This window comes from Pinus tabuliformis, chromosome J (genome assembly GCF_031772625.1).
Source record: "Pinus tabuliformis cultivar Carrire ecotype Pingquan chromosome J, CPIR1, whole genome shotgun sequence".
Taxonomy (NCBI): Eukaryota; Viridiplantae; Streptophyta; class Pinopsida; order Pinales; family Pinaceae; genus Pinus; species Pinus tabuliformis.
The window spans coordinates 1,329,003,342-1,329,075,430 of NC_142295.1; the positions used below are offsets into that span (position 1 = coordinate 1,329,003,342).

The 72,089-nt window shown below is 37.5% G+C and overlaps 1 protein-coding gene, 1 non-coding gene and 1 pseudogene across 3 annotated transcripts; 1 reads left to right on the plus strand and 2 right to left on the minus strand.

Annotated features, from left to right (window-relative positions):
• Positions 1-20,659: 20,659 nt before the first annotated feature.
• LOC149232212 (U4 spliceosomal RNA) lies at positions 20,660-20,795 on the minus strand (annotated as a pseudogene).
• Positions 20,796-21,122: 327 nt separating this feature from the next.
• Positions 21,123-28,307, plus strand: LOC149232213 (uncharacterized). Of its 2 annotated transcripts, XM_089376446.1 has the most exons (5): positions 21,123-21,223; positions 21,336-21,489; positions 24,233-24,281; positions 27,691-27,760; positions 27,943-28,307. In XM_089376446.1, exons 1-5 carry the CDS (start codon positions 21,215-21,217, stop codon positions 28,006-28,008), a joined length of 348 nt encoding a protein of 115 aa, XP_089232572.1. In that variant the 5' UTR covers positions 21,123-21,214; the 3' UTR covers positions 28,009-28,307. The 2 variants fall into 2 exon arrangements, with proteins under 2 accessions (XP_089232572.1, XP_089232573.1); XM_089376447.1 differs by lacking the exon at positions 24,233-24,281 and having other exon boundaries at positions 27,943-28,009.
• A 23,349-nt stretch (positions 28,308-51,656) lies between these two features.
• On the minus strand, positions 51,657-51,804 carry LOC149232214 (U4 spliceosomal RNA). Its single transcript, XR_016248528.1, has one exon. It is a non-coding gene; the product is annotated as a U4 spliceosomal RNA (small nuclear RNA).
• Between the last annotated feature and the right edge of the window lie 20,285 nt (positions 51,805-72,089).

The following is a 72,089-nucleotide window of genomic DNA, read 5'->3' on the forward strand; positions in this document are numbered from 1 at the left end:
TGGCAGCAGTCAAGTCAAGGAAAAGAATAGATGAGGTCGAAAGTAGTTAAGCTACAGATGCCCTAAGTGGGAGTTGATTACGAGGTGAGGAGAATGATGATGTGGTAGTGGGACCAATGGTCCAAAAATGGATACTCGTACCTTGGCTTCCAGCACAAAACCCCACTCAAATCACCCATATGAGGAAATAAATGTTGATTCCCATGCATAAAATCATTCACATTCTCGAGGCTACACACTAGCAAAGTCGCTCTCGGCCCTCAAGCAGTCTATAGGAAAGGCAAAATTCATTTTTTTCCTGCGCAAGACCACTTATAGGATCCTACAGGATACAGTCCAGCACCTACATGATTGGAAGTGAGCAGTCTCAAAGGGATAAAGTGGAGGTTGGCTTCATTAGAGAGTGATAAGGAGGTAGGAGCTTAATTTTCCCACATTTTTCCAAGTGAAAATAATATAAAAAAACCTTTTATTTGTTGGAAAAGATTGTAGGATAAGGGAATTGTATACATAGAATTTTAATTTAAAATTCCTCATTCATTAAATTTGGTAGCAGACCTATACAACCCTCCATCCATCAGAGAAAATGATAGGAGGATTTAATAAAAGGGAACCCATCAACACAGTGAAGATTCATCAACACCCTCTTGTTCTTGAGATATTCACAAGGCACAATTGGATGGGTTTCTTTGAGAAATTGAGGGGGTATGATGATGAAGTAGCCAAAGATTTTTCTCTCTCCTTCATTCCACTAACTAGGATCCATGCTACTATTGTGGTGAAAGGCCTCTCCATAGAGCTCAGCCCTGAAATCATAGGCAAAATTACCACACTTCCTCTAGGAGTGCCTCGGAGAAAGAAGGATAAGGGAAATAGCCAAATTGCAAAGAAGAAGTTATTTTTAGAAGGAGAGGACGCCATGGAAGACAAAAATGGAGTGAGAAGAGCAAGCCTACCATATCCCTGGAATGAAATTAGCTACCACCTTATAAAGTATATCTCATGTGAAGGTAGGTACAGTGTGGTATATGGATACCACTTTAGGCTTCTTCAAGAGTTGAGGTTTGGAGCAGATACACAACCTCAAAACAGACTTAGCATACTCTAATTCCTTTTTCAATCAGTAATAGATATGAGCATTAAGGTGCAGGAAGGGAACCATCAACAACTAGCCCATCATGGGTTAATTAGACTTATTATAGAAGATGCCCTCCAGAACCTTAGAATCCCTACCACATGGGCAACTTTCAGAGACATGCATACAGAGGATATAAAAGCCCTTGAATATGACAAGAGCCCCACTGCCAGTGAAATGGATGAAGAAGAAATAGAGAAGGGTGAAGAAGAAACTAAAAATGAGGAAGAAGAAACAGAGAGGGATGAATAGTAAATAGACGAGGAAGAAGAGGAAGAAAAAGAGAAGGAAAGTGGTGAAGAGACAGAAGAAGATGCAAAGGAGGAAACTAATGAATAGAGTGAGGAACTAGAGGGAGAAGAAGAGGAGAAAGACAAAGATGAGAGGGGGAATGGAAAAGAGGAGGTAGAAGACAAGGATGAATCACCCAGGGTATCTCCAGAACCCACTGAGAAAGGGGCAGTAACTGCCCTCACTGCCCTTAGTACCCTTATCAAACAAAAAGGGAAAAGATAGAGACAAACTCCATTGTACTTTAGGACAAGAAAAAGTACAAGAATAAGGCAGGGAAAACCTCAAACTCCCACCAAGGTTCCTATTGTTATTGAAGACTCACCCAAACAGTAGGAGAAGATGGCTCCTCTTATGAAAACTCAAGGAGAAGGATCATCAGGACAAGCCTCTCCCAAGTCTCCTATCACTTATGTTAGAAGGCCTGTGACTAGATCTGCCTCATCCAAAGGAAAAGGCATCCTACAGGATACACAGAAGGACCTACAGGAAGCAGAGGCAATCCTACAGGAAACTCTGCTAAACCTACAGGAAACTCAGAAATTGGACAAAGAAGGGAGTGTGCAGCAAGAAACAAAGAAGGAGGATCCAGAGCTGAGGGAACCTAGTCCTAAACCTAACCTTAACTCCTACTACAGTTTATTGAAGGGGGTAGCGTCATTCCATAGAAATTTTCCATCCCCTTGTTCTTTGAGCTTGAGAAAGAAAGGGCAAGAACACATAGATGGATGCAGATTGCCAAATCCAAAGGAGTGGAGGACATAGGTCACATGGAGGAAAAAGTTAAAGAGATGGGCAGAGAACTGAGCAGCCTGAGGGATAGAGAGGCAATGATGAAAGCTCAGTTGGAGGCAAAAAATGCATGGTTAAGGGGACAACTACAAGAGAGAGAGAATCAATTGGCATCCATGGCTAGTCTATCCTTAGAGGCAATCCAGTGCATGATGCCATCTAAGTCCTATACATTATACCTTAAGGAACAGTGGTTGTAGTTCCAAATCAAGACCCGAGCACAAAGAGGCACTATGCCATTCCAGGATTATAGATAGTTCATTGATCTTTGTGATCAAAGCACATTGGAGGATAGGGCTAAATTGTTTGAGTTCTACCTACATAATTTAGCCTTGACAAATCTGAATGTATGGGACCCTAATTCAAAACTAGGGGACTTACAGTTGATGGCTTTGGCATCATGGATGAACCATGAGGAAGCAAAGGCTGCAGAAATGAAAAAAATAATGGCAAGGAAAGAAACATAACCTCTCATGATAAGAGTTGAACAGTGAAATCCAATGGCTGTCACAGCACACATAACTTGATTGCAAATTACCCTCAATTTGCACCCAGGTACCTTGCTACCCAAGAGAAAGAAATTACACACTTTGAGGATATGTTCAGGCTGTTAGGAGATGACAACAGGCAAGCTTGCCAAAGGAGATGTAATACTTTGCCCTATAGTTTGAAAATAAGGGAGTACCATTCTCCTCAAAGAATGAGAGAAGCACTGAACATGACACCCATGTACAAGCAAGCTCTCCAAAGACTCAAAGTCAATTGGAATGGCTTGAGACTCAGTCCATCATTTCTCTTAGGAATGTGTCAGGGAGGAAGAGGAAAAAAGTAAGTAGTGGGAGGAGATAGAAAGCAAGGCAGGATTCTATGCACAGGAAGAGGAAATTACAACAGAAGCATGGGATGTCAAGGAGGCCACTAGAGCAATGAAATACATGGATATTGATTGAGTTGCTAAGAGGATGAGCAACACTTTCAGTAGGGGGTGATGATGAGCCTCATCATTGGGTAACTATATGGAGCTTAATCTACCTCCTAGATTAGTCAAATAAACTCTTCTCACAATTTATTACATATTTTGATTGTATTTTGTTTAATGAGATGAGTCAAAGTGAGATATTATGCCTAGTGGACTAATGTGCATTGATTGCCGGTTTGTGAGAGAAAATCATGGAATTTTGGCTAATTAAGTGAAACTCGAATGAGACAAGGAGGAGAGATTGCAGCAGAAAGATCCCCCTCATTTAATCCTCCCTCATTCGAATATTCCTCCATCAATCACACTGGCTCGGAGTACAAGCAACCAAGTCATGGAGATCAAAAGGGAGCCGAGAAAGTGATAGTTAAAGAGTTAGTTTATCTCGAATTTGGGATCCGAGCCTCCCTAGATTTAAGGAATTCGTTGGAGACTTCGGTTTTATAAATAAAGAGACCTAGAGCCTCGTTAGGATTCAAATTTTTTTTGTAAAAAAACACTAGTCATTTTCGAGTTCAAGACTTGTGGAAGACATTGTTATGTAATTTTTTGTTTTGATAATGAGAATGATCAATTCCTTGATCCAACATTGAGTTAAATCAGAGGGTTGAAGCTCTTGGGTTAGGGCCCAACCCTAGCAACAAAGGCTACTCTTCTTGTATGTGTATGCTTAGATTGATTTCATAGATTAATGGTTGAATTGTCTTTAGAATTATTTCATTGCAAGTAGTGTAGATTTGATTAGTTTGCTTCCATTTGTGCTTTACTTCAGCAGTAGTTTAGAAGAGATAAAGGAACATCAAAAAGCTGTCAATAGGTGGTTCTATCCTCACTCCTTCCTTCAGGGATCATGGTTTGTGGAAAGAAATCCTATACAGCCCCAAAAAGACAGAATTCTACTTTCTCATGGAATTTAGGGTTTTCTGTGCTTAGACCAACATTTGATCAGTTTGCAAGAGTAGGATCTAGTTATCATTACTTCTATCTTTAGTCTTATATTATATCTCATCAATGTTTCATCTTATTCTACAAAGTTTTCCTCATGCATGAAGTAGACAGCTAGCTCATGAAATTATGTTTTCCTTAGATAATTGTAATTCTTCTTGTTTGCATGATTTTTGGGTAAATGTCAATGTTTGATGCAGTGCAAGTATTTCAGAGGTACAGAGAGATTTCATAGTCAGTGCTGAGTCCCAAACCTGCACTTCCCTATATACCCTTTCAGCCTTCTTTTTCCATTTACTTCATCCACCAAGCTATCAAATCGTTGCATATTAGTCTAAAAAGAGCTTATGAAATGGTTTCTTAACTATGTTTATGACTGTTGTTTGATTTAGATTTTTGTTCAAGCAGATGCGGAAACTTGTCACTTTCCGCAGCCAACCCAAATTTCCGCAGCCATTTTGTTAAAGGCTATGCTACAGGTGTCCAATGGAGAAACCGGCCACATGGGTAAGCTGCAAGTGACGTGTACATGGAGTGTGTCCCCTCAGATCAGCCAAATCACTCATAAACAGTCGCGGTCAACGATGGTCAAAGGAAAGGCCAAATGAGGAATTTTGTGGTGGCACGGCTCTGTTTTGCCCACGTGAAGGTTTGCGTGGCACGATCCTTAGTTTCTGGAGGTACTAGCACACCTGGAGAGCAGCCCGTGAACTGAGCCAAGCAGCCACCACTCCATGAATTCATGACCATCACGCTAGATCTCGGGTTAAGGAGATTTACGTGTCTCTTGGCAGCGTAAATCTAGGAATTAGTTGCAGCACCTTTTTCTTATAAATAACGCGTTGATATACGCTGAATAACTTAACTTTTGTATTGTAATTTGACTGTTGTCGCCCACTGTACTGCATTTCACTTTGCTTTAAATACATGAGAAGACAATTTTTCTGAATCTGATTTGTGACTAAGTGTTTGACTGGCCGAGGTTGCAGAGGGCCCCTGTACACCAGAGCTTTGTATAGTCTCTTACTTGCTTTCATTTACTGTTTTTTTAAATCATTGTTTGTATATATATTGTGCTGTTCTGATGTTCATTTTCTGTCTGTATTTCCTTTATGTTTCTTTTCTAACTGTTAGCTGATCAGTGCTTCTTTTACAGGTTTTGTTGTAGGTAGCCCGAGCAGATTTACATATTTTTTTTGATAACTACTGACATGAGATCATCTTGTCCTATCTGCTGATTTTCATTTCCTGAAGTTTAATTCCAGCACTGTCATTTTTCAAATTGCGTTTTGCTTATTTATTTTTCTGCTACTTAGACATCATATTACTCATCTGTTTATCATTTCCTTTCTACAGTCAAGTGACTCTATTAGTAAGGAATCAGAATATTACTTATTGTAGTATGATTTAGTTTGCTTTCCTGCAATTTAGATATCATATTACTCAGCTTGTTTATGATTACTCCCCATAGGCAGATTGAGTTGAAGGGCAAAGGATCAGAACAACGGTTGAAGTAGTGTGATTAGTTAAATCTTAGTTTCCTTTTATGCAATTTAATTTCCTGCAATTTAGATATCATATTACTCAGCTTGTTTATGATTACTCCCCATAGGTAGATTGAGTTGAAGGGTAAAGGATCAGAACAGGGGTTGAAGTAGTGTGATTTAGTTGCTTTACTTTCAGTCTTTGAATTGCTTTAAGTTCAGTTTTTACTTTCTTTTTCATGCAACAGTAAGGATACTGGGCCATTGTCACTAGTTCATTGTTTGGTTCATTTACTTCCTCTTGAGAATTGATTTTATTACAGTCAGTTTAGAGCTTTCTTTTTGAAAACTTTTAAGTTTGGAAAATCACTGTAGAAATCACCATTATCATCCATACTTAACTTTCAATTTCGCCATCACACACTAGGGAATCCATAAAAGATAAATCCAAAAACAAACTAAAAAACTCAAAAACGACAAAAAACTAAGAAAATGGTTATCTTGTACATATTGTACACCTCACTTCGTTAGTTTACGAATCCCGGATTGACATTTTAATTAGCAATTTAGAACACACTAAATTGACCAAACATTTTGGTGCCGTTGCTAGGGAAGTGAAACTAGGTAGCCAATTTCTTAAAAAAAAAATAATAAAAAAAAATCAAGGAAGGAAAATTGATAACCTCTCAAAGTATGCTTTCCTCTTGCACTTAGCGTGATCTGGAGGATCAGAAAAGAGAAAGTTATTGGTTTAATAGTTTCTTGAGTATGCTCTCTTCTTGCACCTAGAGTGGCCTGGAAGATCAGAAAAAGAATTATTAGCCTGACTTGAAGAAAAATAAAAATGATATGCATAGAGTAAGAGATTCTAGGGGAAGGTTTTTAGCTAGAGCCAAGAGTTCGATTTTCACAACTCCATCTACTTCAAGGAATAGACAAGAGACACCTCCATCATCTCCAACCTACACTCCTAGCCCTAGGATTCCTGGAATTCAAGGGGCAGTAGTTGAGTTAGGAGACTCTTCCACACCATCCATCGAATCAGAATTAGGAAAAGATCCTTTCTTTCCTTCTACAAGGAGACACATTGTAATTGAAGAAGTAGAATCACCTGAGGAAGAAGAGGGAGAAATTCCTCCTCGTTCGCCAGTAGTAGAGGAACCAGAGGACTCTGAAATCTCTGAGGAAACTACCATGACAGAAGAGGGAGTTAACGAATTTGGTAGAGGTGGAGGTAGAGGAGGGGGAGGAGGAAATCATGGAGGAGGTAGAGGTAACAATGGGGGAAATAGGGATGGAGATAACTCATTTGGATTTCCTATAGTCGATGAGGATTCTCGAGCAACAATGAAAAATATTTCACCATCTGTCCTCCCAAACTTTCATGGGTTAAGAAATGAGGATCTTGAAACATTTCTATTTGAGTTTGAGGTTGTGTGTCGAACTTATGATTATCTGGAAGACTCTCAAAAACTCAAACTGTTTCCTTCAACATTGAAAGGAGCTGCTTTGAAATGGTTCATGGGATTACTCACTCAATCCATTAGGACTTGGAATGATATGAAACAAACATTTTTGGATAGATACCTGGACTATTATATGCCCATCAACCACAAGGATGAAGTATTTAAAATGGTACAAAGAGAAGATGAAAACTTGGAGGATTTACTTGAAAGATTCCAATACAATCTGAAAAGAGCAAAAATGAGTAACTTAGATGAGGAAACCTTGAAGGCCCTTCTATTAAAAGCCATTAGAGATGAATGGATAGATATTTTGAACATGATGGGAAAAGGAGATGTATCTCAACTTCCACTTCATGATATAGCAGAGATGTGTGTCCATCTCTCAAGAGGAAAATCTAAAACTGGAAAAGGGCCTAGAGATCCTTCTCTCATCAGAGCAAACAAATCTGCAACTGGATTAGTAAGTAGGGCTGAGATTGGCAATATGCTTGATGAATTCAAAACTGATATCTTAGGGAGTCTTAGTGAGAAACTAGACACTCTTAAGATCCACAATAAGCAAAAAGCAGAAGCTGAAGCTTTAGTCATCTTTTGCCCAAAATGTAGAAAAAAACATGCTCTCAGGGAATGTCCCTTGGATGCAAAAGTTGTAGAAACGTGTGCGATTTGTTCAGAGAATCATGAGACCAAGGATTGTCCTTCAATTCCTGGGCTCAAAGCTGTCTTCCAAGAAGATCCAAATACAATTGAGTCTCTCTGTTTTGTTGCAAGGAGACCTTGGCAGGGGCAACAAAACCAAGGGTTTAATAACTCTATGAACTTTCAAACCCCACCAAATTGGAATCCTTGGCAACAACCTTGGTCCCAACCTCAAAATCCTTTTCAATCATGGGTACAAGTCATGCAAAATCCTTATGGGAGATTTGCTCAATTTTATCAATATCCTCCATCTTTTCAAAACCAACAAGCTCCACAACTTCCAAATCAAAATCCACAACTATCATTGCCATTTCAACAACAAAAACCTTCTCAACAGAATCCAAATTCTCAACTCTCGCTTCCATTCCAACAGAAGTCAAATCAACTTCCTTCTCAGCCATTGTCGAACCCCAATAATAAAAACCCTCAAAATGCTTACATGGTAGAAGGTCAACAATTTCCTACCTATATGATTGTTCCTCTCAATGATGTACAACTCAGATCTGGTAGAGTTTTAGATAAACCTTCTATAGATGCCCAAAAGCAAAGCATTTATGAGGAAGATTCTCTTGAAGCCAATAAAGGTTCTGAAGCATCTTTTCAAAACCCAAGCACTCAGAAAGAAAAAGAAAAAGAGCTAACCCCCACAACTCCTATAGTTGAGCAACCTGCATCTTTATCCACACCTCCTTTTCCTGAAAGATTACAAATTGACAAAGGGGTGGAAAAACAAATCTTGTTGCCTGACTATGATTTTCTAGATGAATTGAAGAATGTCTGTATCAAGATTCCCTTGTTACAAGACATTACAGAGATTCCTATTCTAGCAAAAACAATAAAGGAGTTGAGTCTTAAAAGACCAGGAAGAAAACCTAGAGATACAAGAAGAATCCACCTGGTAGGGAAAATTGCAGACATCATGATGGGAAAAATTACTATGCAGAAGTATGTAGATCCCGGTAGTCCAATTGTCAAAACACATATCAATGGGGTAGAAATTCCAAATACTTTGATTGACTTAGGGGCTGCTATCAACATTATGAGTAAACAGTCTATGGAACAACTGAAACTTCCTAATCTTCTTTTTACACCTACTTTACTGCAACTTGCAGATCGATCAATTATCAAACCAGATGGTGTATTAGAAGACATTTCGGTCTCCTTAGACTCTTGGGAATATCCAGTAGATTTCATGATTTTAACCCCCAAGAGTAATTTAGGAGGACACCCTCTCATCTTAGGAAGACCTTGGCTAGCCACAGCTGATGCTTTCATCAGTTGTAGGTCTGGGGATATGTATATTTCTGATGGTAATTCGACAAAGAAATTCAATCTGTATCCTCCAACAAAAGCAATTACAGAAATAGGAGATAATGAGTGGATTGATGATGAAGATGCTATACAACCTGTCTTTACCATTTCTGAAGTTAGTCAAGATAGTCAAATTCTGAACACATTAGAAAACTTTGAAACATCTTCAGAATATGACCACACACGATTTCAGTTAGATTCTGATATTGAGTATCTATCATCTAGACAAATGTCTCTTTTATCTATGGAAGAGTTTGGTAGTTCTGCCATTGAGATCTTTCCAGGTAAAACATTGAATATCAACAAAAATTTGGAAAGATCACAACAGGAAGAACTAACCAAAATCTTGCAAAAACATTCTACTGCATTTGCATGGGAATATACGGATATGAAAGGTATTGACCCTAAGACTTGCATTCATCACATCTACATTGAGGAAAACAATAGACCAATCAGACAACCTCAGAGAAGGATGAATCCAAACCTTAGGGAGATAGTGAAAGAAGAGCTCCAAAAACTACTTAATGTAAACTTCATTTATCCAATTTCAGATAGCCGATGGGTTTCTCCTTTGGTTATAGTACCTAAAAAGAATGGTAAATGGAGGGTATGCATTGATTACAGGGAATTGAACAAAGCAACTTTGAAGGATCACTTTCCTTTACCCTTTATCGATCAGGTATTAGATACTTTAGCAGGCAAAAAGTATTTTTCATTTTTGGATGGTTTTAGTGGCTATAATCAGATTCAGGTAGCACCTGAAGATCAGGACAAGACCACATTTACCTGTCCATGGGGAACTTTTGCTTACCGAGTACTTCCTTTTGGATTATGCAATGCACCCGCAACATTTCAAAGGGCAGTACTAGGAATCTTTTCCGATCTAATCCATGATTGTGTAGAGGTTTATATGGATGATTTTACAGTTTAGGGTAATTCGTTTGAAGAGGCATTAGAGAATTTGGAAAAAGTCCTTATAAGATGTAAAGAAACAAACCTATCATTGAGTCATGAAAAATGCTTTATGATGTTTACTGAAGGGATTGTTTTAGGACATCATATTTCAGGGGATGGGATTAAAGTTGATAGATCAAAAGTGGAAGTCATCTCCAAGTTGCCTATTCCAAATTGTCAAAAAGATGTTAGAAGTTTTCTTGGATTTACTGGATACTATAGAAGATTTATTGAAAACTTCACCAAAATAGCATCTCCACTCTTCAAATTACTTACAAAAGACTGTGAATTCAAATGGGATCCTGATTGTCAATTTGCATTTGAAACTTTGAAAACAAGAATATCTGAAGCACCCATTTTGAGAGGGCCAAATTGGAAACTTCCTTTCCATATTTCCACAGATGCTTCAGATACAGCTCTAGGAGCTGTGTTGGGACAAAAGGATTTAGTTCCTTATGCCATTTACTACACCAGTAGAAATTTGACTCCCACCAAGTTAAACTATACTGTGACTGAGAAAGGGTTCTTAGCTGTTGTTCATGCAATCAATAAGTTTAGACACTATATAACTGGCTATGAAACTTTTGTCCATACTGATCATTCTGCAATTAGATATCTCATGAATAAACTTGTTACTAATGGCAGAGTTACAATATGGCTCTTACTTTTACAAGAATTCAATATTACTGTGTTGGATAGACCAGGGAAACAAAATACAGTAGCTGATTTCTTATCTAGAATCCAAAATACTAATGAAGATTCTCCTGTAGAGGATAAGTTTCCAGGTGAGTATTTATTTGCAATAACTACTAAGACTCCTTGGTATGCAGATATTGCTAACTATTTGGTTACAGGAAAGCTACCTCCACATTTATTTCCTGGTGAAAAAAGAAGAATTATTCAGGAGAGTTCAAGTTATTCATGGATTTCTAATGAATTGTTTAAAACAGGGCTAGATTGTGTGATCAGAAGATGTGTTCGGGAAGATGAAATGCTTGACATCCTCAAGGCATGTCATGATGAACCATGCGGTGGACACTTTGCTGACAAAAGGACGGCCTATAAAATCTTTTCTTTAGGATATTATTGGCCTTCCCTTTTCAAAGATGCAAAACAATATGTCAGAAGGTGTGACAGCTGCCAAAGAGTTGGGAGACCGACTCTTTCAAATGAAATGCCATTACAACCACAGGTATTCATCGAACCCTTTGAAAAATGGGCTTTAGATTTCATTGGACCTATTAATCCACCATCTAAACAGAAAAAGTATATATTGGTATGCACTGATTATGTCACTAAATGGGTAGAAGCCAAAGCATTGCCTTTTGCCACTGAAAATTCAGTTGTTCAATTTCTTTTTGAGGATATTTTTACTCGTTTTGGTGTCCCAAGAGAAATTGTGACAGATCAGGGAAGTCAATTTACATCTAACTTGATGGAGAAGCTGGTGGAAGAATACAAAATCAAGCACAGAAAATCTACTCCTTACCATCCGCAAGCAAATGGCCAAGTGGAGTCTACAAACAAAGTTCTTAAGAGCATCATCACCAAAACTGTTCATCTACACAGAAAAGATTGGGCAGAAAGGCTTCCTGAAGCCTTATGGGCCTACAGAACTACATGGAGGAATACAACAGGACATTCTCCCTATGAACTTGTTTATGGGAGAGAAGTCTTGCTCCCCATTGAGTTTCAAGTCAAGACTTTCAAGATGGCAGTCCAGTTGGGGATGAATCTATCAGAAATCCAAAAGCACAGAATGGAGCAGCTGAATGAGCTAGATGAGATCAGACAAGAAGCAATTTTAAAGACTGATTTAGTTCAACATCAAAGAGCTAAATGGCATGACAGATACATCAAAGAGAAAAAGTTTCAAGAGGGAGATTGGGCATTACTGTTTGATTCCAAGTTCAAAGACTTTAAAAGTAAATTTCAGACCCATTGGCTTGGGCCATATGAAATTGACAAAGTCTTTAATAATGGAGCAGTGAGAATCAAGACCATTGATGAATTTCAGATTTCTTTTCTTGTGAATGGCCACCGATTGAAAATTTATCATAAGCCACTCTCAAAAGAGGAATTTGTCAAGATGTTCCAAGAGAATTCTGCAATAAGGCTGGTGGAGAAGAATCCTTCTTCCCCACCAGCCTAGCCTTTGATTCTTTCAATTAAAAAATAATAATAATAAAAAAAAATAAAAAATTGTATAAGCCTGAAAACCAATCATAGATTGACAGTCTTATACAGAAAATATAGAGTGAAAATCAAGGACACTTGACACTCTATATTTTCCAAAAAATCTCATCTCCTTCTCTTTCCATCTTCACTCCACCTCATTCACCATTCCACTCCATCTCCATCTCATTCACATTTTCCCTTCACTTCACTCCGCTTCATTTTCATTCCATTCCACTCATTTCATTTTCACTTCATCAATAAAAGTTCCTTTTAGGACTATTTTCACTCAGTTAGTTCTTTTCTAACCATATTTGTTCAGCTAAGTGGGTGTTGTCCCAGTTTCCGCAGCTAGAAGCAGTTTCCGCAGCCAGAAACGATTTCCGCAGCCACCACCACTCTGTTTTTCAAATTCACAGTCAAAATGTTAGTACAAAAATCATGAAAATGCAGGTGTAAGTGAGCAAATACCATGAAGACATGGAGCATCTCCAAGACATCAAGAAAGAACAGTTGGTTAAAAGCTATGGGCAAGAAATGACAAAGTTTCCAAAGGTATGAGCAATTTTTTTTATCAAATAGCAATTAAAGTCATGATTATGCATAGTTATCAAACCATGAAAAGTTCTACTATGTGCAATGATTTGATATGATAGCACCATTATCCACTCCTATCCCACGATATTACTCCATACACCATGCATTCATTGCTTAATGGTCTCATGATGGGTTTTTCGGGTTTAAACTCAAGTTAACTGCACTTTCATTTGCCACCTGCGCTCATGAGATGTGACCAATCTCTTTACGACTCTTCTTCACCGTATTTTCCGCAGCTATCTATTAAAACGTGTGATCTCCTGTACGCAGCCGTTAATTCAAAAAAAGACCGCCTCAACTACCGGTCACTTACCATTTCATTTAAGACCTTCCTTTCATACACACGCACTTCAATTTGTAAACCCATTCACTATTGTTTATCCTCTGTTCTGCCTGTAATCCGAAGCATTCCCATTACTTGCTATCGATTGCAGCCATTACCTCTTACCATAAAACCCTGCAACCGAGCTATTGTCCTCTGCTAAAATCCTCATACGCAATTGCATCCTCAGTTGAAATTTAAAACAGGGAAAGGAATGGGAAAAGTACTAAGGGCAGAGCTAGAAGGACCGAAATATCTAGAAGGTTACCCTCAAGCCAAGGATTTACTGAAGAAATATAAATGGTTACGGTTCATTCAAAGGTTTAAAGGCTATAACAAAGAAGTAACCAAGGCTTTTTCACGGTCATTTGATGGTCAGAAAGTGGAGATTGGAGATATGAAGCTCACGGTGACCGAAACAACAGTAGCAGCTGCTACAGGCTTACCTCAGGAGGGTGAGAAATGGTTCAAAAATAAAAGCTTGGATGAACATGCATGGAGAATCATGCTAAGAAACCCAGGTATGGACACCACCGTGTTTACTAAAGGAATTCTTGTTCATGCATTGAAGGAAGAATGGGCTAGTCTGCTGTTAGTTATCCAAAAATTTGTCACCTGTGAAGGACGCTTCGGTTCGATGTATATGTACCATGCTAGACTGTTGATGAATTTCTTAGAAAATCAGACTCTTAATTTGCCTTATTTCTTACTCTTGAGTTTGAAGAAGATGAGCATTACAGTCCAAAAACACATAGGCAATATAGACCCTCATCTATACCATCATGGACTTATAAAAATTCTTATTGAAGACCACTTAAGGAAAAACAAAGATACATGGGAGCAATTCTTGATAAGAAACTACTTCCAAGAGCCATCTGAGGCCTCTGAAAGTAGCACACCGAAGACACCAAGAAAAAGTAGGAGAAGAGAAAAGAGCACTACAGTCCAAGACTCCCCTACTATAGAAACTCAAGAAACCGGTCAAAAAGAAGAAGAAGATAGAGCTAAAGACAAGAAACAGAAGAAAGAAAAAGGCAAAAGGACCATCCAAGAAGTCTACCAATCCCCTGAGCAATCCATAGAGGAGGATTATCAACCACTGTCAGAAAGATTAGTACATCTTCAGGCTGCTGCTATAGCAAAGAAAAAGGCAAAAGGAAAACAGAGTATACAAGAAAAGAGTACTAGTCCACCATACTTAAGGAGAAGCACAAGGTTAAGAGGAAAAGGGAGTAAAACGCAAATAAAATGGCCCCACTTCATTGACTTGGGTGGAGAGACACCTGAGAAAACTCCAGCTGGCCGTAGTCCACCTCATCCTCAGCCAAGCATTGAAATCAACCCTCCATATGATGAAAGCCCTTCTCGGCCAGAGTTAGAGAGCACTCCTCCTCCTCCACCAGACTTTGAACTCAGTCCAAGAAAGACACCTGAAGTGGACCCCAATGAACAGGAAATATTTGCTACTTGGAATCATTAGAAAAATCAGCGGCAGGTCCAAGTACCACTCTGCCACTAGATGCACAAGTTCAATCCTTAAAACAGGAGGTATTTGAATTATTAGTCCTAAACAGACATATCAAGCAGGAAAATGAAGCACTCAAAGAGCGGAGCAAAGTAGATAAAATTATTCATGATAACACTATGCTCCATTTAGGACTATGGAAAAATAAAAACAAGAAACTGAAGAAAAAGTGCAAAAAGCTGAGTAGAGCATTGATTAATCTCAAGTTCAGATGTCTAATAAGGAAACCAAGAATGGTGGTAGCACCAAAGAAGAAGAAAAGAGGGCTAGATGTCCTAGCAGAAGCATCAGAACATATGGATTAGAAAGGGGTGACTAAATTTTGGTTGCATGAGGACATGCAACACCTTCACAGTGGGGGTATGTTGAGTCCCAATCTTGCACTTCCCTATATACCCTTTCAGCCTTCTTTTTCCATTTACTTCATCCACCAAGCTGTCAAATCATTGCATATTAGTCTAAAAAGAGCTTATGAAATGGTTTCCTAACTATGTTTATGACTGTTGTTTGATTTAGATTTTTGTTCAAGCAGTTGCGGAAACTTGTCACTTTCTGCAGCTAGCCCAAGTTTCCGCAGCCATTTTGTTAAAGGCTATGCTACAAGTGTCCAATGGAGAAACCGGCCACATGGGTAAGTTGCAAGTGACGTGTACACGGAGTGTGTCCCCTCAGATCAGCCAAATCACTCATAAACAGTCGCGGTCAACGATGGTCAAAGGAAAGGCCAAATGATGAATTTTGTGGTGGCACGGCTCTGTTTTGCCCACGTGAAGGTTTGCGTGGCACGATCCTTAGTTTCCGGAGGAACTGGCACACCTGGAGAGCAGCCCGTGAACTGAACCAAGCAGCCACCACTCCATGAATTCATGATCATCACGCTAGATCTCGGGTCAAGGAGATTTACGTGTCTCTTGGCAACATAAATCTAGGAATTAGTTGCAACACCTTTTTCTTATAAATAACGCGTTGATATACGCTGAATAACTTAGCTTTTGTATTGTAATCTTGACTGTTGTCGCCCACTGTACTGCATTTCACTTTGCTTTAAATACATGAGAAGACAATTTTTCTGAATCTGATTTGTGACTAAGTGTTTGACTGGCCGAGGTTGCAGAGGGCCCCTATACACCAGAGCTTTGTATAGTCTCTTACTTGCTTTCATTTACTGTTTTTTTAAATCATTGTTTGTATATATATTGTGCTGTTCTGATGTTCATTTGCTGTCTATATTTCCTTTATGTTTCTTTTCTAACTGTTAGCTGATCAGTGCTTCTTTTACAGGTTTTGTTGTAGGTAGCCCGGGCAGATTTACATATTTTTTTTGATAATTACTGACATGAGATCATCTTGTCCTATCTGCTGATTTTCATTTCCTGAAGTTTAATTCCCGCATTGTCATTTTTCAAATTGCGTTTTGCTTATTTATTTTTCTGCTACTTAGACATCATATTACTCATCTGTTTATGATTTCCTTTCTATAGTCAAGTGACTCTATTAGTAAGGAATCAGAATATTACTTATTGTAGTATGATTTAGTTTGTTTTCCTGCAATTTAGATATCATATTACTCAGCTTGTTTATGATTACTCCCCATAGGCAGATTGAGTTGAAGGGTAAAGGATCAGAACAGGGGTTGAAGTAGTGTGATTAGTTAAATCTTAGTTTCCTTTTATGCAATTTAATTTCCTGCAATTTAGATATCATATTACTCAGCTTGTTTATGATTACTCCTCATAGACAGATTGAGTTGAAGGGTAAAGGATCAGAACAGGGGTTGAAGTAGTGTAATTTAGTTGCTTTGCTTTCAGTCTTTGAATTGCTTTAAGTTCATTTTTTACTTTCTTTTTCATGCAGCAGTAAGGATATGGGGCCATTGTCACTAGTTCACTGTTTGGTTCATTTACTTCCTCTTGAGAATTGATTTTATTACAGTCAGTTTAGAGCTTTCTTTTTGAAAACTTTTAAGTTTGGAAAATCACTGTAGAAATCACCATTATCATCCATACTTAACTTTCAATTTCGCCATCACACACTAGGGAATCCATAAAAGATAAATCCATAAACAAACTAAAAAACTCAAAAACGACAAAAGACTAAGAAAATGGTTATCTTGTACATATAGTACACCTCACTTCGTCAGTTTATGAATCCCAGATTGACATTTTAATTAGCAATTTAGAACACACTAAATTGACCAAACAGTCAGCAACCTCATTCCAACTTCATCCACCCATAGTCCTCACTTTCTTTCACTGGAACGCTCACCAATTCCATCATTTCACAAGGAAAATTCTCCAAGCTTGTTGAGAAAATTCAACTATCTCCCAACTTTGGTTTTAAGTTTTGAAGTGGTCCTACGCATTCCCTTGCCTCATCCCATCCACCAACCACCTTCCCTAAGCCTTCCATCACCTTCAACACCCATCCTTTTTCTCTCAGTTGTATCCTGTAGGTTTTTAGGACATCCTGTAGAACACATTAGGACATCCTGTAGGTTGACCTGTAGTTGTCTGTTTTGAGGCAGAATTGAGGAAAAAGCCTCTAGGAAGCCAGCAAAGGACCCCTACTGGTCTCCCCAACCTTCTAACCATTCACCATCATCCCTAAGCCAGCTGCCACATCACCAAAAGAGATTAGCTTTCACACTTTCACATAAAAAGGACAAAAAAGAAAAACAGATTTATTTTATTCATTTATGTGCACAGTAGTAGAATGTTTGATGCTTTGAATTTGCATGCTTAGGAATAATAGGATTGCATACATGTTAACTTAGCATTCTTTTGAAGCATAGCCTCTTAGCAGTTAGTTAAAAAATGATGTGTTTTAGCATTTGATTTCAGTCTTTTTCCTTACTGTAGTAGACAAGCTTTTTCTTAGAGTAGATTTATCCTTCCCTCATTGGTAATTAAGCTTCTTCTGAATCCATAGAACCCTGGTTTGAAAAACCTTGGTAGTCTATCGCCAGCTTGGTAGTAACAAAAAACAGACCCATCACATTTACTTATGTATACAACACTGTCACCTCCAAGTTTGTACGAACCCCGGATTGATAAAGTAAAGTTGGTTGCCCCAGAAGTTGCAGCATTCTTGCTGTAACACTGATGCTCATTACATACATATCAAATCTTGCAAAATATACTTGAACAAATAAGTCACCCTCTAAGAGATGCCATAACAAGAGAACAAGACAACGCCAAATAAATGGTTACCCAGTTAAAAGTTGTACACTAGTGAAGCAAAAGACTACATCTTGGTTAGCAACAATCACCGATGTGAAAACAATAATCATTATGCGCCAACCATAAACATGGGTTTAATTTGTAAATTAAATGCATAGTAAATATATAAAAAAAAATGAGATATAAATTAAAAATATAAAAATTAAAATATAAACGTGGGTTTATTTTGTTTAGATTGGAAAATTTTAAAATCCAACCGTCTCGCGTTTTAGAATTTATTTCTTAAAAATAAGAATAAATAAAACATTAAAAACTAATAAGAAAGTGAAACATGCACTTTTGATAGGAGATGTGTATTTCTAGGAAGATGAAAATTTGTGTTATATTTACAGTTTATTAATTTTCATTACAAGCATATTATAAAAAATTATGAGGTTTTAATTATTATAAATAAAAATCAACAGGAAAGTGAAACCTGCATTTTTATAAGAGATTTGTATTTTAAAGAAGATAAGAATTTATTATATTTATAGCTTATTATTTTTCATTAAACAAATATTAAAAAAAATTAATTACCATGAGAATAATTTTTATATAAAAGTTTGAATGGCAAAACACAGTGTCATAATATGATATTGACATCATATGAATTATTATGATATTGACATCATATGAATTATATTCATGGATGGAAAGGGATGGATTTTTATGAGTGAGAAATAGTGTACCACAAAAAATAAAGAGTATTGTTTTTTCCTTACCCCATATAAAAAAAAATATAACTTATTTATAAGAAGAAGAAGGCCCCCACTTCTCTATTTCCTACCCTAAAAGCCTGAGCTAGATTGAGATAAAAAAGAGTATCCTGTACCTTATAGAAGGTAAGGTCCCCTTTCTTTATTCCCCTAAAAGAGCTAGAAGGTAAGGTAAGGTAAGGTAATTGATTGCTTGTCCGCACCGGGCAAGGTCCGGCAGGGCTTGCTTGACGTTAGGAAAGCAAGGAGAACCTGACCTGAGCGAAAGGGAGAACCTTCTTCACTTTCTTTAAGGAGTATGGGTGGAGAAATGCGGGTCGCTGCTGGGAGGTCCAACCCTAAGCTTATCTCTGCGACCATAATGAATAGAATATCTAATGGTGCGAAGCCGCTTGTCCCTCCGGGGGCATGGATTTTCTCTTCCGTTCAGTTGCTAAAAGAGTCATGATGACGTTGACAAACGATATTGAGTTCCACGAATACGAAGGAAAATATAACATACATATAACTTAGGTAAAGTAGTGTTATAAATATATATACATATATATTTATATTTTTTGTTTTGTCTAAAAATTAGAAGAAAATTTGTTTGTAATAAGATACTCTGTTTTTACATTTGATTTTAATTAAATTGTAAAAATTATTATTATTCTATTAATTATATTTCTAATGAATTAAATGTTTTTTAAATCACAATGCCAATAAAAACCAGTCTTTGATTTGTGGTAAGGATTTTTCAAAAGTGTTTAATTTGGATTAAAATAAATGGGTTATGGGCTTTTTTTCTTGGTTGAATATTAAAAATATTTAATTTGTTTTTTTTTGGTCATGGGTTATGTTTTTTGGTTTACTATTAAATAATGATGAAAAGATAAAACCTAGGTAAATGATTTCCAAATGATGCCCATCAGTGTTACCTATCCATAATTGTAAACAATAAGGATGTCTTTGCTTATGAGTGGAAATATGGTCCACTTACCTTTGAAGTGGCAAATTGTTTTGTTGGTAGTGTAAAAAATTAGGTGAATACCATACTAGAGAGTTCACAGAAAAGCTCCATGCATCTGCTAAATGTTTTTCAAATCCCAACTCGAATAAAAAATTACTCTTTTATTTCTGGTAAGGAGTTTTCAAAAGTATTTAATTTGGATTAAAAAAATAGGGTGTGGGTTTTTTTTGGTTGAATAGTAAAAATATTTAATTTGTTTTTTTGGGTCATGGTCTATGTTTTTGGGTTTACTATTAAATAATGATGAAAAGATAAAACCGAGGTGAATGAGTCCAAATGATGCCCATTAGTGTTGTGTATCCATAATTGTAAACAATAAGGGTGTCTTTGCTTATGAGTGGAGATATGTTCCATTTACTTTTGAAGTGACAAATTATTTTGTTGGTAGTGTAAAACATTAGGTGAATACCATACTAGAGAGTTCATACAAAAGCTCCATGCATCTGCGGGTCCATTAGATGATGTATAATTATAAAAGTTTCCATTGTTGGCAATATAAGAACCATCTTTTGAATAACTGCCACATCTTATATTGTAGGTGACAAGAAGATGTCATTTCTCATTGCTAAAAAAAGTGCGCATATGACACCACAACTTGTTTGATATGCATGGAAAAATTATAAGACTTTCATCGTCTCAATATTTTAAATATTATTTTAATTGTGTATTACAAACTTAACACAAACACACTAAACAACCTAAATCTAATACAACAATTATTATAACTTTTCCAATTCAACAAACCAACTTAACAATCTTATCGACCTCTTTTTATAAAATATGAAAAATTTACGACTTCAAACTGAGTTATGAGATTCAATACCAAAATTAGAAAGATAAATTATGTTCACCTCACATCTCTTGTATTGGTAATCTTCCAGCTTTACCATGATGTGAGCACACTCGACGTAGGAAGATATCAGAATTTAACAACTAGATATCCCAACCTTGTACTTCACACTAGCAACTTTCCTCTTCAATATGTATATGTATTACATATATTTCCACCAGTTTGGAATTAAAATTGTTGGAGCTCGAGAAAACGCGGCCCTCCAAAAATTCTCGAAGGCGAAGAGCGAGGCCCAAGCCAACGAGGGGGTTTGGAAATAGTTTTCAACCAGCAATTGACGCGCCTCGGTTTTACCTCACTAGCTACGTCATTGCCCCAAAGCGCAAAGATATTCTTAGCTCTTTGCTCCTCCACTTTATACTCTCCCTGTTTGGTTTCTTTGGTGTGGGAAATATTAACTCATTCATACAATAGTATGTGAGTGACTTACTCGGTACATGACCTTTTTCTTGCTTTTAAAAAATTTAGTATTAAATTAATTAGGCCGATAGGCCTTCCTATTGAAACAGACTTTCGTCGTCCCTTTCTTTCTCATGCTGACACGTGGCATCGGGAACAGAGTGGGCATAACTGCAGAGTTCTACAATCTCACGCCGACACGTGGCATCGGGAAAAGAGCGGGGATAACCGTAGAGTTCTGTAAGCGAGCTGCGTCGTGTATTCATGGATATCGATGAAGACGGTTCTGCTGCTAAATTCGTGTCGTTTTCTTCGGAAGCTTATTCGGCGCATTGTGTTTTCGGAGAAAGATGCATATGGTAGCTTCCCAACTCAACTGAACTGCTCTCACTCGCTTTCTGTATGTTGTTTGGATTGGATTGCTAGCGGGTCAAATTTGACTATGGGAAATGGGTCGCTGGCTGTGTGTAGACTCAGCAAACGCTACTCTATAATGGTGGCGCCCATGATGCCCAGCACCAGGTTCGAATCCTTTCCTCTTCGGCAGGGCTAGGGTTAGAGCATGCTCCTCCTCATCCTCCACCTTCTGCGTTCGGTGGTCAGAAGGGACCTGCGGTTCAGCGCGGTATTTCTCCTCCATGGCGTGAAGATGATAAAGATGGACACTACGTCTTCGAGGTCGGAGTTATTTGGCTCCAAAATGTAAGTGCACAAATTTCCATGAACTTTCTTCTTCGTTAGTGTATTATTATTGATTAGAGAGGGCGTGAAAGGATGATTATTCCGTCAGAGTTTTCTATGGACAATTCATGTCAAAATTGTGTTAGGATAGAATGGTTTTGAATCTAGGTCATCCTTGTGCAACTCACTGCTGCACGATGACCCAATGGACCCACTAACATCGCCTGGATTTATTAGATATAATGTCTGTTTTTATTAATACAGAAGAGATAGTAACAGCAATTTACATATGATCATCGAAGCCCTACAGAACTTGCTTATACTGTTTTTGCTATGAGGCAGTCGATATGTCTACTGACCATAAAATTCATAACAAGCAAGGCTATGTAAATCCCATATATGCATGTTTACTTTTTCCCCAGTGAAATCCCCAACAGAAACTCCAGGTAGTGGACATTTTAGTTTGTTTTTCCATGAAATATGTTCTGAAATGAAGCTCTGTTGCATATATTTTGTCTTGTTCAACCTACAAAATAAATCTGTGGCCAAAAATTTATGTTACCTACTCCAGAATATTTCATTATATACCGATTTGTAGGCCATAAATTTCCCATTCCACATTGAGAACATTCCCCGTTCACACACAACTATACTGGATTTTGAGAGTATCTGAAGCGATCTGTAACTTGGAAAAAATCCAAAACCTACTGCGTTGATCAGAAACACAAGAGTTTGTTACGCCTGAGCCAGAAAGGTACACATTTCTCACCATGGCTAGCCAAGTCCACAATATCCTTCCATGCCCAGCTCTAATTACCGAGATACCGTCACATCTGTACAGCGAACATTTTACGATGCCGAGGTCTCCAATACTTATTTCACATTCACGGTACACCGTAAGCTTGACATCTGTGCACCTCACATGCGACCGAGGTGTTTCTGGTTCTGTATTTTTTCCAAGTCCACATTATCCTTCCATGCCCAGCTCTAATTACCGAGATACCGTCACATCTGTACAGCGAACATTTTACGATGCCGAGGTCTCCAATACTTATTTCACATTCACGGTACACCGTAAGCTTGACATCTGTGCACCTCACATGCGACTGAGGTGTTTCTGGTTCTGTATTTTTTTTTTCCTTTTTCCTGTTGCCCTGGATTCCTCTCCATTTTAAGCATGGCTTCCTCTGCATTTTTTTTTTCTTCCTTTTTTCTTTTTCCTGTTGCCTTGGATTCCTAGGTCTGATATCTTGTGTTTATTTTTTATTAGTTTACCAATTTTGTCATTGTGGATTTGATATCTTGTGTTTATCTTTTATTCGTTTACAATTCTTTTCACAGTGGAGGTGAAAAGAAACGCCGCCTAAAATGGCCCAACCGGCACAGGTGAAGGTTTATTTCGTTTTGGTGGAATTTATGAATTGTTAACATCAAATTTTGCCCGATGTCCTATTCATTCAGCAGGACCCTCTGGATTATGCGATGACAGGAAAAAATCCTTTGCATCATGTGATGACGAGAATTATTTTTGTTTTTATCTCAGGAGTCATCTTTTGTTGACTCTGTGACTAGCCCATGAAGTTTATTTTATAACTGTGTTGTCAACACAGTTCCCTGTTCCGGAAACTTCTCATGACATCTACAGAGTGCTGTAGATCTTATGGGTAATGGTGATCCTATTTTTCATAGACAAGATCGGTTTTATTGTATGGTTACCCCATCTTTCTTATTGGAGTGTGGATATATAATGCTTGCAGTTTAAATATATACATATCCTTCTGCATGGAACAGTATTGTGTAATATTCAGTATTTGAAATATAAATCTGCATATAGGAGTTTTTTCTTGTGCATGTTCTCTGTATGGAAGATTTGTATTTTAGCCTTATTTTTTTGCATGGAACAATTTTATAGAGTTTATGCCTTAGAGAGCAGTATGCAGGGTCATTTCCTTTTTTTTCAAAGATAGTCATCCGAAACTCTTGCAGAATGCCTTGAAGCCAGAATTTTCAGTTTCATAATGTTTGATGTCTATTAAATTTTTATTTAAATGCAATAATTATTTACCTCATTTTGTGTTCTCTCCAGAAGAGTATATTAAGACCACCGGTATCTATTTCAAGCAAGTTGTGAAAGAAAGTAAAAAATTGATACGTCCTCTGTGTGGTAGGACCCACATATTGGTCAATACTCGCTCCTTTTTGGCCAAACTTGGCAATATATTACTAAGTTTTGCTCAGTTTCCTCTGTTTCTGATTTTTCCAAGTATATCATCCCTGATTGTTGTGTTTATGATCCCTAAATTTTTAATAATCCAGTTATTGCTGAATTTTTCTGTGTCCCCAATTTGACTCTCCATTTTGGGTTTCCTGAGCTGTTGCGGAGTCTGAATCATGTGATCAAATAAATAAATTTTGTATTTGCAACCAGGATAGCCCAGAAAGTCACAAAGGAAGGCCTTGGATTCTAGTGACAGTGAAGCATGATTTCAAGTAGGAAATATGATGCTCATCACAACCTAACAACTATAATGATATGAATAAAATTGCATTGCTAGCTATCTGTATTTATTTTTGAATTTTCCGTTCATGTGAAATAGCCTATGTTTTCTTTATTTTTCTTGCAAGTAACTGTTCATCTTGATATTTTCCTATTATATGCTCCTTTTTACAGTGTAATATTTTTACAGGCTGTCTACCTGATATTTATTTCTGTTGGTCCAATGGAACAAAAATAAGGTTCTTTTCATTTTCCCATCTTGTTAAAATGTTACTGTTTTCAATATTTGCAGCTTTTGCTGTTATAAAATTTTCTACAAATTTCTAATTTTCAAATATCTGTATAAACTTTTTATCTGTCTATCATAGAAGTTTTCTGTTATAAGGCCAACCGTATATCATAAAATTTTCATTATATGCTAAAAGTTGATGATCACAGTAAACTGGCCATTGAGGGTTCACCTTGTGATGTTATCAATCTAACATGTTAAAAAAGAATTAAATTAAGGTTGAATTTGCAATTATGTAATAATGATATGGATTAAGTGGCAGGTGTGCAAGAGCAGTTACAGTAATAGAAACTGTATGACAGATTATATCATTATACCAACATAGTAGGTGCTTAAATTTCATACTAAATGTCCATGAGAACAAGGACATCTTTGGCTAGGTCTGTCTTGGAGTTACCCTGGCTAAACCTGTAATATTCTCACTACCAAGTTTGAGATATTTGTCTGTAAATATACTCAAGTTGTTGGTAATTTTCCCTTTCATCGAAGAAAGCTACAGTATAGCTTCTGCTTTGTAAACTTTATGCAACTTTTTAGAATTGCTCAGTTAGAGTCAAATCAGGGTATTAAAATCCATTACTGTGAAGCTTGAAGATTCCAGTCTTGTCACTGAACGAACCTCAGGAAGTAATGGTCAATTGGAATGGATATTCTTGCTATTTTTTTTGTCTCTACTGCAGGCCAAAACAAAAATATGTTAAGGCCTATAAATTTTGGTGCCATGATAAGTGCATATTGCAAAATTCACATCTCTCTGACATTGGAAATGGACATCATATCTGGTCAAGGCAGTACTTATATGATAGGTATTCCATCCATAATATGAACCTTGTTGGAGATGGAATTCCCTCCGGCAAATATCATTGAATCTAAATCAACATAGATTAGAAGAGCACTGTGTACATTATCTGTATCTTCATATAGATACAAAGGATTGCATTTGCACCATTTTCAAATTGTTTTATATTTTAGACCTGGTGCCATCTGAGAAATGGACCAAGCTGAGTATCATGATGTATATTTTGTATAACTACCACTCATTTGGTGTGGGACTGGCTCTCTTTCCCAAGGGTAATAATCAAATTATAAATCTCTCCTTCCAGAAAGTTTAAATACCTGGTTGCCCTTGTGTTGCACACAGATAGGGCACTCCTCAGACAATTTAATTACCTGCACCAGCAGAATTCACAGAAATGGCAGCCTGAATCAATTATATATGTTAAAATATATTGATTTAATAATGCAAATGAGTGCTTTGTTTATCTCACCTTTGGCACACATTTCAAACAAAAGAAGTGGCTACACGCTAATTGCTTCGGCTCCACAACGGCATCTGCACATAGACTTATAGGTAGAAGTTTCGAATTTTGTTGTCTGTTGTTAGAATACAGATAAATCATTGAAATAACAATGTCAAAAAAACGAATATTCTAAGTACCCAGGCATATAGAACAAGTAAGTTCCTTATCGATAACAGATGTTGATGATGCTTGTGTTAAAGCTTTGGAAATAGTGGGCATGTTCCCCACTGTTTTCTCTGAAGTATTTAATACCGTTTTAATACGATTGGATCCATTAAGATTTGAAAATGGACTCTCTGGAAGGTTATGTCCATAGCTGTTGCAAGGAAAGAAACTCACTGATCATTACCTTTTTATAATAATCACCCAAACAAAACAAAGTAGCTTCTATTCAACTACTTCCAGGAACCCATTATTGACAGCTTGTTTTCTAAGTAAAATCTTTGTCATGTTCTTTATTTTACAGAACTGCAAACTGTGGATGATGGTCTCTACCTTTCTTGATCGTCATTATCCTGCTTAGGCTTATCTTCGTTATTCTCCGGTACCTCAAGCAGCTACCCAAACTGATCGGTTGAAGGAAAATTGTTGAGATCTGCATAAGAGGATGAATGAAATTACTTAAATGCAAAGTGATAGTCTCTAGAGAACATGTCTTGAATAAGTGGGTATCCTAGGTTTACCTTCTGATGCCTTGGATTCTATTTCAGACTGTGGGAATCCATTAGTGAATCTATTCTCGAGGGGGTGAGAAACAACAATAGGTAGTGATATTGTAGGTACATTTGGGTAAATATCCATTTCTTTCTTTACACCAACTCTTTCCTTAGGAAAATAAATGTCATTTATAATCAAGGCTTCATAAAACTAGCTACTATCATATTTCAGGTATCTGGCTCCAGAATATTTCATGTATGGCCAGGTTAATAAGAAGATGGACGTGTATCCTTTGGAGTAGTTCTTCTAGAGCTAATAACTGGAAGAAAACCTACACACAGCCAGCGACCCGTTTCCCACAGTCAAATTTGACCCACTAGCAATCCAATCCAAACAACATACACAGAGTGAGTGAGAGCAGTTCAGTTGAGCTGGGGGTTTCCCGGTCTCTAAGAAGCTCGAACCCTTGACCCAATATCTGGAGAAAACCACAAAGACACCACAACACACAGACCAACCTCTTCTTCGCCATGGGGGGCAACGTCCCACGTCAATCTGGCGTGTTTCCTGGCTTTCCACCGCTTGATTCCTGTGAATTCGGCCTCGCAATGCACACATAGTCCATTGACCGCCTTCAGCACTCTGGCTCTTTCCAACTGTAGAGAGATATGACGAAACCAGTGCACCTGACCTTTATATTCTAACGCAAAAGCATAGAAAGATAGTAATGGATTCATTTTCATCGGTATGGACGCTCACTGTTTCTAATGGAGAGAGGGGAAGCAGAGGAAGAAAAAAGCCGACCAATAGTACCCACTTCTAAGCTAGCTTCGGATTACCTAGCTATACCGGGTGCATTTATGTTATTTTTCTCTTGCTCTTATAAAAACAACATCAGTGGTTTCAGTGTCCTGCCTTGTAGTTGTTATATATGTGATGGCAAGTTATCTTGTTATAGTAGAATACCTGATATGCTTGATATGATAAAAGTCAAACAGTTGACTTTGTTCATGTCTATCAAAAATCAGTTGACTTTGCTTAATGATCAGTTAGCTTTGCTCATGTATATCAGAATTCTCGAATAGTCATATCCCTGTATTGAGATTTTATTCACATGATCAATAATCCCCTTCTTATCCACCTATGGCTTTACATGCAATACCGTCCTAAAGCGTTATCCTGTAGGTACACTTCAGTAAGTTTCATATGTGGCCTGTTTTGTGCCCTGGCTCACAACCTCTTGTTTCCAGTCTACATATACTATTACACAATACTAGATATACTTGCACTGATATGCCCATTGATGGTACCTTCTTCAGCGATCTGTGGTCACAGCTTGTAGCAGCTTTAATTTTATTTCAAATGTCTTGCCATTCTAACATGTTTGTTTTTCCTTTGCAGATTTTCTTGTCCAGTGTGCTCCAAATCTGTCTGTGATATGTCTAAATTGTGGGAGAAACTTGACCGAGAGGTAGATATTTTCGACAAGATGAACATCTTGAAGTCAACTTGCAATGGGTTGTATAAAGAGTAGCTTATTAGATGTGTTTTTGCTAATTTTGATTTCTCATATTTGAAATTTTCTTTCGTCCAATGGCAATTGATTTTTTAAGTTTCTTGAGTGGATTCTGATATTTTTTTTTTGTCATGTAGGTTGCTTTGACTCCAATGCCTCAAGCTTATAAGAACAAAATGGTAAGTTGTCTGATGGTAGCGTGAGAGAAAATACCTCACCACTTTCTCGTCGGTCATTTGAGCAGGTTTGGATCTTATGCAATGACTGTGGAGTAACTTCTAAAGTAAATTTTCACATTGTTGCACACAAGTGTCAAAGTTGCAACTCTTATAACACCTGGCAGACCAGGGGAGGTCCTTCTGCAAGTTCATGTGGATCTCATCTTTGATATTCTCAAATGTTCAGATTCGTGTATCCCACTTTACCACTTGTAACGTTGCCTTAGCACTGCCTATGTAGCATGAAAAACAGCGGTACTGCAAATTGCTATGCAGTGGCATTACTGTAAGAATTCATTGTAACCGTTGAGTTTTCCACAAACGAAAAATTCAATAATTCCAATTTAATAATCCTATCGGCCTCTCTTTGTACCTTTTGGGACAATTGCTAGTTAAATTAAAATTTTGAAAAAAAAAATATTATTCAAATTTATAATTTTTGACCAAACTCTTTAAGAAGAGGAAGATGGTGCAATGGCAAAGCTCTCTAAGATGATTAGAGATTTAAAAGAAGCCCATGATATGGTTGGGAAACTTGATGATAATTAATGATGTTTATTTAATATATATTGAGATAATATATCTATGTATGTGTGTAAGGGGAAGGTTCCTCTAAATTAATTAAGAAATTTTAATTAAATTTTGTTGCATATGTTTAATAGGTTAAATTTTGAATGAACTTATTAAGTTTTTTTGTTAAGTAAGTGTGGAGTTACATAAGAGTGTATATTTGAATATCTAAGAATTAATTAAGGTGGACTTCACTAGGCTATAAGTTGAATCAACTTGAGCTTTAAAATGTTTGATTAGTTGGTGATGCCTAAAAGATATTGAAAATGGGATAATAGTTCTTGAATAATAAATGTTGTAGCATGTGTTTTAATTAATTGACTAATAATTGATGTGTAATGAAGTTGTGCATCAAGAAAAGATGTAGATTGTATCTAAGAATTTAATATTAAAAGATTTCTTTATTGGAAATGAGATTTGAAGCAGAAAAATTATCTTCAGTTAATGAAAAGAGTCATAGGGTAAATGAGAACGGTATGTTGAAGAATGTAGGGCATCTAGGTTACAATGAGATTCTTCTAACCATGATAACTATTTGTGAGGTACTTTTTACTTTTACTTATTAGCACAATCTTCTCTTATTATTATTAAAGTGTGTTCTCTTACTTCATCAAACAGATAACAAAACAAAAGAGACAAGAATACAAGATGTTGGCTCTCATCCAGGGCAAAACCTCTCTCTCGTAGAGAGGAAAACCCTTCTGCAAATTTCTCTTATTGAAGCTTCAATTGACAAATGCCAAACCCTAGACCCTTGACTAGAAGATCCTCCAAGCACAAGACATAGTCTCTCTCTTGTATCTCCCCTTACGTTTGTAGAAATTTCTCTACAAATCCAACTCTTATACCATGTAGAAAATTTGCCTGTAGGTTAACCCGATAATGCAATATACATCAAAGAAAAATACTATAACCTACTTCTACTATCAATTTGTGGAATCTTAAAGATCGAGTTGAACAATATAACAGAAGAAGAAGAATCAATGCACAATACACATGAAAATACTTTGGGGAAATCCTCAGCTAAAAACCTCACTATTTGTATTATCATACAAGGTGGAAATACATAGGAATTATACAAAGCCTTATCTCTCACATCTAGCCAGCTCTCAGTACAATCCTCACAGATGCTCACAAGCAAACTTGGCTTCTCACAAGCCTTCCTATCTGCCCTCCAAGCTCTTATTTCCTTGCACTGTTCCTCTGGGATGATCTCCTTCAACCAAGTGAAAAACTCGATTTACCAAGTGGATGATCTCCTCATCTCACACACTGTCAGAACTGCGCAATCCTCAAGGAATTATTACTTCTTCATGCATGAGTTTTCTTTATAGGAAAACACATGCAACTGATAGTACATTGTCCTTGTCTTTAATCTCAACTGGGTCTTTCTCAGAATAGACATGCATGAGTTTCTGATGAGGGAATATTTAGTTAACTGGAGTGCACTGGTTGAGTGCATGCATGCATCAACTGATTGTTAACTCTCTATTAGTTCCTCAAACATTTTGGAACTAATCTAACTGGACTTAACTCAGTAAACTGAGTTAACTAATTACAACTCAAATATAACTCAATCTTATCTCCTTAATTGAAGGCTTATCTCCTTAATTTAAGGGATAACTCTTGCATGACTTCAAAAAGACTTCTAACTTGAATTTCTCCAACTAATTAAGTCAAAATAACTTAATTAATTAATTCTAAGTAGCTGTTAAGACTAAATTCGATTTTAATTCACAATTTAATTCAAGGACAATATAAATTGGAATATTCTTGTTGCCACATTTCAACACTCCCTCTCAACAAGAAAGGGATTATCTACCACCCCGATCCTGTCTCTATGGAACTCGAATTTACACTTTGACAATGCCTTTGTCAAAATGTCAGCATCTTTCTCCTCTGTCGAAATATACTGTAGCAACATGATCCTCTTCACTACACAGTCTCTGAGATGATGATACCGGATGTCGATGTGCTTGGACCTATCATGAAATACTGGATTCTCAGAGAGTTTGATACAACTCTGATTATCACAATAGATCACAGTTGGATCCATCCTCTGATCAAACAAACCAACTAGGATTTTCCGCATCCAGATGGCCTCACATGCTACCTGACTTGCAGCCATGTATTCTGCCTCTGCCGAGCTGAGTGCAACCGACCTCTGTTTCCTGCTGTACCAAGAAACTGCTGCTGACCCAAGGTTGAAAATCCCTCCTGATGTTCTCTTCCAATCTGATGGACTCCTTGCCCAATCTGCATCAGTGAAACCCTGTAGCTTCACTCCCTCTGTCCGTCTATACCATAATCCATACTGAGATGTGCCTCTGAGGTATCTCAATACATGCTTTGCTGCCTTCCAAAACATCTTGGTAGGCTGAACCATCTCTTGACTCAGTTGGTTCACCGCATAGCACAAATCTGGTCATGTGTTCACTAAGTACATCAGTGAACCCACAAGCTGCCTGTACACAGTAGCCTCTACCACTTCTCTTGAAGTAGCATCCCCCATCCTTCAGTTACCTGCTAGAGGAGTCTGCATGGGCTTACACTTCTCCATGTGGAATCTCCTAAGTATCTCGTTGGCATACTTGCCCTGAGACACAAACAACTCCACATCCTTCTGCTACACTTCCATGCCAAGGAAGTAATGCATGAGACCCATGTCTTTCATCTCAAATTCTCTTGCAAGGTCCTCCTTACAAGACACGATCAACTGATCATCACCAGTCAATATGAGATCATCAACATAAAAAATGATGATCAACAACTTACCTTCCACCATGATGTTGTATAGGTTCGCATCCTCTTCACTCTTTGTGAAGCCCAACCCGATGAAGTAGTTGTCTATCCTGGTGTACCAAGCATGAGGTGCTTGCTTCATCCCGTACAATGCTCTCTTGAGTTGGCACACATGTGACTCACGATCGAAGGTCTCAAAACCTTTCGGTTGCTCTATGTACACCTCTTCCTCAATCTCGCCATTGAGGAATGCAATCTTCACATCCATCTGATTCTTCAAAGCTTATCCTTGAGCGCCAGTTTCCTCTGGTCGCTGCTGTTCTGGTACAGGTCCTTCAATGTCTTCCACATTGAAAATGGAGTATCCTTCCCATGGAGACTTGAGACAATATGATCTCAAATTCCCTCAAGGTTGATCTGTCTCGCCTTCGCCACACACTTCTTCCACGCAGCCAACTCTTGTGCATTAGTTGAAGCTGGCTTTGGGATTTCTTGATCAATGAAATCCTTCAAGCCATTGTCTTCTAATACAGCCTCCATTCTATCTTTCCATGCTATGTAATTCGAGCTACCTTCCAAGGCATACTCGAGTCTCAAGCCATATAATGCCATTGGCAAACCTTGAGGTATGATATGAATTCGATTTGCACCTACAACCCCGAACTTCAAACTTTGAATTCTCTTCTCATTATAATGTTCACAACTTTGATACCATGTAGAAATTTTCTACAAATCTAGCTCTGATACCATGTAGAAATTTCTCTACAAATCTAGCTCTAATACCATGTAGAAAATCTGCTTGTAGGTTAACCCGATAATGCAATATACATCAAAGAAAAATACTATAACCTACTTCTACTATCAATTTTCAGAAGCTTAAAGATCGAGCTGAAAAATATAATAGAAGAAGAAGAATCAATGCACAATACGCATGAAAATAATTTGGGGAAAGCCTCAACTAAAAATCCCACTATCTGTATTATAATACAAGGTGGAAATACATAGGAATTATATAAAGCCTTAGCTCTCACAGCTAGCCAACTCTCAGTACAATTCTCACAGATGCTCACAGGCAAACTTGGCTTCTCACAAGCCTTCCTCTCTACCCTCCAAGCGCTTATTTCCTTGCATTGTTCCTCTGGGATGATCTCCTTCAACCAAGTGGAAAAACTCAATTTACCAAGTGGATGATCTCCTCATCTCACACACTGTCAGAACTGCACAATCCTCAAGGAATTATTCCTTCTGCATGCATGAGTTTTCTTTATAGAAAAACACATGCAACTGATAGTACACTGTCCTTGTCTTTAATCTCAACTGGGTCTTTCTCAGAATAGACATGCATGAGTTTCTGATGAGGGAATCTTTAGTTAACTGGAGTACACTAGTTGAGTGCATGCATGCATCAACTGACTATTAACTCTCTATTAGTTCCTCAAACAATTTGGAACTAATCTAACTGGACTTAACTCAGTAAACTGAGTTAACTAATTACAACTCAAATATAACTCAATCTTATCTCCTTAATTTAAGGGATAACTCTTGCATGACTTCAGAAGACTTCTAACTTGAATTTCTTCAACTAATTAAGTCAAAATAACTTAATTAATTATTTCCAAGTAGCTGTTAAGACTAAATTCAATTTTAATTCACAATTTAATTCAAGGACAATATAAATTGGAATATTCTTGTTGCCACATTTCAACAATGTTCTTCAATCAAAGCCTCCTTTTATATTGCACCTTTATCTCTTTCTTCACACTTCTTTCGGCAACTGATGGCACTTTCCTTCGCTCCTTTCCGGCAACTGCAGAAACCTTAGGTCTCCTTAGAGACCTCTTCTTTGGTGCCTTCCTTTCCTTCGCTTGGCAATCTTCCTTCTCCTTGACACTTGGACTAGATAATGAGCCTCTTCTTCTGGTGTATCTCTGAGTTAGAGGTTGATCCTCTTAACCCTACTGCAGATCTGATTTCTTCGCATGTGTGGCTGATCTAGGGCTTGAAATAGACCTTTTACTTTCCTCTTTACCTTCGCTAGACATGGGCCCTCCTTAGCTTGAGATGGAGGCCTATTTGGAATCTCTTCTTATCCCAACCGAGCTCTATTATGTTGTTGCACTTGTGGATTTGATGTGACTGTAGAACTGCCCTCCTTTCTTTGCACGTGTGACATAATTAGGTCCAAAAACAACTCTCCCAAACTCGATTTCTCTTCCTTCTTCTTCGCTGCCCTAGAATCACTTTTATGCTCCTTTCTTACACCTATTTTTTGTCCCCCCTTCTTCGCTAATTTCATAGATGAGTAGTGATGCTTTTGTGAGGTTAAACTACCCTATATACAGGATATTGTCCCTCCTATTGGGCTATCTTGAGCTAGTGAGGCTGACTTGAGGTTAAGTGTACCAAAATTCATTCTTTGAGCCGACTTGAAGAGGAGACTTGTTTTTACTTTGGAGGATCACCCTAAACATATTTCTTTGACTCTAATACATATGTTTACATACTGTAACATTCTCACATGGGTCTTCAATAATTACATTGACTCTTTGACTTTCGTAGAAGCACTTAAACATGTGATTGACCTGTCAAATGGGCAAGAAACCCATTTTTATAAATGACAAAAATAATAATTATTTTATTTTACAAGTACAAAGATAAAAACTACATTTACGAAGACAAAACCTAGCTATAGAATCATCGTAACCATCTGTTATAGCATCATAGTAACCAACATCGATCTCTTTGTTCGCACTTCTTCCGACAACTGATTGTACTTTCCTTCACTCCTTTTCCGACAATTGCAGAAAACCTAGGTCTCATTCGAGACCTCTTCTTTGGTGCCTTCCTTTTCTTTGGTTGGAAATATTCCTTCTCCTTGACACTTGATATAGATAATGAGCCTCTTCTTTGGTGTATCTCTGAGTTAGAGGTTGATCCTCTTAACCCTAATGCAGATCTATTTTCTTCACACGTGTGGCTGATCTAGGGCTTGAAATAGACTTTTTACTTGCCTATGTACCTTCACTAGATGTGGGACATCCTTAGCTTGAGATGGAGGCATATTTGGAATCTCTTCTTAGCCCAATCGAGCTTTATTATGTTGTTGCACTTGTGAATCTGATGTGACTGTAGAACTTCCCTCCTTTCTTCACACAAGTGACAAAACTAGGCCCAAGAATAGATCTCCCAAAATCGGTTTCTCTTCCTTCTTCTTTGCTGCCCTAGAATCACTTTTATGCTCCTTTTTCGCACCTCTTTTTCGTCCTTCTTCACTAATTTCATACAATCGAGTAGTGATGCTTTTGTGAGGTAGAACTACCCTATATATAGGAGACTGTCCCTCCTATTGGGCCGACTTGAGCTAGTGAGGCTGACTTGAATTTAAGTGCACCAAAATTCATTCTTTGAGCTAACTTGAAGAGGATACTTGTCTTGGCTTTGGAGGATCACCCTAAACATATTTCTTTGACTCTAATACATATTTTTACATAGTGTAACATGCCCACATGGGTCTTCATTAATTACATTGACTCTTTGACTTTCGTAGAAGCACTTAAACATGTGCTTGACTTATCGAATTGGCAAGAAACCCATTTTTATAAATGACAAAAATAATAATTCTTTTCTTTTACAAGTACAAAGATCAAAATTACATTTATGAAGACCGATTCTAGTTACACTGGAAGAGGGATTCAAGTGGACCCCTTGAAAAGAAAATTCATTAGTTGGGTATGCATAGTGATGGAAGCCATGTAAGCATGGAAATCAACCATGTTGCAATAGTTAGTAAGTTGAAGGAATTGGGCAAGCATTCCTCCAGGTTGAGTTTGCATCTTTCAATATGTTTTCAATTGAGTGCACATACTAATGAATGCCAAGAGAGATATGGTTAAGGCAAGAAGCTACCAACACATAAGATTTGGTAAAAATCTTAGAATTTTGTGCATGTGTGAGTTGTCATGGTGGAAAACAATTATATAAGTCATAGAGTCACATGTTAAAGAAAAATTATGTTTAGTAATGCATGGATGTGTATGATGCTCAAAATGCTAGCAAGGCACATGAATGCAAATTATTGTTATCCTTAGTGGATATGAATACTCATGGAATGGTTGATATGTGATTATGTTTGTCACAAAATATTTTGTGGAGTATGATACAAGTATAAAGACATCAACATGAGAGATTGTTAAAATTTGGTATTATATATGGTTGATGCACTAAATGCATGCACGCTTGTGTAAGATGAGTAATGATGTGACTAAATTTGAAGGAAAGCAATGATTATTAATAGTTTTAAAATGTTGTTGATTGTTGAAGTGAGTGGTATGAATCCCCCACCCAAAAAAAGTAAAGTGGTAAAATTACTTGCTAATAAAATTTGAGATGGATGTCTTAGTGGAAAGAGTGAATATGAAACTCTCATCCCTAAGTTAATTTAATTTTTTGGCACAAAAATCTTGATTGCCATAAGGATTTCTAGAATGATTGTGATGATATTATATAAATATGTGAAGCAATGAATGGTTCACTTCAATTATATGGTATGTAGTGGGAATGATTGAATGATTAACTATGTGATGGTTTTGAAACCAATTTAGTGGCTTTTGTAAATAATATATTAAAAGGATTTTATACATGACAAACTGACATTGTTTGCAAAGAATTCAACTTTATGAGAAGTGTCTCAATTTTTAGAGACATGGCTTATGATGTGAAGCAAGTTTGGGAAAACAAAATTTCTTCCTGAAAATTTTAGGAGTGTATCTCATGAGAACTATATGTTGTGACACCGGTGAAATGATGAATCTATCCAGTAAATATAGATAAATGTTGTGAAGTAAAAATCTTGGGAACAAGACCATTGTAGTGGCATTGGAACCCTTTGAAATGCATTTATTTCCATGAGTAATGACATATACATTATGTTAGAGCAAGCTAGAGGGATGTCCTGGCTATAAGACTCTATGAGTCCCTTTTGTCTTCTTATGCAGCAATTCCTTTGTCAGGTAGATCATCCGAGCGACTATGTAGGAAATAAGGGGATTTACTAAGCATAAAAGGGTGAGTGATTGCAAGGAGAAAGAGACTCGGATAAAAATTCTATGAAAAAAATTATCACATACTCATTAGGATCATGAGTGTGTATTTGTGTGTCTGATGCAAGTAGTGAGTTGAATTCTTACTTATGGAAGCCTTGTGAAGCAAAGGAAAACCATATGGATAAGTATTGGGTTGAAACTTCATTTATTTAAATGAATATTTCTAGGGGAACTTAAGATATCTTATGAAAAGAAAGGTGGATGACTATATACGAATATGGTTATAACACCTATGTTCTATTGGCTTTTTGATGCAGGTACTAGATGGAATGCCATAAGTTTGGAGAAATGGGGAAGGAAAAGGACATGAAATATGATGTTGTTATGCAAGATAATATTATTGGTGCAACGAAAAGGAAGTGGTCTACATACTAATGTAGTGAGCAAAAAGACACTTGGAATGGGTCTAGTTGAGGATGCCACTTGAAACAGTGTGAACATCGGAGTTGTCGTTCCTTTAAGGGGGAGGGGATTATAATACCTCAAAACTTAATCCCCCACTTATATTGAAATTAATTATTTTATCGTCCCATGTAGGCATGTAAGTGCTAATGGGTTCAAAAACACATAATAATTGTGATTATATTTTAATAACAACTGATGAAGAGGTGGCTCCTTTAAATGGACCATGAGAAGCCATGAGTGGGGAGGAAAGCCATGAAAAGGAGAAGAATGGAATTAACCCTTACCAATACATTTATTTGCTAAAACCAAATATTCACAAATTCAAATATTGCCAACTTTCCCCAAGAAAATGTCAATGGGGAAGGAGTTTGTAGTTTAGATATAACTCCCTTAATTATGGAAGTGGTTAGGTTGCACCCAAACTATTTCAACGAAGGTATGGGTTGAGTACCCATTTAGAAACCTCTGGGTTCTAACCAAAAGCTTCTAATATGACCATAGGTTTTAGATTGAACATGAAGGTCCATCAAAGAATAAAGCAATGAAGGAAAGTAAAGGGAAAAAAGTAAGGGAATGGAGACCAACACTCATGTATGGGTGCAAGAGATAGAGAAGAGAAGTATCCAAGAGATAGAAGAGTGTGTGTATCCATTACCATGAGCAAAGGAGCCTCTTATGCGGAAAAGAAGTAGATCCCATGAGGGTTATGAGACACGACAACCTATGCTTGACTATAATCCACCTGATTTGGTGAGAGAACCCATTTTTAGAGTCATTACCTAGAGCTAGAGGGATGGTAATTACTGATGAAATTTTCTGATATAAGCATGAAAACAAATGAGAAGGGGGAAGTGTCAAGGAATTATTGTGTCAATGAAGGACTCCCTTTGTGTTATGCAAACCCATAGTGGCACATTGTGAATGATAATAGGTCTTAGCTCAAACATGTTGAAAGAAATCACTATATTTTTGTGTGGATGAAAGATAACGGCCTTCATCCTTACACTACTGATAGCTTGAGAGATAATTTCCCTCTAGGTGCTTGTTATACAAAAAAACTAAGAAACTGACTATAACAGTTGGGTAGACTCTGGGATTAGTGGGATTTCAACATAACGTATGAGTTTGACTAGATAAAGGAGATGACTCCACCCTATAATGCTCAGTGAGGATTTCCCTCGTGGATTATTGTTCTACCTTGGGGGTGGGAAGTTGCAAGGATAGAATAGACACTTGAGCCTATGGTTGGTTGGAAAGTGGCTCATCCTTCATCAGTTGCAGGAAACATTTAATATTGATTGGATAAGTTCCCTTGTGGACTTTAAATCTGTGGTGTAAATCATATTCATTGAAATATGTGCATCGATGTGTTTGCTTGTTGAATGGATGTTGTGGTATATGTGACACATGTCTCTGATATGAGGTGGTAAATATGGCTATGATGACTATGTAATATTCACATTCCTACATATAGATCTGAATGCACTTTTATAATGTGTTTTCATGATTTTGAGCATGGGATTGCGAGATATTTAGTCTTGGTTATCCTTGATATTTATGGTTGTAAGAGGCCCTTTTTCTAGAAATATGTTATGGATGAGAAGATAGGGGAGTTCAACCGCTCATCCTTTTGGACAGTTAGGATGGCTAGTTGGTTGTGTAAGACACTCAGTGAGTCTCAACCAAGGGAGCTTGGTTTGCTCTAGATAGACTACAAAAGCTTTGGATCTATTATTTATTATCGTAGGGTCCTATTGATGATGGGAACCTATATGTAAGAGTAAAATCCTTGACTGAAAAGCGATGAATAAGAGGAAAGTGTCTTCATAGAACATTTGAGATAAAAGTTTCAAAGAGTTCACTGAAAATTTATTGAATTTGTGGAAAGTTTGTTAAAGGACTTGAAGTTGGCTTATGTGGCATTTTAATGATTGTGATTGCCCTTTTTTAGGCTAATTGTTGGATCTGACAACTATGCTTTATCATTTCTTAGATCGTTGATCAATTGAAATGTATCCCTATTGGGGATAAGAAGGCTCAAAGGCCTCAGATGGGGGAAATATATGAACAAGGGCCTCCTTTGACTCCTTAGAGGAAAAACTTAGTAAATGGCTATGAAATGAGGGATTTTTGGATGCCTTTAAGGTCAGTTAAGACCTTTGTAGCTTTAGGATTCTTTTGGGTAAACCTTTTCCCCATTGGAGTCACTTTCGATCCCTAGGACCAAGATGGAAAAATATTTTGGAATCCTGCAAATTTCCTTAATAAAAATCAAGGATTGAGTTTGGAATTTGGGGATTAAGTGTCTTTATCTCCAGACCCAGGTCACATGGTTGAATAAGAATCGTGACTAGGAGCTTAGTTTCATGGGGTCTTATATGTGGAACCCATTAATTGGATAGAACTCAAGCAATCAAATTTAATTCTTAAGTTCTCTCGATGGTCAGTGGACTAGTTAACATAATTATTAGTTGATGGGTCCCTTGTTATTTTCATTGGTTGAAATCCATTAACCAAATTGGCCTAAAGATTTCAATGTTGTTTCTCAATCTTCCTAATGGTTGGCGGCTCAGTTAATAGAGCCCTTAAATGACAAAAACCTTAGTTAAGATAAACAATGAACCAAGATCTATTAAGTACCAGAGGACCAAGCATCAAAATTTATCAATAGCCTTAAAACCTAGGATCTGTCAAGTGCAATAAAAAAAAAGTCTAGAATTTGTCAAGTGATGGGATCTAGGATCTAGAGTTTGTCAGGGTTTAGATTTTGTTAAGATTTCTAGAGTATGTTAGAAAATTAAATAACATAGCAATGGAACACATAAAATATTGTGGAAACAAAAACACAGAGACACATAAAACAAGAGATACATAGATATATGTGGTTTACCCAATTTGCGCTACGTCCATGGAGGAAAAACCATCCCTTCCTTTTATATTATCCAACAAAATGAAGAGATACAACCTACAACAAATCTGATGTAATTTCCTCTTTACTCTCACACAGTCTCCTCTCTCTTTCTCTCTAAGAATAATCATACCCAGCCGCAATACAATTCCCTCATATAAAGTGAGGGTTGCCTTCTAGGGTGAAAAACCCTAAATTAACATAACTTCTACCTTCGTATCATCCGCTTAATGAATGACCCGGATTGACTACGAAATTTCAATATTTTACAAGGCAATTTTTCATCTATTTTTAGCTTCGTGGGCATTGTACCCGCACCCCCGCTTGGAGGGGTGTACAGTCTTCCTGGGGTATACACCAGACTAAAAAAAGACCTCTGAATCAGGAAGATAATCAGACTCCACACCCAACAAAGTGATGGGATTGGGGATATAGAGTCTATTAGGATATGAATTATGTTAACACCCATAAATGGTGCAAGCGAGATACGTCATGTAATGAGACTAGGTATCAATAATATATTGATATATAGATAGCCAGGTATTTGAAAGAATTTGTAAATGGAATTTAACAAATTCCCACATGTTAGATGAGCTAGACTACAGAACCGCAAGTAGCGAACCCTATATGGAGGAACCTTAACATCAAGGTTATCATGGATCTGAAGATCCAAAAAAGCTACAAATTTGTACTTTTGGAAAAACCTCGATGTTAGATGCCAACATAGTAGGCCACGAGGAGAATACCTAGAGTCCACATGAGCACGTCATGCCTTGTGGATAGATGAGAGATTATATGGCATCTTAATGTGTTGTTGATGTGGCATGCCAATGTAGTAAGGTGACGTGGTGAACTTGGTATGGATGAGTTTATGTGGCAGCCAACATGGCACATACCATGGTGGGTGATGTGGAACATGAATATTTGGAAATCTAGAGAATTTAAAAATGGGGTCGTCTGGTATTTTCCTGATCCAGATGGATTTAGATGAATCCAAAAAATTACAATATGAATATCGAAATAGGTGGTGATTTGGCCCGTGTTGACTATATGATATGGCATGAGGTGGCATACATCATAGGAGCAATGATGCTGAGGTGGGGGCCAAGTGACACTCTTGTGGAAGTGACATAGATTTCAAAAGCTTCAAATAACAAGGATCCAAAAATACAAAAAATTTAGTGGAATGGGACTTTTAGAAATTATTTTATCTGGATATGTGGTGGTTCAACCTATTGACTACAAGGGAATTCCAAAATTTTGAAATTATGATGTAATAGATACATAAGGAAAATCTTAGATTCAGATGCAAAGGATGCATTGACATGTCTGGTAAGGATGTGGCCCCATATATTGGTGACACATGGGCATAGGACTACCATGTGTCAACCATGTGGGTAGAGAATTGCCACATGTCAAACACATACTATTGACATAACATTATACGATGACGACACTAGGAAAAAAATATTTCCACGTGTCTGACGTGTGGCAAAGGTACAGATGCTAATGTGGCACTTGGAACGGAAAATCTACATAAGGGCGTAACTTTATGTCGATAACTCATAATTTTATGATATATATACAATTAGAAAACTCTCAACGAGCAAAATAAGATGGAGACCTAAGAAGTGGGGTCTGTTTTGAGTAAAAGAAAGCGAAAAATTATAACCCTACCTCCTTAAGATGACTTAGGGGGTTCAGTATGTTACATTTATAACCTTTGTTACTAAAAGGTATGCCCTTTTCCCAAATTTATTTCAATTCTTGTTCTGGGATTGAAATAGAAGCAAAGCTTCTCTTAGAGACTCTAAATGATGGATTTTGTTGTTAGTGTTAATAGATATTGAAAGAAGAGAGGCTAAGAGACCAAATTGTAAAAATGTGTTATAAACATGGTCTTGGTTTGATGGTCCAACCGGGGTGATATTTCCCACCAAGAAGATATGTTTTCCCCCTAATGTGTGGTCACACAATTCACCTATGAAAACTTGTTGTTTCAAATAGATAATCTAGAAGCAAGCCCTACAGATTTTGGTGAATTAGATAACTACACACATAACGTCTTAGTTGAAGGGATATTCCTTGCACCTTAAGTTTGTGACTCTTCATTGTAATATTCACAAATAGGAGAAGAGAATGCTTACCACATTGGTAAGGCTAATAACCTCATCAAAAAATATAATGAAAATATGTAGTAATGGATGGTTTAGTATAATTGGATAAGCCTTGTTTTATCCATGAAAGAAAAACATTACCTAGTTAGTACTATAATTATGCATTTTTGGACACAATGAGCCTTTGAAATGGAAGTGCAGAGTTAGGTTGCAATTTGTTTAGCTATTATCTTTGGGATTGATTGATAGACTTGTACCCCATTGTCTTCTTGGGAGAATGTGTGATGGTAGCTTCATTTAGATATACTAGATGGCAATGCCAAAGTTGTGCATTGCTTACCGCTAACACTCTATTGTCACTAATGATTCAAACAATCTATTGGTTGGTGACCTTTATGTTAACGATAATGCATTGCATTAACATATTCAAGCTAATAAGACAACACAATGAGAACAATGCTTATAACCTTTCACACCAAAAAAAAATCCACTAACCATAAAATCAACTAGAACAATACTAGCACATTGCAATATAGACCTAACACATTGCATATGCATGATTGATGCAAATCCATCATTGGAATTTGAAGGGGACGATAGTTCAATTTATTGTTAGCTTTGGACCTTCTACATTTCTAGTCTATTTCACTTCCCATTGTGTTTTAGACTTTTACATTCTCAAACCCTTACAATATAGTAAATAATAAATACTTAGATTCCACTATTCTCAACACTTGAGCTAATGATAAAATTGTTTCTTTTTAATAAGAAAATATTTAATTAAATTTTTTTTCCTTGGATTAAGAAATGCAAAGGTGATAACCCTAACTCCATTGAATATATGAATTCTTTAAGTACTCCACTATTGAAGCAGGTCCTATTTCCTTTGGGAGGAATTTCCCTTCATAATAGACGGGGAGTTTCCATGATTTTTTGTGTAGTATATATCCGTGGATGGTGACGTGGTTTATTGATGAGGCTAAATGGGTCTCATAAGCATAAATTTTCTCCTGATGTTTGGATTTATTTCGTAACGGAAGAGAAATTGTATCATCTATACAATAATATGATTCAGTAGTAAAAATATAATTATTTTAGTCATATAAATTACACGATTGGTAAAGGTGATAGACATCAAAACTCTTACTTCGTGATACATCTCAAATAGTTAAGATTAAAGAAAAATAAACTAGATTATAACTTTATTATTATTAAATTATATGATTATTTATAAAAATAATTGATATATGAGGCTCGGCCTAGTTTTCACTCCATAGATCCTATGGAACTCACTTGGAAAGAGGGGGTTCAGACATCTTCAGGTGTTCTCCATTCACCATCACTAATCTGGATTGTGGGATTTGTAGCGTGGTTCAGTTAGGGATTGGAGGTGTGGAGCTAAGATTATTGCAAGCCAATGGTCGACATATGGTTGCAAAGTAGTTGGATGCGATAGGGAGTTTGGCTATGGATTTTCCATTTGACTGGTACAAAACGACGAAGGCCTCCATGTATATGGGATGACTCTGATCAAAGTTTTTTCTTGGAATATGGTGGGGATGCATTGTTATGGATCTATGGTTGCGGGAGTCTTCTCAAATCTACGTTGGTGGTAGTGGCTTGCCAAGATTGGGAAGGAAGGGGAGTACATCCTTGTCAACATGCATGATTCCTTCTCATACATGTTTAATTCATAAGTTTGGGTATTGTTGGGTTGTGTTATATTCTTTCCACGACTAGCCCACGTAGTGAACCAGGGGGTTAGAGGGGGGCCAGAACCCCCCCTTTGTTGCACCGATTGCGTAGTGGGGGGGCGGCAACCCCCCTTGTCCAGGGAGTTTGAGGGGGCCAGGTAGCCCCACTCTACGGGGCTGCCCTGGATTTTTTTTTTGACCCTATATTAGGTTGGGCATACCTACCTATGATTTTGTGCATAGTTTTCGGTCCATGGTTTTGGATGCGATGGTTTTCAGTCCATGGTATTGGATTATTTGGCATGTATAAATATGTATTGTAACATTGAAAGGAACATAATGAAAAATCAAGCTAGTAGTCCCGGTTTTGGGATCCAGGGAAAAATCTCTGTGTATATGTGTTTTATGTGTTATGCTCTCGCATTGTTTATTTTCCGTGTTTTAGAATTCGTACGCAGGTAATTTCTGTACGGGGTTAAAACCTACATTTGGTATTAGAGTTGTTTTGGCTTCAAGGGGACGCCTTTATTGCTGAGGGGTTTCGCTCAGGCCTGTGGTAGACCCTGTTCAGTGGGAGATCTGCGAGATCGATTCTGGGAGTGAAAGTAGATGGCAAGTAGTAGAAAGATAGAGATCGAGAAATTTAATGGTCTGAGTTTTGAGTTGTGGAAACTCAAGATGGAGGATCTGTTGGTGGATAAAGATCAGTGGATCACTGTAGATCCGGGTACTAAACCAACGAGAGTGTCCAATGAAGAATGGAATAAGTTGGATCGGAAGGCAAAGAGCACAATACGATTGTGTGTCTCAAATTCAGTATTGTTGAATGTATCAGGGGAAGCTACAGCGAAGGCTTTGTGGGACAAGTTAGGGACTTTGTACCAATCTAAGTCTCTGGTGAATAAACTGTTCCTACGGAAAAAGCTATATAACCTGAGGATGAAAGATGGAGACTCGATGACAGAGCATCTGAACGCATTTAATACTGTGGTAAGTCAGTTATTATCTGTTGATATTAAAATTACAGTTGAAGATAAATGCATCAGTTTGTTGTGTTCTCTACCAAATTCGTGGGATAGTCTGGTTATTGCAATAGGTAGCAATGCCACTACCTTGCAGTTTGATGAAATAGTCTCATCCTTGCTAACGGAGGAGATGAGACGGAAAAATATGGAGAGTCAGAATGGTGATGCCTTGTTTGTACGAGGACGGTCCTAGAAGAGAAACAAAAATAAGTCATCGAGTGGGAGATATAAATCTAGAGGGAGATCTAAATCTCCAGGAAAACCTGTAAAGGTGGTTGTGGAAATGCGGAAAGGAAAGGCACTACAAAAGGGACTGTAAATCTAAAGCTCCTGACAAAGGAAAGGCATTTGATGATGCTCCTTTTGTAGAGGTAAAAACCACTTCAGATGAAAGTGGGGATGTGTACTTGGCTTCTTCAAGTACACATGTAGATCATGAGGCATGGTTGATTGACTCAGGTGCATCCTTTCACTTCACTCCCCATAAAGAGTGGTTCTGCGAGTATGAGAAATACAATGGTGATGATGTCTTATTAGGGGATGATAGGAAGGCTAGAATCATTGGTCGCAGAAAAGTAAAGTTGAAGTTGCAAGGTGGAAGGGTTGGAACATTTCTGGGTGTTCTGCATATCCCTGCATTGACCAGAAATCTAATTTCTGTAAGCAAGCTGGATGATGCAGGTGTAAAAACAGTGTTCGAGAAGGATACCTGCAAAATAGTCCGGGGAGCACTGGTATTGATGCGGGGAGTTCGGATTGGAACTCTATACAAGCTGCAAGGTAGCACTGTTGTTGATGGGTGCAACAGTTTTGTGGTTCCTGAAAGTGGAGTAGAAAATCTAGTAGTCTCTGGAGAGAAGACCATGTTGTGGCATCGAAGGCTTGGACATATTGGAGAGAAGGGCCTTCAAATACTTCATAGTAAAGGTATGGTAGAAGGTATGAGTAATAGTTCTCTGGATTTTGATTTCTGTGAAAATTGTGTATATGGGAAGCAGAATCGGGTGAGTTTCCCCTCTAGTGGTAAGAGGGTGAAACATATATTAGAGATTGTGCACAGTGATGTGTTTGGACCTGTGAAGGTTCCATCACTGGGTAATTTTGTGTACTATGTATCATTTATAGATGACTTCTCAAGGAATACATGGATATATTTCTTTAAGAAGAAATCTAAAGTCTTTGACAGGTTTAAAGAATTTAACGCTCTGGTGGAAAACCAGACGGAGAAGAAGATAAAGGTGTTGAGGACAAATAACGGTGGAGAGTTTTGCAGTAAGGAATTTGAAGAATTCTGTAAGAAGTGTGGTATAGCACGGCGGAAGACTACTCCATATACACCTCAGCAAAATGGAGTTGCAGAAAGAATGAACAAGACATTGATGGAAAGGGTAAGAAGCATGCTCAGTGGTGCTGGGTTAGGACAAGAATTATGGGCAGAGGCAGTGGAGACTGCATGTTACCTGGTCAACAGATCACCTTCATTAGCATTGGAAGATAAGACTCCACAAGAGGTATGGACTGGTAAGAAACCTTCTCTTTCACATCTGAGGGTATTTGGATGTGATGCATATATACATGTTCCAAAGGAGAAAAGAACCAAGTTGGATAGTAAATCTGAAAAGTGCATCTTTATTGGGTATAAGGATGGTTTAAAAGGTTATAAGCTTTGGAACCTAGTAACAAGGAAGGTTGTGTAGAGCTGAGATGTGGTGTTTGGAGAGGTGAAAGATGTTATTAAACATAAAGTCGAACCAAAGGAACCTGAAAAGATAGAGTTTGAGCTTAAGGAAGAAGAATTAGATTCTACAATAGAGGAGGAATCAGAAGATGAAGAGCCACAAACTCCGAGTGAGAGAAGATCAGTTCGAAAAAAAAGGCAGCGAGAAAGGTACAGTCCATGTGCATTTTGTTCAAATTTTGCTTTATCTATTACTGATGATTATCCCAGAACTGTGAAGGAAGCAGTAGATTCAGAAGATGGTAAACTCTAGAAAGAGGCCATGGTTGATGAATGGCATCTTTGCACAAAAATGAGGCTTGGGATCTGGTGGAGTTGCCGGCTAGAAGGAAACCCATTGGTAGAAAATGGGTGTTCAAGAAGAAGACAAATGCAAAAGGAAAGGTGGAGAAATACAAAGCTTGGTTGGTAGAAAAAAGTTATTCCCAAGTGTCGGGAATTGATTTTGGTGATATTTTTTCTCATGTTGCCAAGGTAACTTCTATTATATTACTTTTATCTTTTGTTGTTGCTTTTGATTTTGAGGTAGAACAGATGGATGTGAAGACAACATTTCTTCATGGGGATCTAGAAGAGGAGATCTACATGAAGCAACCTAAAGGTTTTGTAGTGAAGGGTAAGAAAGAAATGGGTTAAAACAGTCACCAAGGATGTGGTATCAGAAATTTGATACATTTATACGGGGACTTGGCTTCACCAAAAGCAAAGTAGATCACTGTGTGTATTTTAAATTAATTGGTGACCATGTTATTTATCTGGTTTTGTATGTGGATGATATGTTGCTGGTTGGAAATGGCAAAGAAATTATCCAGGATTTGAAGATCCATTTGTCCTCCAAATTCGACATGAAAGATCTTGGTGTTGCAAACTATATTTTGGGCATGGAAATTAAAAGATATTGGACAAAGAGGAAGCTCTAGCTAAACCAGAGGAAGTATGTCGAGACAATATTGCAGAGTTTTAATATGAAGGATAGTAAACTGGTGAAGGTTCCTACTCCTGTAGGTATAAAGTTATCCGTTGAACAGTGTCCCAAGACACAAGAAGAGTTAGAGGACATGTCCCGTGTTCCATATGCAAGTGCAGTCGGTAACCTGATGTATGCGATGGTCTGTACTAGACCAGACATTGCACATGCAGTGGGAGTATTGAGTAGGTTTATGTCAAAACCAGGGAAGGAGCACTAAACAACAGTGAAGCAGGTTTTCAGTTATTTGTGTGGCACTAGTGTTTATGGTTTGTGCTACCAAGGAAGATCAGGATTGGACAGAGTGTTGGATATTCTTGGCTTTGTTGATGTAGACTGGGTTATAGATCTGGATCAAAGAAGATCTACAAGTGGGTATGTGTTTAACCTATTTGGAGGTGCAGTCAGTTGGATGAGTAAGAAACAATCTGTAGTGGCACTATCAATTACAGAGGCAGAATGCATGGCAACCACTCATGCAAGCAAGGAAGCATTTTGGTTGCAGAGATTGTGTTCAAGTATGGGGTTAGTACAGGGAGCTATAAGGATAGACTGTGACAGCCAAAGTGCAATTTTCTTGGCAAAGAACCCTGCATATCATTCAAAGACAAAGCACATTGATGTTCAATATCACTTTGTGAGAGATATGATAGAAGACAAAAAGGTGTTGCTGGTAAAGGTGGACACTTTGAAGAATATTGCAGACGCATTGACAAAATTTGTGAGCTTTGAGAAGTTCTCTTGGTGTAGAGAAACAATGGGCGTTGCAGGGCTGGATAAATGACTAAGCTCTCCTATGGCCCCCTGTGGAAAGAAAACAACAAGTGGGAGAATGTTTTGTTGTGTTATATTCTTTCCATGACTAGCCCACGTAGTGAACCACGGGGTTAGAGGGGTGGCAGAGCCCCCCCTTCATTGCATCGATTGCGCAGTGGGGGGGTCACGGGGGGGCGGTAGCCCCATTCTACGGGGTTTGGGGCAGCGCCTCAAAAAATTTATTTTTTTTGGACCCTATATTAGGTTGTGCGGACCTACCTATGGTTTTGTGCATGATTTTCGCATATGGTTTTGGACGTGATGGTTTTCGATCCATGGTATTGGATGCTTCGGCATGTATAAATATGTATTGTAACATTGAAAGGAACATAATGAAAAATCAAGTTGGTAGTCTCAATTTTGGGATCCAGGGGAAAATCTTTGTGTATATGTGTGTTATATGTTATGCTCTCACATTGTTTATTTTATGTGTTTTAGAATTCGTATGCAGGTAATTTCTGTATGGGGTTAAAACCTACATTTGGTTGACATGTGGTTGCAAAGTAGTTGGATGCGATAGGGAGTTTGGCTATGGATTTTCCATTTGACTGGTACAAAACGACGAAGGCCTCCATGTATATGGGATGACTCTGATCAAAGGTTTCTCTTGGAATACGATGGGGATGCATTGTTATGGATCTATGGTTGCAGGAGTCTTCTCAAATCTACATTGGTGGTAGCGGCTTGCCAAGATTGAGAAGGAAGGGGAGTACATCCCTGTCAAGGTTATGGCATGATTCCTTCTCATACATGTTTAATTCATAAGTTTTGGCTATAAGGATACCCTTTTGTCTCTTCATCCCAGATCTAGTCGATAGACATGAAGAGAAGAAAAAACTCCAGCTTTTCTTTAAAAACTTCAATGAGAAGACTTCCATATGTTGGATTTGGGTTCAGATCTAGTGGAAAATTTGAAGCAAACCATACAAAACAACCTACGTATACAAGTGTTTTTAAAAAGTTTGATTTTTTGAGGGGAAATTGTTGCAAGATGTGATTCAAATAAATGATTATAGCATTGAAAGGAACTCCACCATAATATTAAATCTGAGGATGAGGGGTGGAGCTCTAGGAATTAGAAACCCTAATGGACCAGCCTCGTTCAAGGATGTAGTGAAAGGGAAGGTTTCTGCTCCCACTGATCAGATCTAAAATATGTCAGGACCTTACATAATCGAACAAGCAAAGAAAAGCACTAGCTATGGATTTGAAACCCCCAAAGGTAAAATTGTTTTTCTCTAATCTACAATCTAAGGTGTTAATATGCAGGTTTAATGGCTTTTGGCAGAGATCTGAAGATTTCTGTGATCTCTCCTTATGTACCAAGGGTTTCTTCATAGTACAATTGACACGCAAAAAGAGATGGAGCAAGACTTCCTAAATGATGGGTCATGGCTTTGGGGTAGAGCTAGGCTTTTTAGTACCCCATGGTTCCCAGAATTTGACGCTACAAGCACAGTGTCACTACAATGTTGGTATGGGTGAGATTACCAAATCTCTCTCTCCCTTTTTGGCACCATAAGGTCTTAGAAGATATTGGAAATACTCTTGGAAAATTCAAGAAAATGGACTATGACTGAATAAAAAAAAGCATATTTACATTTTCCAGAAGTTCTGTGGAGATAGACCATAGCAAAGGCCTACTTAATTGCATCCACTTAAAACATGAAAATTTTTAGTGGACCCAGGTCTTAGATTATGAGAATACAACATTTAGATCCTGAATCTGTTTTGAAACAAGATACTTGCAGAACACTTTCCCACAAGCTAAAAAGATCCCAAAAAATAAAAAGGGGCAGGTCTATAAGCCAAAGGGATGGCAGGTACCTGACAGTTATGAAGAACAAGAAGAAAAGACCATGGAAAATACTCAAAATATGGATGCATGGGCAGAACATGGCAACCAAGCAGACAAAGGAGTTGTGGATCAATCAAGAACCGTTACTCATATCCAAAGGGTACAAAAATAGCAGAAATCAAAGCATCAGTGCAGCAAAAAGAGGAAACACTCATTAAAAAGGGACCGAGGATATAAAGAAAACCCATGTATCCAAGAGCTCAGATTTAGATAAAGAAGTCCCTTTGCAGAAAGTTGGAAATCAATTGGAAATAGTAACAACTAATCCTGATCATGGGGTTTGGCAAAAAGTTCAGGAAGAAAAAAAAAAAAAAAAAAGGCAAAAGGGGGAAGTTAAGTGATTATTATCACACTTAGCTCTGACGAAATTATGTAATTTTTACAGTTTTTTATTATTATGTGTATTAGTTGAAAGACTAACATGATCAAATCCCTAATGACATCTACAAAATGTGATTTTGTTCCTTGTTTACAGGTCCAATAAAATTGCGATTTTTTTTCGAGAAAAATATATATATATATATGAGTTAAACATATATACATTGAAAAATAAAAATGTAACAAGATTCTTAACCATGGAGATCACTCTCACTTTACGATTGAGATTTTTAACCTGTATATAGGTTTTGTCCCAATATCATGACTTATTAATACCACATGCCCAAAAAAACCCATATGTCAAGTTCATATGACAATTTTTGTATTTTACAAGTGTAATTAAAAAAACCAAAAAGACATAACAAATATCAATCTGTAATATATGACTATTACTAAGAACATTCATGGGAGATATAACCTCTACCATCCATCTCGTAATTATTTATCTATTTCCAAATAGAATAAGAATATTCATTGTAAATATAATCTCTATCATCTATCTAATAATTATTTATCTATTTCTAAATAAAAACACCTACCTATTAAGAAATATTCAATAAAAAACAGCACACAAAAACAAAACATATTCACTGATAATGCATTACTAAATTTCGACAACCTCATTAACCTACCAGATAATGCATTACTAAATTTCGACAACCTCAATTTCGACAACCTCATTAACCTACCAGATAATGCATTACTAAATTTCGACAACCTCATTAACTTACCAGTTGATTCAGATTAAAAATGGCATGTGCAGAAGGACAACGATAGATAGATATATATATATGACCCACTACCTAATATAATAACTGTAATGCGAATGATTTCCATGTAATTTTAGAACCATTTTAATAAGGTCGTTTAAACAGTGGCAATGTAACATAGAAATATAGCTAAATAAAATCAATATACGGTCAACAGTACTGCTGATCTACTGTATCCATGCGCTGCTACCGAATTTCTGGGGGCTACCTGTACCTATGCAGTGGTTTACGCAGAGCTTATTTCCGTGCCCAGCCAAGTTGGGTTATACGGCAAGATCTTCACAGCTGAAGTTGCTGGCTCCGATCGATCTGCGAAGGCTTACCCACGATGCTTATCATATTGGAATTCTATTTTCCGGAACCTCTGTTTTCAGCCATCGCAGGACTGAAGCTCAAATGTGACAACGACAAGAAGTGGTGAGAACCTCAAATGCGTATTCAGTGCCTGAGACAAAGGTGAGACCTCGAAAAAATTCTGTAACGTCCAGGAGTACGTAGGTTTGAAACAGCGAACCAAGAATTGTGAAATTTTGAATTGTTAGGGCCCGAGCCAAAGGCGGGCCCTCCAAAAATTCTCGAAGGCCAGGGCGTGGCCCAGGCCGACGAGGGGGGTTGGAAATAGTTTTCAACCAGCAATTGACGCGCCTCGGTTTTGCCTCACTAGCTGCGTCATTGCCCCAAGCGCAAAGATGCTTCGTAACCCTTTCTTCCTCGTCCTAGTAATCTTCGTCGTACTTTTTAGTTTTTGCCCCTTAGATGTGGGATATTCTAATGTTTTCATTTCTTTTTCGACAAACACCTCCAAATTGATTTCATCATTAAACTCGTTTTTTTAACAAAGCATCTCTTAATTTCATCATTAATAGGCATAAATTGAGCCACTCGTGTAATATGCCTTCCATTGATCGTGGGCTCTGGGTTTCATAAGGTGATGGCCATCCATCTTTGCTCAACGTTAGATAGAGAAGATCAATACCCATCCATCGTTCCCTTGAGTAGGTTTTGAAGTTTTCTTTATTCTTAAATTTGTTAAGGTAAGTATTACAAATTTATTAGTTTAGCGCTAGGAAGGAGGAGGGGCTAATTGTAGTGATCTTCATTTTACTTAGAAAGAATTGTGTTCTAAGATAAGGAAGAACAAGGATCCTCCATCATTCCCTAGTGTAGGCTTCATAGGCTTCTTTACTCTTAAATTTGTTAAGATAAGCATTACAACTTGTCAATTCACTGCTTGGGAGGAGGGGTCTAATTGTGGTGACTCTCTCCTTACTTACAAACAACCTTACTTTCTGATTGTTGGGACTCCCTAGAATGGGTCAAGTGAGATGGAAAGGTAATACATGGTTCCCTTCTTATGGTGCAAGGTGTCATTAGTGATACAAGAGTTGGCACAAGCGCGTCAAACCCAATTCAAGCATATAGAGTTGAAAAATAATTAACACATCTCAATTAACTAAAATTAGTAAGCTATCATACAATGGAAAACTCTTAGCAAGGTGTACTTAAATTGAAGATATTTTCATATCCCTTTGTCAATTGGTAAAAAAACTTCAATTCTAATATGTTATTATATTGCACATAACTCGGTATATCAAGGATGTATATCTCCTAAAAGGGCGATCTTCTATATAGTGGAGAAAAGGAGGAGATGGGTGCAAAACTTAGTAAGCCATTATTATGGAGACTTAGCATAAAGGTTTTACTAAAAGAGGTGTTCGTGATTTTTAGGGCTACCATAATGAGGACATTTATGCAAAAGAATATCCATGTACATCAAAGCACTACCAATAACTAAACCACCCAAAATAAGAGTTATGTAAAAAAATCTTCTTAGATCCCACAATTATCTTCCAAACAATACAAAGATTAAACAAGTAAGTCTTACTTAAACTTCATCTTTAGACCTTATTCAATTGGCCATTAAGGATGGCCAAGGCATTGCAATCTATAGCCATCAATAGGTTGAATTTTTTTAAAAGCTTCAGTCTTGTTCCATTAATGTTTCCACCAAATTTTATGGTCCTAGAAGCCAAAGGTCATCAATAAAGAATTAGGAATAATATCATTAATTAGAATGGGTTAGCACCATAAACCTTGCTTTCAATTTTATCCAAGGCACCTTGTTTAGTAGGAAAATGAAAAATTTCATGAATGGAATTGATAACTCCTTTAGAAAATCTAAATCGAGAAACATGCATTTCCATGAACACCTTTCCTTCGTGCAACAAGATTGAAGACCACCACAATAACTAATCATTAAATAATAGCTTGAATCTCAATGCTTGGCCTTTCTCATTAAGGTCAAATTTAACTACAACCTCATGTACTTTCCTAATACATTGGAAAACAAAAATCTCTTTTACTATCACTTGGATTAGCACAATAATGAGAGTTTGAAAATTGAAGCCTCACCATAACTTTTTCCGAAAAAGACTATAGAGAAAACAAAGTATCTTAAAGCACCTTCCACAGTTTATTCCTTCCCAGGGCCCAAATTTCTCAATTAATGCACAATACTCGAGCATGTAATAGATTTTAACAATGATCATATAAGCCAATCCCTAGGAGTACAACACAAAATCCAATTAACTTCATGAAAATTTACACTTTCAATATAAGCCCAAAGAAAGCTATATAACACATCTAGAAAATAATGTGATGTTATTTAGTAGAAAACAATATTGATATTTCATATTGCATCTATAATCCTCAGGTTGTAAGATTCCACTTTTTGGAAGCATAAAGTACTTTTCAAGTCATGGCATTGTAATAACACAACATAAAATGCTGGTTCATACATAATGATGAGAACAATACATACCAGATTTGGCTTATAATGTTAGCATAATGTGCATACATTAGATCTATGGGTGTGCACGTCAAACCTTCCCAACATATATCTCTTTGTAAGTCTAACATGATCACCATGACAAACAAAGTTAAATAGACATGATAATAACATCATATAACCTAAGTTCCTAAAAAAATGCTTAGAATGATAATTAACAAATATGGCATATATCTATATGTAATATTTGTATGATGTAAATTACGCATCAGATAAAAAGGAAAATGTATGTAGGTTTAGTTAAAAAAAAATTACACAAACACATACTACCTTATAATGTCAACCTACAACTATGACATGAATAACAAAAAAAACACAATTCTAGGTATTCACCACAATAAATTAACACAATTTATGGGTTTTGAGGTTAAAGAAATATTGTTTAAATACAATACAAAAAAAATAAAAATTATTATGGAAAATATTGTTTGAATATAAAATAAAATAAAAATAAATAAATAAATAAATTATTAAGATATCTTCAAACTAAGGTGAATCAAATAATATTTGGAAAAAAAAAAAATTAGGGTTTTTATAATCATGATGTGCATATTACACAAAAATATCTTAAGAATAATTGAAATATTGTAACAAAATGCAAGGGTTGTGCATTCCATGGATTCTTTGGATTTATGTCATCATTTATAAATCCCTTAGTTTTACTTTGTCACATTAAATATCTCCATTTCATGGTTTGGATAATTAAATTCTCTTGTTTTGAAGTTTTCAAGATCTTAAAAGGAAGTAACAATAGTTTTAACTTGAGTGTGCCTACATTGGATAACTCCCATGTCAATTTTATGAAATAAAAAGAACCATTCAAGAGTTCGTGTGGCATAATCCTATTGATCATTTTGGCTGGTTGACATTGTCTCGCCATTGGTATTTTTGCAAGCACACACATAATGTTATTTCACTACACATAGTTGAAATGAAAATCATAATCATGGTTAGATGCATAGAGTTTATTGCATATGCATCACACTATTTTTTTATATAGAGTTTAAATATAGAGCCAAAATATAAGCAAATCCAAAATACTAGTGTAGCAAAAATATAAAAAGGCAAGTTCAAGAAAAGTCAAAACACACATGGTTAGACAAACTAGATTTCATGCAATAAAATGAAGCCTAATTGCACATCTCGGATGAGGCATAGAACAAAGGGTGATAGGGTGCACTGTTAAGGTACTCTTTATGTTAAGGTCCCAACTTCAAAACCCTATGGACATAGATCCAACCATGTAAAAGGTTAGTGTGGCCCGTGCTAGGTGTGATCCTTGAGTGATTTTGAGAACTTAGATGTCCTTGGGTCATGGTTTATTAGCCATAGGCTAGTCCTATATGTCATGTAAAAACTAGAAAATAGAGAAAAAAAAAAAGAATCTTAATTGCACATAATTCAAGCAAAGTTGAAATACAATGAAGTCAAATTGAACACAATAGCTTATTCTTGGTTAAGCAAAGCTTATTATACACATATAACATTATTTTACAACACACAGGTGAAATGTTGAACAACTAAAATTATATAGCATTTAAAATGAAAATCACATGAAATATAGATTAGAGGATAATTGATTACTCTGATTTGTGGTGCATTTCTCCTACACTACTATTCTCTTGCAATTGAGCCTTCATTCAAAATTCACAACCATGTTACTCACAAGTATGAAGAAATTTTAACATCATTGACAATCACTTGAGATCCCAACTCATTACTCGCATTCAATTCGACACAATGCTCTATAAGGAACTAAAGGGACATACCAATTTAATGCTAAAACCTACAACTTGTTTGCACCTACATGCAAAATAAAACAACATCAAGAATTTTTTGCTTGTTAGCATTCTTGCATAAATTGATGGGGTGCCACAACGAGAATCACCAAGTTTTGAGCCTAGCTAATACCTATCAAGGGTGATACATATCCTCACTAGTCAAAATGACAAACTCAATACTTTATAAAAATGGAATTTTCGGAAATGTTTCCTTTGGAGTTTGAGCAATGGAAATTTAGAGTATTTTATATATTTTTATTAGGTGCATATTCATGCACATTATTTACCTTTAGAAGGGTTGTGGGGAATGAAGGTGAGCATATGTTTGTGTTTGTAACACTTATACTTTTTACTAGGATGACAAACATGCCCATCATCACCCCTCAAGAGGGTGGGTGGTGGGAGATGACAATGTACATCAATGTGCTTGTAGTGTTTATGTATTTTTTTTAAATTGAACACTCATGCACATTGTCATCCCCTACATGGTTGGGTGTATACCTCGATTTTGACATCTAGGATATAACGAGTTCAATTATGTGTAAATTTTAAATATGTAGTTGTAAAGGTAGGAATTGATCCTTTTGAGCTTAAATAAATGATCTCACGTGTAAATGATGCAAATATGTTTGTGTGGATTTTTATTGTAAAACTCAAGGCCAATGCCGAATTAATGAATGGTTGGGCATGTAGATTTCTTAAATATGCTTCTACGGGGTGTGTGGTAGGCTTTCCATGGTTAACCAATGCTATCCCATGGTGAATGTTTAAACAAGGAGAGATCTTGATTAACATGAGCCTAAATTATGTCCCAATCCCTTAATGACAAGTCTCATATTTAATCAACCCTCTTAGGCACTTGCCTCTTGGCTAGGTGTTTGGGATAATGAGGGAATTTTTAATGGTGGGATCGTTTTATGTCAAGGGCAAGGTACTCTGATGCTTCAAAGCTCGTTGATGGAATCTTTCACATGAAATTGAAATTTAAGCTGGAAGATATGGGTACGATATTCTTAAAGAATTATTATTTTTTATCACACGATCCACCAATATGAGTGACAAAGAAGATGTCTTTAGCCAATACTATAATTTATGGTGATTTTGAGCCTACAATTATAGAGTTAACCAGTGAATGAAAATTGAATTCTCTCCTGCTTCTCATATGAATATACAGGAGGTGATTAAGATGTGGATCATGGGAAGTCACTTCAGTGAATTAACTCCACCAAGGGAGATGATATCACTTTTTGTTCTTAAATGCAGGGCGCCAACAACAATGATCAATTTTCTTTTTCCAATATGGCATCAATCATACTTATATGGGTGTAAGTGACTTCAAGTGTCACTTGATCAAAATTGTCTTGCTCGTGCGCCTTTTTTGAGTTCTTTTAGGTGGTTTGTATTACATGGGATTTTGAAGGAGTATATAATTTTGTAAAAGAAATCAATAGTTCCATCCTTAATCTCCTGTCTTGTTGGAGGGTGTATTTACTCAGACAAAACCTTGAATTTGCAAGTGTTCTAGTGTGTGTGCTTACAAGGTTATTGTTGGAGCTCCTCAACAGGTTGTGCGTTGGTCACTTCAATATGCAAGAAGGAGAAGAAGAGAGTTCTAAATACATTATACTACTCAAGGTTCGTTACAATCAATTGGAATCTACCTCAAATATAGCAATGGAGCTAATTATTGAAAAGAAAAGAAAAACAAATAAATACAATGGGAGATGAATTGAGGTTAATCAGAAACCAAGTGGAAGAAATTCAATTGTAGATTACACAAGGGCACCAAGCACCTTCTCACTCTATCAGCTCATTGAATATGGAGAACATAGTACTCCCAAACATCAATGAGTCTGCTAGTCAAGCAAAGGACCTAGACTCTGCAACTAAAGGCCCCAACATCTGAAACAAGTTTATATGGAATGTAAATCTTGTATTTATCTAAGATATTTCTAGAAACTCTTTACTTATAGATGTTTTAGTGAGTTTCATTGGTATATAGGTTGAATTTTATGAAACGGTTGGCTTAGATTTTATTATTGTTGGCATGCAAATTTGCTGAAGAAGTGGAAAATTTCCATATCCTAAAAAGAATGAACTTGCCTCAATGATAAATGATAAAAGCCTTCTACCCACCAACCAATATCCTCCAAAAATTACTAGAGATATGTTTCAATTCAAGAGATGTCCATCATCTAAGTCATGGTTGGTCATCCTTAATTCTAACGTATATTCCATAATACTTTAAAAATATGATGAACATGAGTTGTAACAACCCCTCCCACATTTACCCACTTTCTTTGGCCTATCGGGGTAAACATGAGATAAGGGCTACTATCACATGACTCGACCTCCTAGATCACATTAAGGAAATGGAGTCGACAAAAAGAAACCTTACTAACCTTCCTCGGGAGTTACATGACCCACATGAGCTAAAAAAACCAGTCCAGGTGTCTAAACCCTAACTTAACTTGCCTTTTCGATGATCTGAACTTTGATTCACTTGCATGACAAGGTAGGCCAATGATTGTAACCCTCCAATTGCATGGATAACCCTGCCTCCCAGTGAATGCAGTCTAGATTTCTCAGTTCTGAGCATGCGACCTCGAAATCTGAGCCACTTTTTCAAGGCAAGTATCCAAACCTCTGCTCAAAACTTGATATAACTTTCTAGAATGATGAATGACACAAGGACAAATCCATTAACGCCAAACATAGTCAAGAAATTGAACTAAGCAAACATAACCATGACAAACATTTTGTCAAACACATTGTGAACAGGTAAACTACAGGTTATAAATGCATGTCTGAACATAGGGGTCTCATACTTATCTGGAAATCATAAATAAGGTTTGATGCCCTATCATAATAGCTGCAATAACATCTATTAGGTCATGCATTTAATAATCATTCATTTACCAATCAAACATGTTAAGAGCCATAACTAGAATCTGTCATGAAACCATGGTTATAACCAACAAATAACCAAAATAATAACAATGATAGAAAAACCATCAAAGCCACATAATAAAAAGTATAAATACTCATGAAAAACAAGAGGAAAAGAGCTCTTATTAACATTTGCAAAATCCAACCAAGTTAGGGACTTCCATGTACCACCTGAGCACAGATTGGGCTAAACCAAATCTTCTTTCAGCCAATCACCCCCATGCCATATTCTAAGCATGAATGTGGGACTCACACCAAAATAACCAAGATTCCTTGGGCTTTACCGCAATCCTGCCAAAATCGGTCAAGGGATTCTTAGGCCCGAAACAAGCATCTACACAACTAGGCTTTATCACAATCTCGCAAATTACCAGTCAAGAGATTCCTAAGCCGAAACAACAAACATACACTACCAGGATTTACCACAATCTCGCAATTACCCATTAATGAATCACTAGGCCCTAAAAAAGCTTGGATTCCTCCAGGTTACTTCACCAATACCTTGAGGAATTTTACCATCTCCACCCTCAGGCTTTATCACAATCCTACCATTACCAGTAAAGGGATTCCTAGGCCCTTGGCAATTTTCTTGAAACCACCTCATTCAGTTCCAAAACCATCTGGCAATCCAAAGCTTAACCAATGAAAGAACCCCATCACACCATGGTTATCTGGGAATGGAAAGACAAGGTTGAAATCACTGTCACACCTGGAAAAACCCATACCAATTATAGCAAGAGAACCAAATACACACATGCATGTGCCATTCATGTCAATACTAGCAAGGAAATCATACATGCAACTCAATACTTATAAGTAAACCCACTGTAGTCGCTTGATCCAAATCTTCCTTGCTTGATCTTTGCATTCATTTACTTTGTTGTCCTTCCTTTGCCTTCCTTTATCCAATGCTAGAGTGCTCCAAGAATGCTTTGAGTGTGAAAGAGTATGAGAGAGAGAATAGAGAGGGAGCTCCAGAACTAAACTGACAAAAAGCCATGAATTGATATTCAGAAGCCTTTTCATCATTGATGCCTCTATTTTCTTTAGTTTCCTCTATTTTCCTTCAATTTCCTCCTCACATGAAACCTATGACCTTTCACCTTCATTTTCTCATATTTTCTTTTATTTTCATAAACAAATACCAATTAATGCCTCTTTGACTTTTCAAATCCTTTGCCATTGCCTTTGCAAATTTCCTTAGTCATAAAAAACCACATGAACACACACTAGGATGTTTTTCCCAACATTCAGCTTTGAATATTTTTCCTTTATTAACTTTATTACATGAACTTTTAACCCAGGGTTGTTATAGACCCCTCCCCCTTAGGGGAACACCACCCTTTGTGTTAAATGACACCTACAACTAGCAAGACAACTGAAAACTAAAACATAGAGTTTTATAACTTAGCTCGATGCAATATTTACAATGAACAACCTATTGAGAAGCAAAACCAACATGACAAACATAACAACATGGTAACCATACTTCTTATTAGAGCTTTATAAGACAACTCATTGCGGTGTTTACAATAAAAACCATACTTAAATATGTACATTTACCAAAAGTCCTTTGCCTCAATTGGAAAACAATGAATGATACATAACCTACATATAATCGTCCATCTCCCATGTAGAATCATCGGGACCAAAGTGCTTCCACTACACTTTAACTTGTTCGATTGCTCAGTTCTAGAGCATGAGTTATTTCCGCTACAAAATTCATTGATGTTCCAGTTGGAATTCTCCTTCTGGATCCACTTGCAATAAAAACCAATCAATCACATGATCAACATCTTTCACAGATCTTTTAAGCAATGAAACATGGAAAACATTAGGACTTTCATTATCGGAGGCAGTGCAAGTTTGTAGGCCACTAGTCCATTCCTCTAAAGCATATTGAAAGGCCCACAATACCGAGGTGCCAACTTATCACATGATCCAATCCTCAGGTAGCTCTTCTTGGGCTTGATGTGCAAATACACATGTTCCCCAACTTGAAATTCCTTGAATGCCTTGTGTTGGTCTACAAAAATCTTCTGCATGTCTTGTTCTGCCTTTAGATTATTCTTGATAACCTACATTTCCTATTCCACCTCTGCCAAAATGTCTAGTCCTATCAACACCCTGTTCACTGGATCCTTCAGCTAATGGGAGTATTACAACTCCGTCGATAAAATGCCTTAAACAGACTCATCCTCAATGACTCTTGATACCCATTTTTGTATGTAAACTAAACGAGTGGAAGATACTCCTCCCACCTCCTCTGCTGGTGCATAACATACATTCTCAACATGTCCTCTAGAATCCTTTTGACCCTCTCTTTCTATCCATCTGCCTGTGAATGATAATTTGTAATGAAGGCCAACTTTGTACCCAAACCTACAAATAACTCCTTCAAAAATCTAGAAGTGAACTTGTCATCTCTGTCAGATACAATCTTCTTCAGAACACCATGCAACCTCACTATCTCCCTGATGAAGACATGTGCTACCTCACTAGCTAAATAAGTAGACTTAACCGCTATGAAGTGAGCTACCTTTTTCAACCTGTCAACCACAACCATGATGGAATCATGTTTTCTAGATTTCCTCGACAAACCTGTAATGAAATCCATGGAAATGACCTCCCATTTCCAATTTGGAATCAGAATTGGCTATAATAGCCCACATGGATTCATACACTTTGTCTTTACCTGTCGACAATCCAAACATATGACGATGAACTCAGCTGCATCTTTCTTTAGAGTCAACTAGTAGTATAATTTCTTAACCATTGTTAGAGTCCTCTGATATCTTAAATGACCTAAATATGGCTTAACATGAAATTCTCTGAAGATAAGCTTCTTGAGTTCATTATTGTCTAGCACATAGATCTTGTCCCTAAATTTGACCAAACCATCTTCTGTGAGATGATAGTCCACATCTTATTCACCTATACCCTACTGATGTAACATGTGCCTAAGCTCCTTGTACCTATCATCCTCTTGTCCTTCCTATAAGATCTGATCCTGTAAATTTGTCCCATATGAACTCATAGTTTTTATGTGATTTACATGTACTCTTTTGTTAACAGCATCTGCAAATTTTTTGTCTTTTCCCTTAATGTACCTTGTTATAGGCCATTTTGTCACATCTTGTCAATAGGCCTTCAACTGGATCAATCAACATCCTTTGACCTCCTTCTCATCATCATAGCACAAATCCCTAAGCATGACTCATTCTTATCCCTGAGTTTCTACCTAAAACCACCTTGTTTCAGTCATTTTAAGGACCAACGCTCCTTGACCTCCTACTGGATAACGTTGACAACTAGGTTCCTCCACTGTGGATTGTGTTGATCACCTATAAGTTGTTGCACTATGCACCTACGTTGGTTTTAGAAATTCGGGAAAAAAGAGAGAGAGTCCTAAATCCTCTTCTTCTAGAAGATTCTAGAATCTATTATAACCATTTACCTCATAAAATTCTTGAATCTTATCATATCCTACCTTGGAGTTTTCATCCCTTATCCTTGATCTCATCCTCCCATCAAGAGTGGATCTCAAGCCCTAATTGGTAAAAGGATAAGAATTCATGAACTAGCTCCTTCACCTATATATTTACTACCATCCATAAGTAAGGGGTTGGATTTTGGAGAGTGATTCTATGCTTATCCTACTGATGTGAGAGATATCTTACCATGCATTAGGGTGATTAGAGGTGCACTTTGTGACAAGGAAAGGAAAAGTCAACCTGGAGGATCTCTTTTATAGGATCAACAACTATTTTTGGTTGTAACTCACTCCATTTCTATTAATGCAAAGAGTTATTTGTTTTCCTATATATGATGATATGGTTTCATATATTTCAATACCATGTTGATCGTTTGAATAAAGTGATTAGATGATGCTACATAGATTATGTAGATCATTAGCTTGTGTTATATAACTGTGGAGGTTCTAATAATAGCATTTGGAGCTATTATTGGAGCATTCAAGCCAAGGAAGGAGTGATGCATACTACGTATCCCAAGTAAGCTTCATCCCATTATCTATTTATTTTAAGGAAAACATTAGTGCCTTTGTATTTTTGTTGTTTTAGGTCAGTACACCAAGCCTAGAGAAGATACTTTTGTCCGCAGTCAGATTTGGCATAACAAATTGGTGACCATATTGGGGATCGATGTATTCCCTTGGTCGTTTCTTTTTCCATTTTGTTTTTCTTACCTCTTTTCTAGAGCTTCAGTGTCTTATCCAATCAACAACAGAACTAGGAAGACCTTTCATTGAGTCTCAATTGTGATCCTTCTATCAGAACTTTCCATCCCTATACCAACACACCCTCTGGTCCTCTAACAGAGCATTTCACCTCAGTCCAACCTTCTTTGTGCCTATGTTTCATAACATTGGTGCCTTCTCTACACCTGCGTTGGCCCATATTCATACACAAGTTTGTATTTGCTTTGATTGTCTCTCAGATTCATCCTTGATTCCAGCTACTCTTCCTTGAGTCTCTGAGTGTCTTATGGTCCCTCTAAAGCCTCCATTTGGTTTTTTTGTCTTGATACCTTTGGTAAGGATTTGTTTTAGTATTTTCCTTTGTTCTTATCATTAGATTTTTTGAAAACTCATTTTTTTTATATCATTGAGTGTTTAGATGAATTGGTGTTCTAGTCATCATTTTGAAAATATTATTTGAATCAATGATTAGACTTTGCATCTTTGTTTTCTTCATTTTTTATAATTAAGATACTTGAAAAGAAAAATATATGCATTGGTATTTACAGTTTTGTATGTGCATTGAAATTGGAATAGTTGCATTGAAAAGGGAATTGCATTTTTCATATTGTTTGTTGCATACTCTTTTTCTCTTCCCTGCTTTAATTATATTTTCATTGAATGAGAAAGATTCCATTTTCTCATGCTAGTTTTCATTTTAGGATATTCAAGTGACATATGCAGTGAGCCCTAAAACGAAACTTAATTGAAGATAAACAGTAAAATTTATTGAATCAACCTAAGGAGCATTTGTAACATTAACTCCAAACATTTAGAGGTCTAGGCTAGAGACATGTTCCAGCATCGTTAATCGTAGGAGTTGTTGGTGTTTTCCAGTGTTGTATCCTAGGGGTGAAATCTCGTTCCACATACGTGAGTGTATAGGATCATTCTCCACGTACCTTTGGGTATATTGGATGGTGCTCCGCACACCTAAAGTATATGGGAACGCTCTCATAGAACGATTACACATTAGACAACACTACTACAGACTATACTCCCACGTATTGTCGAGTATATTTTGTGAATCCCCTATAGATTTCTATCCTCGCCATAGGTAACAGAGTTGGCTGCCTTCTATACCATGATACACTAAACTCAACATTCGGGGAGATTGGTTGTCATACATTAAGTCCTTGGTTCGCCAAGGTGTATAGTGCAGTTCACGGTTGCTTGGTAATCCTTTATGCCTAGATTACCTTCTTTTTTATTTATTTTTGTGTTAATTTCTAAAAAAAATTATCCAACATGGAAGAACAAAATCCCCCACTCCATCGTTCGTGTAGAATGAAAAATAAACCTCCACTTCCACTAGAGGCTACTACTGGCCGTCGTCAGAAGCATAAGAAGACGCAAACTACCGAATCAGGAAATTCACGAACTACCTCTGGTCCTCTTCCTGAATCTGATCAACTAGAATCATATTTCCCCTTAAGTATTGAGCCTAAGATCACCTCTAATCTTGCTGGTGAATCTGCCACAATCGAAACTGAAGCCCCTGAAACATTATTGCCTGAGGTTATTAAGCATGACTTTCCTGAGTCAGATACTTTACTTCCTGAGGTTGTTGAACCTGAGGAACCTCGACCATCTTCACCTGTTAGTTAAGGTCCTTCCCCTTGTCTTCATTTATCTCAGACAGAACCTTAAACTATATATCTCGAACCCAATAGTGAACCTCTTCCATACAGACTTGCGAGTATTGAAGAGATCCCACAAGAAGAGCCGTGTCCATCTACTCATGTCCATTGGAGTGGACTTCATTTATATCAGACTGATCCTATTCCTCCTCTTCAAAATCCAACAGACACTCCTTTACCTGATTCTTTGGACTTACTCATGGATTTATCGCGACAATCTTCATTAGGATTGTTAACCATGATTGGATCTGATTTGATCTCCCAACCTATGTCCACCCATATGGTTGAGACATCAAATGTTGCTTCCTCATCCATGTTTACAACATCACGAGAGGCACGTATGTATGGTGGCTTGCCCATCCCACATCAGTCCTTATCTAGTACCTTCCCTGGTGCAGCCTTTAATACTTGGATCTCTCCCATGTCAGCCACTTCCGGAATTCCATCCGGTACTTTTCTTATGAACACTACATATCCTGCTCCTTCTCCTCTGCCTACACCTATGATTGAACAACAAGTTGGACCTTATGTTAGTGGGTAAGGTTATCTTCAGCAACCTAACTCTCCTTATGTTGGGTACCCTCCATCTAGATCACAGTTTCCTCCACCATCCCCTCCTCTTATGGTAGGTGGGAAACTTGTTGTTGGTATACCTCAAGTTGGTTATAATCCTCCTTATCCTAGAATGGCTACCATTTTTTGGAAACCTAATTTTTCCATTGAACCCAATTCATTTTGGGACCGATTGTTAAATCCTCAACCTGTGCCATCTTCATCTCAAATTCCTACCCATCCATCTGTACCTCAACAAGTTCAAATACATGTAAGTCAACCTTCATAGGTTGTCATTGCATCTCAACCTATTCCATCGGTATCTGGTACCCCTCAGGTTCCACTTACCCAACCTTTACAAGGTACCTTATAGTCTCAACCACTTGGGCAAGGTACTCCTCAAATTCTGACATAACAGAATGTGTATAGTATGGCAGAATCCTAATTGAACCCACCTTATATCAAGATGATGAAAAATCACGTAGGGAAATAGTATAGACCTTATCAAAGTGTTCCTCAAGTGCCTTTTCAAGGCCAACATATCCAAACTCAACCATTCCAACCTTTGCAAGGTTATCCTGGTGCTTGTCAACAAGGTTATGCATATGCTGGTTACCAGAATCCTCCTTATTCTGGTACCCAAGTGCCTCTTTATTAGAACCCTCCTTATCTGAGAATGCAAGTACCTAGTTCTCAGGCTATTCCTTCTTATCTAGGCTATCCTCCACTAGATTTTAACTGGAAATTACCCTTTGTGGAAGCTCTCAAATTTCCAAATTTGACTCGGCTTACCAATGATCCCATCACTCATTCACTTTGGTGTGCGATAATTACCACCAAATTCCATCTGATATCCTAAAATTTCAATGGGAATCCTGGATAAGACTCGTCGACCCATGTCATGACGTATCATATGTGGTGTTATTCTACCTCCCTTAATGATGATTCCATATGATTACGTATTTTCCAACGTACTCTTACAAGTACCACAGCTAAATGGTACATCAAGTTACCTAAAGATTTGTTTCATGACTTTAGTTCATTTGCTACCACCTTCCTTATGCATTTCCAGTTACCCATATGATACAAAACTGGAACGTAACTTCTCACCAACTTCAAACAAACTAAATCCACTCACATTTCAAATCACATTCATGACTAGTGGCGTCGTCGTCGGTTGGTTAAGACCTATGTTCTAGATCAATTGCTAGCAGAATGGTTTATTAAATCCCTGTTTCCATATATCACAGAGGATGTAGCTAAAGGCGGATTCATGACTGAAGAGCAAGTAATTTCTCATGCTCAATATTTGGACCTCATCTATACCCAATCTGGCACACTCTATGAAAAGATACCAGATGCTCTGAGACCTTCAAACATTGTTCCTTCCACTCCTAGTAAAGAATCTCATGTTGTTGATGGCATCATTGGTTCTCCCAGTTCGCATACAGTGAAAAAACCATTTGGTAATGCTCTCATTGTTTCTACCCAAAGCTCTTTGTCCAATCCTCCTGTGGCTTCTTCTTCTGAGACGCATGTGGTTTCATCTGAAAAAGGAAAATCTCAATAGTAACCAGGAAGAAAGAACAAAGGAAAAGGTAAAAAGAAGAAATATTCTTCACCATAGGATAAACAAACAAATCAGTCATCTGATGAGAAATGAAACCCTTGTTACCCATGCTTGATCTGCAACGAGGAGCACTTTACTTGTGATTGTCCTCACCACACTGAAGTGAATCAGTTCTTGAAATATTCCACTTCTCCCGTTGTGATGATTGACCTGTTTCAAAATCAAGAGACTCATACGGTTGCTCAAGACCCATCTTCCTCTAACACAATTTTAATGCTCTCCTCCACGAAGCATAAATCTGATGTTATGGTGGCTACTTGAAACAAGGACTATGGTAATGTGAATCCCCCGAATGGTCAGGCTATTAATAAACCTGCAAATTCGACATCACCTTTGTCTGATCCTCCTCCACCCGTGATTCCTACAGAGTTTACTATTAAGCCTCCAAAGAGCGTTGTTCATAAGTCTGCTTTCAACCCTCGTGCCAGGGCCACTCAAAATTGTAGTTGTGGACTTGGCTCGGCCCCCATCAACTATTTCGACCCTCGAGGTGTTGCAAAACTACCCTGCCCAGAAAAAGGCTTTGTTTTCAGCTATCGGATGTCTAGATCCATCAAATTCCAACCTAGGTGTTTTTAGTCATGAAAAATATACTCCTCGCCTTCCAGCCCAATTAGCTTTTATCATTCAAGTCGACGTTTGTGATATGAAAAATCATTGCCTTGACCTACATTATGTCTATGTCTTGCTGGAAAGCGATTGGTTCACCTCAACTAAGTTAGTCACCTACCACATTGAAGGCTTTTGATGGGAGAATATATAAGCCTTGTGGTATTCTAAATTCCTTACAAGTAGAATTAGGGGGGAAAATTGTATCCATAGAAGTGGAAGTTATTGACATGCCTATTGATTATAACATTCTATTGGGTTGTACATGGGTTTATGCCATGTTCATAGTCGTTTCAACTTATTTCCATATGATCGCCTTTCCTCATAAGGGCGGGATTGTGGCCATTGACCAACTCACCTTTTTCGCCTCTGATTCTCATGTTACTGGAAGTGTCCTGCTTGTAGGGGAAACTCTACATTCCTATCAGCATGTTGGGGTTGGATTGTTGAAGGATTCCTCGCTCATGGGAACCTTTTTGCTTCCTCCTCCTCCTCTTCACGACATCTCTTCTTCAATTCCTTACATCAATATAATATCGTCTTATACTTTCTAGATCGATCCATGGATTGTACCAGATGAAACTAGCATCCATAGTTTTGGCGACCGAATGTCACTTAACCCTATTGAACTAGATTATGAAGCTATCTATTCGGCTTGTGTGGCTTATACATTTCCTCAATCAATTGGGATGATCAATCATTGGAATATGGCATGCCTTCTGATCCATTCTCTCACGTATTCTCTACCGATGATAGCATCATGGAGTTCATGATACCAGATGATGCACCATGTTATGATCATCACCATCGTTCCTCCTTACCATATTCCATCGTGGATAATCTCAATGATGTGTATCTACCCAATTTCGTTGAATCTTTTACGAGTTACATTTTTATCCATGAAGTTAATTTCGAGAAGAATCTCTCAAATATTGTAGAGACGATACCTCTAGATATCTCTGTTAAACTAGGTATTATTCAAAATATACACATTGGTTCATCTTGCTCTCCATCCTATATCAATACTTATAAAGCCTCTTTCAGGATTTTTGTGATGTCTTTTCTTGGACTTATGAAGAAATGCCAGGTATCGACCCAAATATCGTTGTGCATGAGATTAAAACGTGTATTGATGTTAAAACAGTTTGGAAATGCCTCCATTCGAAGAAGGCTGGTGGGATAAAGAGTGAATTTGAAAAAATCCTTTGTGTTGGTTTCATCTACCTCATTCCTCTCACCGATTGGGTATCGAATATTGTCCTTGTTATGAAGAAACAAGGGATAATATATGTATACGTCAATTATCGAGATGTGAATTGCACTTGTCCAAAGAACAATTACCCAACCCTGTTCATCATCCAAATTGTTGATGAATGTGTTGGTTGTGAAATCTATTCATTCATGGATGGTTTCTGCAGATATAATGAAATCAACATTCTCCCAGTGTCTCAACCTAAGATTGCATTTATTTTTCCCTGGGGTACATTCATCTACCGAAAACTCCCATTTGGTCTGAAGAATGTTGGGTCCACATTTCAATGGGAAATGGATTATGCTTTTCACGATATTAAACATATCATTCAACCTTATTTGGATGATTTCCCTACTCATTCCAAGTATCAAGCTCATGGCCCGATGCATGTTAGGGTTATTCCCCTACGTATAGACACTATAATATTCAACTGAATCCAGACAAATGTGTGTTTTGCATTAGTTATGGTCGGATTATCAGTTTTGATGTTTCAAAACATAAAATTCGTATCGATCCTCTAAAAGCACATGCAATCATCGACTTGTCTGCACCTTCTCCACTTGTTCAGTTCCAACGACTTCAAGGGAAAGATAAATTCCTATGACGTTTCATCCTGCATTATGCTGAGTTGACCAAAGGATTCATTCGCATTCTATTGACGGTGTTGGACCCACCAACATGTCATGGGATCTCCCCGTAAGAAGTCCCAATTAGACCTAAGACTGTTTGGTGTAGGAGTCCCAGCAGTGGGTCGTATGGTAATGCCTTGACTGCGGTTTCACATAGAAGCAAGTAAGATGTCCATGTTGGTAGCAAGGGTGTGACAGTTGTAGTAAGTCAAGGAAGTTGCATGAGATGTTCTAACACACTGAGGGTGAGGTGAGTGTGCCCCCTAGAAACTTGTAATAGTACGTGGCTTGGAAGGGAACACACGAGCGAAGATGCATCACAAGATGGAAAGCAAGTTAGCAAGAAATCCAAAGTGATGGTTAAATCAACAACACATTTTAGAAAGATTCATACATGCTTATACAGAATAGTCCATACATGCATGCGTAAGCAAACAAATACATATATCATTTAGAGTAAACAAGATAGCTGGAATACAATACAACATATGCATGAAACATGATGGCTCTATTCTATTAACAAGTGTAAGTTCCAGTCATACAATACATCCATGTCCAACCACTAGTTCCGATAATGGAGCGTTACAACCACAACTGCCTGCTCCTCCAAAGAGATATACTAGCTCTACGTAGTGGAGAAGCCAAGGCACATTACAATACTATCCAAGCTTTCTCTACGATACTCCTATCGAAGTTTGGCTGACCTAAATCCTTTATAATGAGTTATGAGGGACTATTTATAGTAAAGGGTGGGGTGATCCTTGACATTCCCCTTTGTGACCATCCATCTACCCTCATGACTCTTCAACTACTCTATGACTGTTACATTCAACTATCAACACTTGAACTTCCACTTGACAAGACGTTACATATAATATGCACATGTACCCATGTGAGACAAAATGGCTTGAGCAAGCCATGCAAGACATCACTGACACTTGGACCGTTGTGGTGAGACCAACTCTTTGACATCCTTGTGATGGTCGATGGTGGTGAACTGATGCCAAGCTTGGTCGTCCATGATGGTGTCCGTGCGCTCAATGGTGACATCCTGCTGAAAGTGAACTCTTGCCTTCGTTGCATTCGGGTACACTACTATGGCTCCTCTGTCCAACTCATTTGACAATATTTGCATCACTGTCTTCAGTGCAGCTAGACCAGAAACACACTGATGCATGGTATCTGTGTTGATCTCCAAGTGTGTGCTGGTGACCATGCTCATCAACTTGTCATGATACATGTTTAGCTCCAGCCAGACTTACTTCTTGTCTTTGCCTGAGTGTGCCAAATGGGTGGGATCGCATGCGTCCGCATAATTACATGCATGTTACTGAATTCCCTTGCATGCGATTAACAACACTACTCACATTATCTGCTCCATGCCAGCTGTTGGGATAGATATATAACTTGTATGGGCGCAATTTCATCCTTTTGTGCATGTTGCGCCCCCTGTTGTACCTGTTCCCGTTGCAACTCATTCTCTCATCTATGCAGCTCTTGTTCTTCCTTGAGTTTTTGCTTTAGCACATGCAACTCATTCTCTATTCCTTTCTCTTCCTTCACGTGATAATCTTGTTGTGCCGTCACCTCATGGCCTCATTGTCCAAAGCTGCTTTCGTCATGAGTGGATCTAATTTGAGCTTGCATCTTTGTTCTGCCTCTATGCTGTCAACAACCTTCCTCTTGCATTCGTCACGTGCAGGTGTGATTCCTTCTACTGCTACTGATGGTGTTTCTCATTGTGATGTTGCTGCGATAACATCTTTATGTCCTTGTCTATGAACAACTTGATGTCTTCATAGGTAGGAAAGCTCATAGACTTGGCTGCAACCCCCATTGTGCTCTCAACGATGTCCTTTGACTCTGCTCTCTTGAAGGCCATTGTATTTGTGTTGCTGAGAGACAGATGAACACTTGTGATTCCTGGAGACATAGCAACACTCATGGCAAGAAATCTGTCAGTCGAAAACCAAAACAAACTAGAGCACTGACTTGCAACATACCTGTGTGATTGATCGTGAAGGTTGTGCAATTTCTGTCAGGAGGTCGGGAGACTAACTGCCAAAACTGCACAAGACAGAGTTTGGGATTTCAGGAGGCTAACTGACTGCTGGAACTGTGCAATGCATAGTCCAGCCTGGCCTGCTGAGGACTAAAACTTCGCAATGCGCAATTTTAGTCAGTAACGACATGCAACCAGCAAACTGCATTTTGTAGTTTCTGGGGCCAGCAAGACATTGCCTCCAAGAATTATGTAATGCAACCGTGGAGGTCAATGCTAGGCCAAAATTGTGTAATTTCTATAGGGAAGGCAGAGCCTTCGCTTCTAGAAATGCACAGTGCTAGCTGGGCAAGGCACGGTCTGGGCCAAGGCAACCCAGTCCGGACGACGGGCGACTAAAAACATGAGAAGTCTGAATGCATGGTGAGATGAGTGCAAACAAGAGTGAATGATCATACATGTGAACAACAAGTGAAGGATTCAAAAAATGGGAAAGCATGCATGTGTTTGAAGCGAGTCACCACGACGACGAACTTTGTGCAAAACAAGGTCATGCACGCGACAATAGTGAGATGTGAACGAAAACTGAAACAGTTCTTCTAGAAGCTAACATACATTAAAATGACAACAAGTGTTCACTAAAATCAAGTAGATAACACCCACACAAAGCGAAACACAAAAAGTGACAGAAACACAGTGCAAGACATGAAAAGTGGGCTTACCCCGAAACAGTTGAGCTGAATGTGCCAACGATTCCTAGCTGCAATGTGGGATGTCAGTGTTGTAAGGTCGATGTGAGGAATGAGCTCTGTAGCGTCTGGTTGAT

What these genes read in the sequence shown, in the direction of transcription:
- LOC149232213 (XM_089376446.1), top strand. An exon ending in TCCAATGGAACAAAAATAAG is followed by an intron (nt 24,282 to 27,690) that starts GTTCTTTTCATT and finishes TTTCCTTTGCAG; the next exon opens with ATTTTCTTGTCCAGTGTGCT. An exon ending in GGGAGAAACTTGACCGAGAG is followed by an intron (nt 27,761 to 27,942) that starts GTAGATATTTTC and finishes TTTGTCATGTAG; the next exon opens with GTTGCTTTGACTCCAATGCC.